Here is a 65,002-nt window from a genome sequence, read left to right as displayed (position 1 = left end):
GCTACGTATGTATTTATAATTATCAAGTCTAGGATTAATGTTTAATGTTTTGTTTCTTCAACCATCTTCTGTCAATTGGCTGTGAGTACAGGGACAATCGTAATAAAAGCTGTAGCTTTGTTCAATACTTAAGTAGGTATTAAGTATTATGTATCCTCTCACTTTATTTATTATGCTTAAGCATAAAGATATACAATCAAGCATCGAGCTTCTTATGTATATCTAGTCTAGCTAGATTTACCTGCTGGTGACCATACAAGGTAAAAAGCAAAAAAAAGGGTAGGTAATTATAAAATTAATCCGATTTCAGCAGATGGTTCGGTTAATATGGCAGAACATCCCAGTAAAAGTTATTCTTCGGAATTTTTAAATCGAAATGAAACGCCTGCGACATGGAACCCTACGCTTTGGATGGAACATTTGTCAAACCACAATTAAAAAATCTTCAAAAGTTCAGTGTTCCGTGCGGATTACTTTGAACACACTTTGTACAGGTAAAAGCACGTTTCAAAAATGCAAAATTGTGAAAGGCATTCTCATCAAACGCATCTTTCCAGAATTGGATTGTATAAATAAGTAATTATGTAGATAGTTTTGGGTCACGGGCCGGGCCGTGTGAAGTGACGGCGACCGGTTCAATGACACGACGTTATTGACTGACCCGTTACATGTATATACATATATAATAAGTATATACTTAGTGCAATTAAATTGGTAAAGTTATTATTTCAAAAGCGTTGTAAGAGATTGCTGATGAATTAGGGCTATGCATAGTCCACAGCCATGATAGCGTCCCGAAGACGGTTATAAGCAAAATGATGACAGGTTGAGTATCGCTAAATAGCGTTTGTATCGTGCGGTTCGTTTGACGTTTCAGGTCTTACTTACAATTGGCTCATCTTTACTAGTATTATAAAAATGTGAAAGTAACTCTGTGTTTGTATCTGTCTGTTACCTTTTCGCTCTTAAACCATTGAACCAATTTAGATGAAATTTGGTATGATAGTTTGAGACCCTGGGAATAACATTTTATCCCAGAAAATTTTATACTTTCCGTGGGATAGAGATAAACGAATTCTTTGCAGTTGAAGTCGCGAACAAGCTAGTCAATAAATAAAAGTGTTAGATAAGTATCTACCACATAAAAGACTACAGAATGCCATTGTGGGCTATGTAAATATCCTAAAAGAGGCCATGCCATTTAAGGAAAATGATGCGTCAAAAAGGTGTCAGGTACAAGACCTTGGTATTGGTAGGCATACCTATGTCACTTGTGTAGTTGTTTTACGATTAACCGAGCTGTGCTCATATTTCGACATTGGTCTAAGTATTGCGACATTCTCCCTTGGGAGTACCCTTGCTCTGTGTTTAACAACGATGTTGGTGTACCATAAAACTTATGATAATAGATATAAAATGTCACGCTCAGTCTCTAGCGAAGTTAACTGCTCAAAAGTGGGTTATTTCAAAGATTGTGATAAAAAAAGGGAATACATTTCACTGGGGTACCATGATTTTCTAAAATTTATGAAAATAACAAAAACTGGTGTGCATTTCTAGCAGGAGAGGTGGAAAAGTGGCTACATCGACTCTGTCAAATGCACATGGTGACATCTACAGTTTGTTCAATATAGGAATGGACAGAAAATAGGCTCTTTGTAATGCACGCTTTAGGTAATCAATTAATAAATAAGGTTACCTACTCGTTACTATGAAACTTCCAAGCCATACTTTTAAAACCAAGGTGCAGGGTTAAAAATTTCAGGGCTCATAGGCTTGGCTTTTTCGGGATTATACATGATATTTCTACAGCGTAAGTTTATTGTTTATTTATGCCTTGGCCGTCAATTTTACAAATGTTTTCGTTGGGATTTCTAATTCTCTTATTAATCTTATTATTAGTACTTTCAGGTTTGCCGTCTTACCCAACAACTTCTACATCTCTACTTCACTTCTACTCAGACATTACGTTAAATAAATGACTTAAGAATATGGTTAAGTGTCAATTGTTATAAAAAATGAAAGCAGTTGTATTGCAGGATTAATCAGGGAAAACGCGTTCATAAAGACTTCTTTATCTTGATTAATTAAAAAATCCAATTTCATCATCATTGTCGGGATTACGCAATTCTTACCATTTCACAATACGCTTCTTTTCTATACTATTTTAAGCAGTTTGTTTAGGTAAGTGGTTTTTAGTAATAAAATGATAAATATTTTTCTATGCACAGATGCGTGCAGAGTTATCAATTAATCGGGGTCAATGTCGGAGCAGCTGACGTGACGTACCTACTTCCACTTGACATGTTTATCCCTATTGAGTGCTATACTATACACTGTCCTCCTATTGTGAAATAATAGCTGATAATTTCTGTTACGGAACTAGAAGGCAGACTGATCAGAGCGCAGCAATTGACACATCTGGATGAATCTTGGAACATTTTTAATCGGTTCAAAAATCTTTAACCACCCACGATTATTTATATTATGAAATAATAAATCGCAGTAGCTTTGATATAACTAGGCTCAGCGTCTGTACTTTTTCGTAAAAAGTTAACTCTGTCATCATTATCCTTTAATAATATTTGCTGAGAAGACAATGACCGCATTAGGCATTAGCGATCCCTTCAAATAGCGAACCTACTGTGTTAAAAATAAAGTTGTGTTAAATACTTGTGATGTATATAATTTAACAACAAACATACAAAAAATATACCTCGTTGAGATTCTTGCCGGATTCTTCTCAACAGAGGTTTTTCCGAACCGGTGGTAGATTTTTTTAACATTCATAAGTACTTGTTATAGCCTAAATTGAATAAAGATATTTTGACTTTGACGAAAAAACGCTGTGTGAACTGTTATTGCATTGACCCATCTACAAGCGCCTAGAATTATAAAGTTTGATTCATAATGTAAATAAAATTGCGTAGAATAATACCTACGTGGAAAGTTTTCGACTATTGTCGTATTGTCGTCGTATGTTCTAATTGGTCAGATTTTAGTCGCATCTATGTCGTGTTAATGCCATAGTGCTCTAATGAATACGGATTACGGATCTTATTCATAGGCAATTTCGATGTGGAACCATACTCTGTACTGAATCCGTCTGGGGTTTCCAAGTTTCAATTATATCTTTATATCCAATGCCTCTCAGTAACTTGTTAAATTGACCTATTATATGCTATTTTTAAAGTTTACCACTAACTATGCCTTTCTTCCGTTGTACTTTCTATTATTATGAGGCTAATGCGGTATCTTTGTATACGTCGTTATACATTGAACTGGAGTTAAGTTCTCATGGACAAATGAAATTGCATAGACTGACGAATGTCTCGTTTCGAGTTAAACTGTGTCAAAGGAGCACTTATTCGATTTCTGCGTCGTTATTAAATTTCCACGCTTTGTAAGATAATATAGTTCACTTAAATCATACATAGTTTACTTATTTCCAACCTTTTGGGAGACCTTTCCATTAGGAGAGTCGGGAGCGGTGAATCGAGCGACCAATCACGTCAATTGCCTCAATCGCCGACCGAACCAACCAAGTGACGTGCGCTTGACGTCATTACCTCTTTGTCTGACTGAACACATGAGTCTGCAAATCAAATGTGCCGTTGTGTATGTAAAAATTATGGAATAAAACCCGACCGTAACGGCAACCGAGTTTTGTTTATTGACACAGATTGATTGTGAGTATGTACCTACAACAGTAGGTATCTATCTAGGTGGTTTCCTCTGTCTTTGAAAAGTTACAGAATAATAAAGAGATCAAATTGAAATGATTACACTCGTCTGCCAAAGCTGGAAATAATTTCCTTCACTTTGAAGCATTATTTTATTAATATTATGCATAGATAGAAAGTCTGTAACGAAATGCCAGGATTATATAATATTCTATAAACATTTTCCTAACATAGGGCTGTAGAAACGATTATCTTATGTAATTTAAAATGTTTAAAGATCTGAGCCTGTGGTCTACGAATTTCTTGCGAAATTGCCGGCGGTCATAAAATAAAGCCTGAGTAAGTGATATGGTACGCTTAATTAAATGTAAGATTGAATTGAATTTTATAGGCGCCCCCACTCCATTTATCAAGTCGAGTTCATCAAAAATTTGTACCCAAACTTTTTCTATGAAACTGTAACTTTTAAAACCTTACACAGCATTAAAAATCAATCCAATTAACCTTTGCATTATTGGGGCTAAATTATATAATTTTGATTAGCTGAGTAGCTCAATGCTTAGTTTGACGACCGGGTGGCCAAGTGGTAAGAGAACCTGACTACGAAGCTTGAGGTCCCAGGTTCAATTCTTGACCGGGGCAGATATTTGTATGAATAATACGAATGTTTGTTCTCGGGTCTTGGATGTTTAATATGTATTTAAGTATGTATTTATATATATACAAGTATGTTTAACCGTTGCCTAGTAGAGGTATCCATAGTTCAAGCTTTGCTAGTTTGGGACTAGGTCAATTGGTGTCAAGTGTCCAATAATATGTATCATTTTATTCATTTATTTATTATTTAATGCGTAATGAGAAAGTGTACATATAAAATATGTACTAATACCTATAAAGCCAATTATGATATTATCACTGACGTAAATAATAATAATATTATTGTATTGTTACAGGTAGCAATTAAGATAATAGATAAATCGCAATTAGACGCAAGCAATCTTCAGAAGGTCTACAGAGAAGTGGACATCATGAAGAGGCTCGACCATCCTCATATTATTAAGCTATACCAGGTGAGAATCGTCCCTAAACATTTACTATCATATTTAAGGAGCATCCGAATTGTTTCCTCCGTTAACGTTAGGTCGCGTTATTTTATAGCGGGACAATGCCTATTCGGGTCACCACAGGTTCACGGGGAGGTCATTCGTGGTTGCAAAAAGAACTCCCGTTATCCGACAGCGGAACAAATACGTATGAATTAGAACGACTTAACCACTTGACGTAGCATGCACTACTGACTCGTTAGTGCAGTTGACTCGTTCTTAATAATCTAATACTATATGTAATTTATGAGGCAGTAATACGAAAAACAGTTACGGTACTCAGGCGTGACCAGCGCGAAGCTTCTTGTTATGGCCATCTTGTTAAGCACTTGGACTAGTTGTCCACGTAAAGTGACACCGCGTGAAGTATCTCAGATAACGACCATTTTTAAGCATTCAGTAATGTAAATTAGAATACACGGAGTACCCCGTGCAATAAGGAAATACAGCATGCGGTGTACTCTGCGGTAGGTACGTGTCACTGTCAGCTAATTTGGTGCTTATTGAGACACCTTTTTGGAGTCACAATTTGGGAGTAGGGAACTCCCATGTTTATTTCTGCCTGTTTTTCGCAATGTCATTAAGGTATACCGTTGGTGGTGTGCCAACTGCTCGTTGCTCATTTGCTGCAAGCGCTCCATCACTTCCCCGCCAACTTTAGCCAAATAAATTGCACTCGTAATGTCCTTCTTTTTAGCCTCATTACTGATACAAATATACGAATTACCTATTCATACAAGTGTAGATTCGAATAATTGGAGTGCATCCAATTAAATTCGAAACACGCAATCGATAACTCATCAAAGCTGTGAACTTATATTTTTGTGAATGTAAATTAATGTAATTACCTATCACTTGTGCACCGCTCAGGTTTCTCTTTTACGCAAATATACATTTAACGTTATGCGTTTTGTCGGAGTGGGTATTCATGTTGTATCGATTGAACGTTACTTACAGTCAATGAAATGCGATTTCGTTCCTGTTGTGCAACGTTGATTGACGTCTGTGTGTTTTTTCAATAACCAACTTCGTCCATCTTACTGATTGTGATGTGATGACTGTATGTGACTGTGGTGGAGTAACCGGTAGCTCTGAAACACAAAAATTAAAAATCATTTAGAAATGCTATTAAGGAAACTAACGATATTTGTCTTGTCACTCATTAAACTGGTGGTGTTGCTAATCAGTAAAGCTAAGTACTCATGTCACACGCCTAATTCATACTACGCAAATTTGTGATGCAAAATGCAGATGCATCGATTGAGTCTGTAATCCTGGCTTGAAAACAAAAAATACATCACATTTTTATGTATTAGGTATATATGTAGGTACATAAGCTCCCGATTAATCGATCTTGATTAATATCATTGCTCTCATCACGTGCCCGCCACGCGGACATCTGTTCACACAATTATCCACCACAATTTGGTTAGTTTATATTATTATACTAGGTATATTTTGAATATATACGTTCATAAACATAGGACACAGACATACAAAAACATAGGACTCGGGGAATACGTTTATCGCAAACTTAAGGAAAACTCGTGGTATAAATTCAAGATGCATCACTACATAAAATCTGCAGAACGGATATGTATCAAATTCATCGCGTTTAAATAACGAGTACAAAGGACTCGTTTCAGCAACGCACTCATGAACACTGCTGATTGATGGGAAATTTCCAGAAGAGCGGAAATGTTAAAGCTAAAGAGCTTGTAAGCTGATTTAAATTGATTGTTTCAAATTCCACAAATCCATTACTGGTCGTTTGCGCTTATTAAACCGAAAAATATTTCAGGTTTCACCCTCAGAAACATCTGTACCTAGAAAATATCAAATATTGGAGTAATACAAATGCGATTGCGATTTTTTTTAGTGATGGCTATCATCAATTTGGTTTATTCGGCGGCCGAAAAAATGAGCGAATCGCTTTTGCTTCGGTAGCTACATTTGTTATAGCCACAATACAGACTCCCGACGTTTTATTTACACGAAGACGTCTCAATTCTAAATGTAACTATTTATTTTGACTGTTGTTTGTTTAACAGCTGCTTTAAAAATGAAGATCGATCTTTGATTTGTGACAGCGGGCACAATACACTCGTTACAGCTGTTGTGATTCTAGTTATTGAGACAATGGGCTTGCATAATTGTGATTTCGTAACAGAGTTGCATGTTGAGATCAGATTGATAGATAGAACATGAATGGTATGAGGAAGGTCTGTTCTCTGTTGTGTACAAGTATACAAACATTTTGGCCACCTTGAATGGCAATCGGCAAACAATTGGTACGTCCTTCCTTAGTCGCGGGAAGGGAGCGTTTCCGTCCGCAGAACAGTAGCTTGTACGTACTTGTAAACAATCAAATTATCCTTGAAAGGATTAATTGCTATTTATCTTTGTTCATTGCTTGTTTTAACAACGGATGTCTATTACGTCTCACAAATCTTCTTTAAGTAGGTGCTTAGGCATAAATGAACGTTACGAAACTTCTTTGCCTTGGTTATTTTTATTACTTAGCTACTAGAAAGAGATTATTTCCGGATTACGTATCTGGGAACAATATTTGATGATATAAGATCAATCTTTTCCGTTTCAGTACAATGTTCACAAAATTAGATGCGACAGATTTGGAAGGAAAATGTGTTCTGTGTTATTTCGTTAGTAAGATGATATAACCGGCTTGGCTATTTAATGCGATAAATAACATTATGTATGAGTATAGTGAGTGAGTATACGAGAAGTTTACATATTTTTAATTTCTTAAATCAACAATGACTCTAGTAGTCATTGGCAGTTAATGTTGTGATAAAAGTTTAATGTCGATGACATCATTGTGCTGTCCTGTTTCTCATACATCTCATCAACAAAATTAAATACAATATCTTTTGTTAATACCTACCTTTGGCTTGCTTCTCTACGCAGGTTAAACGATTAATATTTGGTTGTACTTGTACAAAAATATCCAATATATATTCAGTATTATGAGGCAGCAATCGTTTATTCATTTACTCATGTTTGATTCAAGCTGGTGGTGGGTTGTCGTGTGCGTAGTTATTGTAAAATATTCTCCAGTTGTCTGGAACCCGGTGGAATCACGAATTTACTTTACAATCAAGGATCCATTGACCTGCGGATTAAGTAAGAGTGCTGGCCTCGAGTTGAAGTTAAAATTGCTAATGATGTAAGGTATATATATATATACAAGGTATAATGCGCCCATGAACTGGCCGCGGCCGCGGTAAAAATGTAAACCAGCACTATAAATATCTATCGCGTGAGTCACTGATGGTGCCTGTCTGCATACTACGGCGATAACACCTTTCAAAACAAACGTTAATTGCGGTGAACTGTAACGCGACCTTTATGAATAATGCCTGGTCGGTGCTTTGTTTGAGAAGCGCATGTAAATAACACTTGTAACTCGCATGTGAAATGGTTACGGTGGCATTAATACACAGTGTATTAACACTTTTTAGATTTTTTAAAACAGTTTCCTGCGCTAACAGAACGGAGCGTAAAGGATAAAATTAATATAAAGTGACAGCACTTGCTGTTGCTTTACTATGCTGCCGAGATCACCATGTCATAGTCATATCACAACCCATCCACCGCGCTCCTACCGTTAGTTAATCGCTGGCTGTAGTAGGCATGTAATAGGCTCCGGTTTCATACGAGAATAATATTACAGTATTTATTTAACAACTATATATAAAATAGCTTAAAACATATGAAATTAACAGTTAAAAAGAAGACAAAAAGAACTAACCTAAGATACCTTAATTAAATAATACAAGTTACTATAAAAACAAAAAGTATAAAAAAACACCCGTCTACAAGTTTTGCCTGTGGCCTGTGGCAGGGTTCCCGTGATGCAGGCCGCATGAATAATGTTTTTCAATTTAATTCCTCAAAAATCGTGTTTCAGAGATTATTTATCTCTGCTACGCCACACTATCGAGAATATCATTCGAATATTTTCAGAATTGACATTCCTGTTATAGCTAAAATGTTCTCGTGGTGAATCTGTAACTGAGACGCCCTTGGAATCGCAATAAGTAGATAGTATCGTCTTTATATTTCCAACGAATAAAATTCTGAGAATATTGCTACAATTTTATTTTATACAGTTATAAAAATATGTGTCCAAAGAAACATACGTTCAACGAAAAGAAATTGCTTTTTCTAATATGTATTTTATTATTATTATAAATATACAACATCTCTCAACTCTAATAAAATAACAAATAAATTTATAGCGCGGATATCACCATTGAGAAAAAAAATACAACCGAATTGATAACCTCGTTTTTTGAAGTCGGTTAAAAAGGTGGACGACGTCGGACGGAACCAAGTTGCGAGTGATTCAGAATGGAATTTATTATTTATATATATACATTTGCGAGTTAAATTAGCATTTTATTTGTGTTTACGAAGCGATCGAGCTTATAGGTCAAATAGTTTACATAATTATGATGTAACAATTAGTCGCAAGGCAACTAGAATTCCAATACTTTTCACCAGAAACACTTAGGTATTCTTAGCATAAGTATCTAACCTACTTTGTTCTCTTTTGATTTCAAGATTTATAACACTGCTTTGCTTCGATTGCCAACAGGTCATGGAGACGAAAAACATGATCTACATTGTATCTGAATACGCGAGCAAAGGCGAAATCTTCGGTAAGTGCACATTTACATACACTAAAATTTTCCATCGGCTACGAACAAAAGATCAGAAAGTATCCCTTTGTCTACAGCGAGTATAAAGAGGTTTTTTGTTACACGGCGGCTTCCAATCCAATCGACCAAGTTTTGATTGATGACGTATATTAGCTACGATATCGACCATACAATGGCTTTGTGATGTTTGAGCCGATTTATCACGTGTTTTGGTAAAATGGACCGAAAATACATTACTTAATTACCTGCGTGTCAGCATCAGCGGGGTTCCTAGCTAAACATATATTTTTTGCTCTGAAATATGTTTATTAAGATAGAAAAACCAAAACGCAGAAATAATACTAAATAATATTACAATCTCAATTAAAAACTAAGCTTTATCTAAAAAAAACTCCTGCAGCATTGTGCCGAAGATGCTGGCAGCATTTCCTTGTTGAATCGCTAGGCTAATTCTTTGAGCGAGGTAGCTGCCAGCTCTTCGGTCACCGGTGGCATCGATAATCCTCTTCGAAATCTCTTTGAAGAGGCTTAGTGCTCCTGGGAAATATTTAGGAAGGACCAAAATAAAAGTACTTACTTACTCCCTCAGTCCAATGGAAAATAGAAAAGAGAAACAGAAGGTACCCACATTTTATTTTCTTGTAACGCTATGCGTCATAGCATAGGACGAAACTTAAATTAGATAAAGGAAAGCAGTGGACCTGAAGTCTGACGTTTCTTAAACATAGTTTTACGTCAGTCCTAAAGTTATCGCGGCGTGAGGCGACGCAAACGATTGCATATTACCGAGCCACAGCCATAACTTCAGACTTTATTGTTAGGTATTCCTACAACAAAGAATAATTATGTATTATATTTATGGTAATAAGTTTGGTAATGTGCCTACGCACCTACATTGTTAAAGAAATAATTTCCTTTTCCTTTGAATTCGTGCGAAGTTGATTATTTGAGAAACCTACGCACGTATCAAAATAATATTGAAAGTTCCAAATGGGACCTGCTCGATACCCAATTTGCTTTCTATCAAATAAGTTGTAAAGGTTCCTCTCGAGTAGTTAGGGTTCAGTGACACCAGTAAGGTGTTTCTTACGCCGAACATGTGAATTTAAATGCGTCTTCGAATTCGGACTTATCGAGGTTAACATCGCTCGTTTCGGCCCCAAACTTTCTGCCAAAAAATACCTTGGTTTTATTATACAACTTGACTGCGTTCTTTTCCAACCAATTATTTCCGAACTTGCGTGCTTTGAGCTAAGTAAATTAAAACATTGACTTCATAAAGCTGGACGCCCAAAAGCATAACCTCGAAATCGATTAAGGGCGCCTGTACGTTCGTGGCCGCTTCGGCCATGACGTCAGCAGGCTCCGGGTGACGTCACTAGCGAGGGCGCGAGAGGCAAGGGGTAGCGGGGGATGGAGAAGTAATTTCGCGCACAGCTGACTATATTCGCCCGAAAGCCAACTGGTGATCGCCAACCCGATGCCTTTTGCCCGAATGAAAAACATAAATCGTCAAAGAGGCTTTCGAGATGATGAATCCATTTTATAATTACACCACGTACCTAATTTTTTTTTTCAATTCCAGCAGCACTTTTGTTATACCTACTTCCAATTTTACCTTTACTGAACAAGGATGGTATAAGTAAGATGATTTCTGAATAAACAATGTCGCAGTGCTGTGGCACGGCTATCGGTTTCAAGTAGGTATCATATCACATTATGTATATCGATGAAACCGCCACACAGTTCGACGTGTGTTTATATCCGGTGAATAAAGCATTTGACGTTTGTAATTGCACCTGCGCCGTCTGATGTCATTCGGTCTCGAAAATAACAAATGAGTGTAAATTTCCTGGTGTGGAATGCAATCACTACAAGAGCCTACAAATTACCTAATATCTGGTAATTTTCAAAACGAACTTGGTGTACCTATATAACTATGTGCGTTCCTTCAGTCATACTTTGATAAAACCGTTCAATAGGTATGATTTTATTCGAAATAGCATCCACAACAGCTAGTTAAAATTTCCAAACTGGTATATCGTTTAAGTGGTATATCGTTTAAGTATTTAGTATGCAGCACAAATCCGTCGGCATCTGCCAATCGGATTGATGGATGTGGCATGTTGCATACTTTTCGCATCGCTGCCGAGTCGCTCTAATAACTGAACGAACCACTACGCTACAAATGTTCAGTGTAGTAACAAAAACATATACTTACTTAAGGGATATTTGCGATACGATAGACGTCCATGCGAACCAATTTCCGGCAAAAATAGAACATTAATATGAGTGAAGGCCGTGCGGAAGGTAGTTACTGTTTACGTAATTAATAACGTTTCCTTCAGATTACATCGCGAAGTATGGGCGGATGGCCGAGCAGGCTGCCAGGCGCAAGTTTTGGCAGATCCTGTCGGCAGTGGAGTACTGCCACGAGCGACGAATCGTCCACAGGGATCTTAAGGTTCGATTCAAACACATAATGAAGTTATTATATTATCCAGTGTCCTATGAAGGAACCCATTTATAAGTCTGAAAAAAAATCTCGTTCAGTCGTAAGCAAGGTATTAAAATTCCATTGTTTGCTCTTCTGCGTAAGCGTCTTAAGTCTGAGGTCGGGTCAATATTTAGGCCATCTAAGTAAACTAACCCTCCTCGATGAAATTGTAAAAGCAATCTGTTAATAACAGCGTCGGTTTGCAAAAAGGGCTTCTTTATATTCCAACTGATCCGTTCTTTCGCATCTGATATCATTATGAAAGGATTGCGGACAACGCATCAGAGAGATCCACCAGACTGGATTAATTTAATTAGCCACTCCGATTGCACTGACGTAAAATATTTTGTAAGCATATTACTGGATTTGACTGTTTCCGACTGCATGCCAGCTGTTTATTTCTACAGATTTGTTCGTAAACATATTTGACTGATTTCTAAGGTATAATATTCGGTGGAAATTGCTCAGTCAGTATTGTCGTTTCAATCAAGTTTTAAATAAAACTCGTTATTAATAGAAATGTCCGATATACCGAGACTTTGTTGAATGAGAAAACTTTTTCCATTTAGGCGGAGAACCTGCTATTGGACGCCAATATGAACATCAAGATCGCGGACTTCGGGTTCAGTAACTACTATGCGACGGGAGAACTGCTCGCGACGTGGTGCGGATCCCCACCCTACGCTGCACCAGAGGTCTTCGAAGGGAAACGATACACCGGGCCCGAAATTGACATATGGGTACGTTATTACATTACTGTGCTCCTCTAGATTCGTATATTAAACACGAGGCTAGATTATGCTCAGTTTGAATCGGTGCCTTCTTATTATTTTTATTCGTTGGATAGCTATTGAATTTATAACTTAATTCTAATTCAAGAGTAAGTATACCTGAACATGAAACTACAGTGAGACTCACTCATATTAAATGATATTGTAACGGATAACTCACGTCTTAAACCGAGTTTAGATCGACATGTTTCGACATGTTTGTGTTTTTTGTTATGTCGAGCTAAACTCGGTTTAAGACGTGAGTTATCCGTTACAATATCATTTAATATGAGTAAGTATATCTATAGCTTAACCATGAATTAGGAAATTATATTTCTTTGCTCGGCTAGACTTCAAAGTCAAAGTCAAAATATCTTTATTCAATTTAGGCTACAACAAGCACTTATGAATGGCAAAAAAATCTACCTAATCTCTATCTAATCTACTTGTACTTATATTAAACACGGGGCAAGATTATGCTTATTTATATTTATGCCTTTTTATACTTATATAAAGTTTGGATGGTTATTAAATTTCTACCTGACACTAATTCAGTGTGATGATTAGTAATATAATATTTGATTTATTTAGTGTTCTTTAGTTATGAAGTGGAAGATTATTTGATATTGATGTAATAGCTATTAGTATAAATTGCGGGAAGCTAGTCGACTCAGTTTTACCTGGTTTTTATTTATAAAAAATATCACGTACCTATTTGGTAAATGCCATTAGCGTCTGTTTCCATTCAGTACACTCTAAAAATATAGGTACTTACCTTATTTAACATTTAATTGTTTTTAAGTTGTAATTTAAACTAAACTAAATCTTTACGAAACCTATGCAACATGTAGGTTAATAATATAAATAAAAACAATAGCTGTCTTTAATTTGTTAATTGGCTTTCAAAATACATTTACATCATACGCGTTACACCGATACCGACACAATAATTTACCTAGATTTCACAAAATGCTCATATTGCAGACACGTAGCCCTTTAAAGTCTCCCCCTGCTCTCCACTTTTCTCTTCCACTTTTTTCTGCCTTTTGTCCCTCTCTAAAGCACGCTCCTACTTGATATGCATCTAAATCATCCCGCCATCTCCATCGCCTCTCTGTTTCTATTTGCTCGTGTAATATGTTTTTTTTTTATTACAGAGTCTGGGAGTAGTTTTGTATGTCCTGGTGTGCGGAGCGTTACCTTTCGACGGCTCCACGCTACAGTCTCTGCGCGACCGCGTGCTGTCAGGAAGATTTAGGATACCCTATTTTATGAGTCAAGGTAAGGATCTTTAATGTACATCCCATTTTACAAAGTCGCAAGATATATAAAAAATGGAATTAAGTACTAAGTCGAACCTGTTCTCGGTAACTATTGGTAATCGCAATGTTCTTTTAATTTATGTACTTATGCAGTTTTTATTATTTATTATTAAAGGAAAATAAAACATATGGGTTTAGAACAAATGAAGCTGCATTTCTTAATGTTTTTGCAATGCAACATTTATAAATAAAACGCAATTGAAATGCCTTGCCTTGGCAACCTTGTGATATTAATTTCTTCCTTTTAAACCTACTCCAAATCTCGTACAATTCAAATTGCAAGACAATAGTAGGTATGCAATTGATCATTAAAACTTCTTGATTACGATAGTTATAATCGTAATTTAACGTTTCCCTATTTGATTTTAATTCACTTCTGATACATAACTTTTGCAAGAGCTTAAGTCTAAGTAAGGTTCAGTTCGGTCTTCACGTCTTCATCAACTTTTCCCATTTTCTTTCTAATTAGGAAGATTTCGCCGGCAAAGTTTGGATGGTTTTCTCGGGTAACGACTTTACCGAATTATGCTATTTTATGAAATAATATTATAGGCTTTTCTACTTTTGCACAGCAAAATCTGTTAAGTTGCCATTTGCGAGTTATTCTTGCAATACATTTTATCTTAATTTTTCAACTATTCAAGCATACCGAAACGTAAAAATTACACAATAGAAGTTAAGTTCAGTTAGCGATAACGATATCCAACTCTCGTAACAATCGAATCAGTTACAGATGTTAACTCACGTTTAAGGCACACGTTCCTGCTATCGCCTGGCGAGATGTTAGGTATTGTGCGATTCGTAAACTCACAAATATGAACGCACATTAAAGTGATAAATAAGAGCATTCGCAATGACGCAAAACACTCCCACGAGTGATTGAATGAAATGAGGTAGGTACGAGTATTTCCAGGACTTTCACGTCAATATCGTGCAAGAAATCGACTATAAGAATGTTCTTTTTTCTATTTTAAGCGTCACTCATAGTTTTTCACTTTGATCTAGGATCTAGTGGTATTGTCAACAAGCAGGGAGTTCTGAAAACACTTTTTCTCCCGAATAAACATCAGTCAAACGTAGCCATCTTTGAAGCCGAGCTTTGCGCGAACTGTGTTAACAACTTCGACTTCTGGGTAGAATAACACGGCCAAAAGAGATTTTGTGCTGAAGGGATTCCCTTGATGGAACAACAATCCGGTTCGTTTAGAGTTCTTGAACAAACTTCCAACCTGGCAATTTTGACTACGTAAACGAATGACTTAGTAGCGATTTTGTGCAGTTGGTACACCAAGACTAATTACGTAGTTAGGTAAATGCGAAGAGATTAACCGTAATTAGGCGTTCTTAATGAACTGTTCGCACTAGCCATGTGACTATTGTTCATTGGCGCACTTAGAAGATAAAAAATAATGAAATCGATAAGCATAGAGGCGCTTGCGTCAGCAGTGTGTTCAATCATGCATCCTCTGGCCGGCCGCGGCCGCCGCCATCCTCCGGTTTCTGCCATTCTTTCCTACTTACAACACGGAACACTAGCAAAAAATACATGCGTACATTCATTGTTAGTATTTATTTTCTCTCGTAGGTTATCTTGCTCATCTGGGTCACCGATTACGTCTCGCCGTTATCGACGTAAATTAGTAAGAAAAGAAAAAACACTGTAATCGGACTATCGGATACACATTAACAGTCGTACCGTTGACGTTGACGCAAATAAGATTACGCTAATCAGATAAAGTATAATAAATGGTTGCCAATTACGAAATAGGTAAACCAAACCAAACAATAAAAGCGCAATGACCTTTCTCGAAAGAATAATTTATTGTCTTCTGCGCCAGTTCCAATGTCCTATTTACAACGATTAATTTAGAGGCATTAAGTCAGTCGCCGATAGAGAATAGGTAAATTAATTTTGCTGTATTCATTTTCAGTGTTAATTGCAAGTTGGTATCTTGATGATCATGGTTGTGCCAAAAATAGTTTGCGGACGCAGAGGAGTCCCGAGTGTCGATACACTCCCCGCACAAGCATTGACGCGCGAAACGTTAATGACTTTATATAAACAGGCCTTATCTTAAAATAAATGGTAGGTATCAACGGGAAAATAAATTCAGACTTCATTGCGTTATATATCTTCATTCACGAAGAATGTGTCTAGTATAAATAGCGCGCAAGGAGCAGAATGATTTTAAAATATTGGCAATCCACACTGTATTTAATATTTCTGAAGAAATTTTACCGTATTAAAGCTAAGTTGAGGCATATTGCAGGATCGCTAAAGCTGCGTCTGGAAACATTGTTTATTTTATTCAAGAGGTTGTTATAGGCCTCGGGGGTTTCATTCTTGTTTTTATAAGACAGATGTAAGGACGTGAGAGGATTCTAAATTGTTGATGAAATATTTTGAAGAATTAGTTCACTTTAATATATAAATGGGCCCGCGTGGGAACTATGGCCCAAGCCCTCTTGTTCTGAGAGGAGGCCTGTGCCCAGCAGTGGGACGTATATAGGCTGGGATGATGGGATGATGATGAATATATAAATTAATGTAGGGACGAGACCGACGTTAACAATGTGGGTACAGACTAATAGGTATTAATTTACGTAAATAATAAATGTTACATGTCACACGTAACTTATATTTACTGAGTTACGTAGGGAGATTTATTTCCTTGGGTTAAACTCTGAATTTATTTGCTGAAGTTTCTCTCAAAACATTTGAGAGGTTGAGGTGCTTAACTGAACTGAACTTGTATATATGTCTACCCTAACTTGTCTACGACTCACATCAGACGATTGAGGTCACTTCAAGGGGATGCTCCGCTATTTTCAAAGGCTTGTATTAACTGCCCTTGAACTCTTAATGTTTCTTTTATAATTTATTGACCGCCAAGGACATAATTTACTACTAGCAAGTGCCCCTATTTATGAATAATTCAAAGGTCCTAATGGAAAGTTCGTGTCTCGGAAAATTTAGTCCTGCCTTGAAAAGTTTCGATTATTTTTGAGGGCTTGAGGCTGAGTTGGATCTATTCAAAGTACCTAGTTACTTCGTAGCGTAGCTCACCGCACCCAGATGCCCTGCGAACTTTGTCTAAAGTTCTGCAGGACTGAGCTATAAAACCTGCGCCATTATGTTTTCGGTGAACAGCACGGATTTAACTCGTAACTCGCTAGTTTGTGTTGAGTGCTCTATCTCATAAAATATCCCGCTGAAAATCGCATGTACATAAACTTTATGTTTCGCTTATTTAGTTGCAGGATTGTGTATGAACACGGCAACAATATTTAATTTGTTATTATTTGTCTAAAATAATTAAATATGTTGATAACAACTTGCAGATACGTCAAAAGCTTAACAATAGATAAGAAAGAATGTTATTACGTCAATGTATGCTTATCAAATAGGTGAAAGTAGAAACTTCATTGTACAAAATATAAACAAAATATTAGTAGGAAAACGAGATCCAAAAATATCTGTGGGCATTGAATAGAGTCATTTAGTCAAATGTTGGTACTTAGCTGATACAATGGCATCACTTATAACTAAAAATAATATAAAACATACGTCCACCTCACTCATAGCAATGAAAGGTGAAATATGATGTAAAAATTGGTCAAGTGCGAGTCGGACTCGTACATGAAGGGTTCCGTAAACAGTTCAGTAAGTTTTCTTAAAATTCTTCGAACAAAGTGTTTTTTGCTGACAGTACTTTATGCCCCTGGTTACCAAAGTACTCGTCAAGACGACAAACTAGTCCAAACTCGATGCGGTCGTTTCGTTTATCACAGAGTTCCTATGGTCACCCGCTAGCTTAATCATCAGATCAACTGCATGTTATAATAATATTATTGCATTGTCATCGGATTTATACATGCGTATAAAATTTCAGCTCAATCGGTTGAAGGTATCCACTTCAAATTTGAGTTAAAAGATTCCACCCGAGCAAACATTAGGTACACTGCAAATAAATATAATAATGCTTGTAATAAGTTTTTATTGAAAAAAAAAAACATTTTTAATACAAGTTTTTTTTGCCGAATGTACTTTTTGTTGACTGTACTTGCATTGTCGTCTAAACTACATATCTGTACCAAATTTCAAGTCGGTACTATTACCTATTGAGGAGTTCCCTCCTGCAGAGACGATCCTGGCAGGACCACCAAGATGTCACTACTAGTTTATTGTATTGTCACCAAATTTACATAAGTATGCAAAATTTCAAGTCGATCGGACCAATGGAAGTGTCAAATTTAGCTTCCAAGATTTGACCCAAACAAACAATAAATAAAAAAATAAACAAACAGGGCAAGCTAAAGAAAAGCTTCCAAAAATATCGCCGAAATGTAAGCACTTGTGCAAGTATTTCGAATAAAAAACAATTAGTATTCTCATCTCTTTGCTTCTGAAGTCATTGCCCGCAACGCGCCACGCGCGGCTAAAAAAAAATATCTGTCAGCGCGGTTCATACGCGGGAAATTCGGCGGACTTCGTATGTGTATAATTAAATAATAAGAAGCTTGACTAGTGTGAATAAATTTTAAACTGTATTATAAACCTTGTAAATAGTGTTAAATACTTAGTATGATTTTTTTAGTGTAAAAAACAATAGGTAAACATACCTAATGATTAATACGGCGTGGATTTGGCGAGCGCTTTATCAAAGTTGGCTTCATTGAGGTTTGCGGTTCATAAATTGCTATATTAATTTTGCATAAAAACTAATAAACCCCTAATAAATAAGTCACTACTTATTAGGCGACTCGGTCGCCTTAGCAACGGCTAATAACGCCGAGGAACCAAAAAACGCTGAAAAAACACGTTTCTTGTATGAAGACCCCCTTTAATTTGTAACTTTATTTTATTTTTAGTATTTGTTGTTACAGCGGCCACAGTAATACATAATCTGTGAAAATTTCAAGTGTCTAACTTTTACGGCTTCAGAGATAGAGCCCTGTGACAGATGGACGGACGGACAGACAGACAGCGGAGTCTCACTAATAGGGTCCCGTTGGCACCCTTTGGGTACGGAACCCTAAAAACCAATAGCCTTAACTTTACCGACTTTACACACTTTACCCACTTTACACACTTGCGGCTGAAAGAGCAGCAGAACTAGACTTTTCAGAATTTCGTTATGAAATTTTGTCTGCATTCCAGTACATAGGTAGTTATAAGTATTGTGTTGAAGCGTAACTCGCACGCCACCAGCACAGACATAATGTCTCACTTTTACATTATTATAGAAATCCTCGCGTGCTATTTAATTAACGCCAGAAGTACATTCTGTGCGTAATTTACTGTTTCTGCACATGCTCATGAATGTTAACAATTTCCTTTCCGTTTGCGAAATAGGTTTACCAGCCCAATTATGTAACAGATTAGTATTTAATTAGTGACTTCACACAGACATATGTAGTCAATACGTATCAAGTTTCCTCCCACAAGTTAAAACTACGTATAACGTACATTGTATTTCAGTGATGTGTTGGAGCGGGAACTTCCATTACGAACTCAAGTTAGAACCGCATAAAATCCATAAAGTCAGTCACGTGTCGCCAAGTCTTAACGAGCCCCAGTCCCTGAAATATAAAACCATAACCCTAAAATACAAACCTAAAAGCATGATACCTGTGAAAACGGCCCCAGTTATCTCGACAGGCACGGGCGTATTGCGCACGGAATGTCGTCATACCGGAGGACATCATGAAAAATGTATTTTCTTTGAGAGTTGATCGCACGGGAAGCGTTGACGCATTCTCGTCTCTCGAATTTTCAAACCGACGAACATTTGAAATGTTTGCGAATGTTAACGAGGGCACGCCTCGCGTCGCGACAACTGATGTACAATGCGATGAAAATTCGCTACATTTTTAAACGCGCTTTTCTTTATTTAAATTAAGCTCTTGAAATGATATGACTGTTGCCGTTGGAGCTATTTAAAATTGTATTCATAAAATTTTTCATTCAGATTTTTTATACGATTTTTTACTGATTACTTTCATTCTGATTATCTTGGTAAAAACTTTTGTTTTGTGTTTTAGATTTGAATCATCACAGATATTATGCCGCTTTATTTTTTTTCGGTAGAGAACAACATTGAAAATATTTTAGTTGGTACTGATAGTACGCTAAACCTTTTATTTACTTAACTATATCGCGTCGTATTTACCTGAAAATTCATATATCTTAAAAAACGGAAACACTTTATTGTACACGTTGTAATTCCTAAACGTATCTATATAAAAAAAAATATAACAAAGAATTGAACCGACTACAAAAATCATGGTACTTAATAATTTTCTACCAGTCTGAAGTCGGTCGGTGCCTCAGCACCAGCCAGCAGAAGTGGGCTATATTATCTACCTCACCTACGCACTTTATATTGGGCTTCAATAACTCCTGCTGGCTCGTGCTGAGGCACCGACCGACTTCAGACTGGTAGAAAATTATTTTCATGGTTTTTTTGTAGTCGGTTAAATTTTTTGTTACAATTTTTTTTTTCACGCTTTTTAGTGTAAATAATCAAAGATACAATAGTTTAATATCAACTGCTCGTCACCTTTTACGAAAGATTGCTTTTTCCGATGCAGAGACGTTCATTATTGAGGAGTTCTGGTGCTTCACCACCTGTTTTACCATATGCATTACGAGGAGCATAAATTGCTTAGCAACTGTGTCCAAGTAATTAAAATTCAACCCGTGAAATACTTGTTATTGAGTAGTAACTTCGATGGTCAACTGTGGTCTTCATCATCAGTTCCACTTCACCAAATGATGACTTTCAAGAGCAAATGCACGAGCTACTACTAAATATATCCAATTTTCTATAGGTGTCCCTGCAACATTTGAAGAGTTCCCTCGATTTCCTTAAGATCCAATCATCAGAACCTGATTTGGTGCTTATGGGACCTAATTGAAGACATTCCTAGACGAACGCAAAAAAAAAATCAAATAAATGACGGTAACAAACACAAAAAAAAACAACTGAATTGATAACCTCCTTTTTTAAAGTCGGTTAAAAAGGCAATCATTTCAAAATTAAGATGTCATTTTTCCGCAACGCGAAGACTAGTTGAAAACATGCATGTACGATATGTGTCTATGACTAATCTGAACACCAACTTAACCGCTGAATAATCTTGTTTCGGATAAAAAAGTGTAATTATACCTAATATTGAGTGCACAACTCGAGGTTTCTATGATGACGAGCAAAGTCAGGACACTACCATACTTGGCAACGAACGCAGTGAAATCTAAAAGCGCAAATAAACGCGTGACTTTCTAACGTCCCAGAAACCATCATATTTGGCATTTACCTAATTAAGAAACCGTCATTAACAATAAGTCTGAAATGCGTCATCTCTCTTGTATGGCATGTTTACATATTTACGAGTTGCAGTTAGAGATGGAATGCAGGACGGCGACGCGGCCGTAAAACGCCGACAAGTTCACGGATGGATCACGCCCGTCGCCCGTCCACCCGACTTTCAATACTTACTATTAAATAACTCCCGCACATTTTTCCCGCGATTGCGTCAATGGTCAAGCACAGCACGCGATATTTGCGTCCAAGTGATTATTAATAGCATCTACTGGCGAATTCCACTACTCATCGACTTTATTTTAGAAGTTAAGGGAGGTAAATAAAATAGTACGAAATTATTCACAGACCTAGTTGATGCGCGTGCGCGGCGTGTTTTGTTTTCGTTAAGTGCAGGATTTTGCGGGCGATCTATATCGAGAGAGCGCCGAATGTTTAGCGAATATTTATATCGGATTCGTCACTCCCATCGAATCTATGTTTTGTTAAAGCTAAGTAAAGAGCGAGTGCTGCGATTGAAATATTTACATTAAATTATTTTTGGATTCGGCTTATTTATTTCTCATCGGGCGTCATTCACTTGCAGCAGATGAAAGCAATTAATTTCCGATTGAATGACGCATGATCGGAAAGACCGTAGCACGCGTTACTAAATTACCTACTCGGCACAGTTTAAAGCAGGGAATCAATGAAAATAATTTATGATGAATAATATCATACCTAATTAGATCGAAACTTTAATCTAAAATTATAAAAAATACTTAATTACCTGTTTTTTATGCAAAATAATAATTATTACGTTGAAGTAACTGTTTGTTAGTTTGTGTAGAAGTGTAGGTCAATCTTGATGATAGGCGATAAATTGGAACGCGTGTCTGTGTCTACCTACACTGAAAAAAAGGAACTATTTTGGCTATTTGACGTTTAGTCAAAAATTACTAATTAGTAACCAAAATAATGCTAATATTGCAAAACTGAATTTGTAAGACATCACCTAACTTTTAGCTATACTTACCTGCTACTTAGGCCAGTAGGCCTTAGTTTAATTGATTAAAAAGTTAATTAATTTAATTGGTTCAAAAGTGCCTACAAAATTTAATTGGTTAAAATTAATCGGTTAGGCCAGTAGGCCAGTAGGCCTTAGTTTTGTTGGAGCTCAAGTTATGTTACAAGCAACATTTTTTTTTGTTACTGTTAGCAAATCTTTTTTTCTTTAGTGCATTGAGACAAAAAAAGGCTAATTTTCACCGGAAAAATTATATACTTCCCGTGGGTTAACAATAACTGCGGGAATTCCAAGCAGAAGAAGCGAGTAGCAGTAGTAGGTATTTTTAAATAAATGTCTCTGACCCTTCCTTATTGCAACGAGGTATATATTGAGATACCTAAAGGCTCAGTTCAAATAGTTCAACAATCTTATTTACATATTTCAAGTAGTTCTGAGTACAACAAAATGTGTTAATAAGTATAATACCTGCCTCAAAGTGTCACGCCTTTAAGTTCTGCAAGCGATTTACGTCAGCGGTTCGCAGATCGAATGCGTATACTTTTGTGCTGCCGTCAAACCTCACCTTGCACGGCAGTAATTCTATTATCAAGTTCATTCATCTAGCGTTACTAAATATAGTTCAAGCGTGCAGGAATTGTGACCACCATTCAACCCCTTGATGCTTTCGCGTCGATATTAAAAACAATTATCACGCAAGAGTCTTTGCCACCACCTAACACGATAACCAATAACTGTCTTGTTTTGATCTTAAGTGAAAAAGCAATATAGGTAGTTTAAATTTGTAAACTGTCGCGTACCGAACTTGATTGACAGAATAGAAAATTAACGTCGTGCGTCAGTTTCCAATTGAGTAAATACCGGAATAGTCTGTCGCTGAATCGTCTTGGGTGGGATTATTACAGGCTGTTAGCTTAACATCAAATCTTTATTCATTCTACTTTATACAACACGAGAATTGGGTTTGCTATCGAAACAAAATAAACTAACATGCGCTAAAAATTTAATGTACTTAACAAGTATCAAGTATATTTTATCGTTTTCGGCGTTCAAGGCCTAATTTAGATGATTTTGGCTTGAAGATCCGATTACGCTTCGATCGGCGGTGAGCAACCTCTCGTTTCCCACCGAATTAGGATCGTCTGTCACAGTGGCATGAGCATGAGCCATGACGTCAATGTAACCGCGCGGCCCCTGACCTTTGTGCGCTTTCTATCACCTTGCGTAGCGCGTGTCGCCCACCGTACTGACGTAAAACCACCAATTTTAGAACCCCTACCACAACTATAGTTTCAGCTGCTTATTTATTTAGTCTGTAAAACATATACCTTCTATTTTATATTCTTAGACGTGTTGCGGTAACGGGTGCGAAATTACAAGCGCTACCAATATCACGGATGACTTGCTGATTGGAAGCGCTTGCAGTTAATAATTTCGATATGTGGTACCTACTTGGAAGCAATAAATCGAACGTTGTGTATGTAAATACTGCACGGTAAAGTTACGTTATAAACGTTCAATAGAAAAGGTTTTAATTTAATAACTGAAAATAAGTACCTTTTTTTATTGTGCCTAGTCTAAAATTTACATAGGACATGCGCTAATTAAACGTTTTAACGAAGTTGCATACTATTTAGATAGTTTAATACTGAGGACTTCGTTTTGCTGTCAGTTTGATTTTCTGCTAAAACTTCGAAGTAGAGTTATAAAACAAGTAGAATTACTGAATTAAGGAAAATAAACGAATATTTTTTTGAAATAATGAAGGTATTCGGAATTAAATTTCTTAATCAAATCAACTAACTTAAAATCAAAAAAATATTATGTAATATAATATAATATAATATAATATAATATAATATAATATAATATAATATAATATAATATAATATATAATATAATATAATATAATATAATATAATATAATATAATATATAGATGTCTGAGGTATAAAGTTGTCTTCAAATCTTGCAAGTCGAACTTAAAATTTGGTACAAACGAATATATATTTTGAATAATAAAGTTAACAAAAGATACTGTCGGAAAAAAGCCTGTAAAGTATTCAAATTATTTTTGTAATAACTCAGTAATACAATTTGAACTTGAAACGGCCACTTAAGTACTTTTTGTAGAACCTAAAACAAACGTAGGTTTCCCAATAAAGCCATTCGAGACGTAAAAGATCAGATTTATAGCCGTAGTGGAGTAGTGGGTAGCGTACGGCGGCAACCTTTGTCCTTTCAACTCTGACCGCTCACCGGTCTAGTGGCACCATTTGAGAGTCTAAACTTTAGATAAGCTCATAAGTGATGAAAAGACTTAACTAGACCTCTTTCAACAATGATTTTGGGTGCCTATAAAACAATTACTCCCCGTAAGGAGTGTAATTCTCCATCTTATTTATATTGCTTAAGGTACATACTCGTACAAATGTATGGAAAGGTTATCCGAAAAAGGTACTAACTAAATGATTATAGGAAGGCCTACTTCTCTCGTGAATCAATAGGTATCAGTAATCATTCGGTAATACATGATCGTAAGATCCTGTATTTCAAAAAATTGTATAGAACCCCGGGATTAGATGATATTAACTACTTCATATTACCTATGGCGATGTAGGTGCAGACTGCCAGTTTGAAGGGGGGACTGGGCCGGCCTTATTAACCGAATGTATCCACTGCAGTGGGTGAGCTAAAAATGCCACTGAGTGCCACAGGACGGATGGCGACGGCGGAGTAGGCCATGCCTAGTCCAATTACTGGTGATTAAGTTTCTTCGTCTGGCACTTGTATACAATAAAAAGTAAACGTTCTATTTTAATTATTTCAGACTGCGAATCGTTAATCCGCAAGATGTTGGTCCTGGAGCCCATGAAGCGGTACACGATCGACCAGATAAAGAAGCACCGGTGGATGGCGGTGGAGCCCTACGCGGTGCCGGCGCCGGCGGCTGACCCAGCGCGGAGCCCCGCGCACGCGCCCGCGCACCACGAGCCCAACGAACAGGTGCTCCGGCTCATGCAGAGCTTGGGAATTGATCCGGTGAAGACCAAAGAGGTAGGCATTTAAATACTACTTATACGAAATTCTACTGGCATTGTTATTGTGAATGTTAATTACACCTATTGCCATGTGGTAGTTCAAGAAGAAGCCCATAAAAGATAATCGCGATTTAAATACATCCCAGTGGCAAATCTCTCGAGATCGAGTTGTAGTCGCGAACTTGTTTCACGCAGGTTCAAAGTTTATTTTCTTCCGATGGAAAATGTAGGTAGGTACATAAGTTACCTGTATATTTGATAAGGTTCGACTTGGAAGTTGCAAATCACTCCATATTTTTGAAAAAAAAAAAATGACTTCTGCATATTGTCCCTGTGCTATCAGTTTACTATAAATCGCTGAACCGAAATCCTCTTTGCAGAGCCTACGTTCCAATAGCTACGACCACCATGCAGCTATTTATCTGCTCCTCCTGGAGCGGCTACGAGCCAGGGCCGCCAGCGGAGCCGCCGTCAACACTGACCGGCGGCCCTCGCGGCGACCCTCATCTGTCGCAGACCAGGCTCTGGTCAGGGAACTGCACGATGCGAGGCGGGAACACCAAAACAGGTATGGTAAGAGTTACGTAGATGACATAGCAATTGGATTGCGATATGAGAACATTACTGTGGTCCAAATTTTCTTTGTTTTTTTTTGATGTTAGCTCAAAAGCAGAGACAGATCGCATGTAATTTGATTTTTGTTTTGTTTAAAGAGCCTGATTTGTCTCATTGCTGGATAAACGCTTCCTCCCCCCTGTCCACGCCTCACTTTTCTGGATAGCATCCATCCAGTTTTGCTGACAGGCATCTTTCTCGACCAACCATCTCCGTGCTCATCTGCAGCTATTATAAGTACGATTTTTTGAGCGATTTCAATTTAGTTTTTGATTTAGAAAACAGTTCAAATTTAAATTCTAACTTGGCTAAATACCACTGAAATATTTGCAACATCAATTTGAGTAGGTAAGAAATAAACAATATATTTTTAAATTCCAGAATCTTACACGCCGGTGATCCTCCATCGAGGGAATTCAATAGAGCAACGCCCATGATATCTGCTACTTCGGCCGACTCGTCGTCGTCCGAAACGCAGCGTTTACTGTCTTTGGCTGGCGTCAACATGACTGAACAGAGACTGCTCCAACGAAACTCCGATCCCTCGGACACGCATAGGAGCTTTCTTGTCGGCAACCTAGATGTAGGTTCAAGTCGGAGTCATGATTCAGACTCTACACGTCTTCTTTCCATGAGAAATAATGACGTAACACAATCAACGCAGAGGCTAGGGGCAAAGCTAAGTGACGGCACTCCGACGCATAGGTTGCTCACTTCTACGTATGAACAGCAGCAAAATATTCTTAAACAATCCAGCGAGGACTGCCGTAGGCTGTTGCAACAGTCCACCACGGTCGGGCCCGATACTAGCAAAAGTATTACTGATGGTACCAGGCTACTTACGTCCTCCAGTTTCGATTCAAAATGTGCAATAGACGGTGGAAGAAATTCCTCAACTACCGACCACAATCTGATTGCGAATTTTCTCCAAAATTCAGCATCGGCGACAAATTTTAGTGTAGAGACAATGAAAATGCCAAGTTCCACGACGTTTACAATGTGTTCCGAAGCAGCCAAACTAATGAATACCTTGCAGCAGTCTCCTTTACCTCTGAAAGGCACCGTGAATTTAAGCACTAGTCCAATACCGACACAGTTCGTGGAAGCAAAGTTAGGAGTATTAGAGCAACCAAAACCTTTAGAATCGAGCAGACTCGTCTCTCAGGCGCAGCAGCAGGACTTGAGCAGGCTCCAGTCTAGTACGCCACCGTTCAAAGACTATATGAATCATAATCTTCCAGCGTACTCATATTTACAAAGCACAGTACTTCCACCGGTATCGAGCACGGATGGAAACCTCCCCACGACGTCCACGGCGCCTAGTGATTTAATCCCAAATACTCTATACAGACCAGACAGCAAATTCTCGTTAAATAGATATACTACCAGTCAGACTTACTCCGGTCCAAATCTTCAAAGCAATATAGCGACTGACACGACAAAATTTCAGCAACAGTATTCTTCTTCGACGGACGAGGGCTGCGAAACAGATATGGAGGACGTGGCGGCGCCGAGCGCGCAGAACCGGCTCGGCTCCTACGCCAGCTCCAGTTCCAGCAGCGGCGTTGTCACCTTCTTCAACAACAAGAGCCTCAGTCAGAACCTCAGCTGTGATTCTTCGCAGAGCAATTTTTCCACATTCGAAAGCCTGGATTATCAACTCTCAGACTGTTCCAGCGAATTAGCTAGCAGCCTACCTAGTTGTACGTCGAATGAAGACAAATTGGCATACGAGAACAGTTCTCTCGTTAATACTAGTCCGATGCACCCTTGCGTGTATATCTCCTCATACAATAGTAAAACTCCAGGAATAGGATCGATAGCGCGGCATAATCCGCTGAATTACCAGTCCGCAAATAAAAACTGCCCTCGTGCCATGACACGGAGTCCTGTCGACTTCCGAGAAGGCCGACGGGCGAGCGACGGGCTGGTCGCGCAGCAAGCGGCACAGTCTAACGAGCAACAAGTCAACAGCCTAGCTTTCAACAGTCAGAGATTAAACGAGAACTGTAAAGCGAAAGGCGTCCTAGAACTCCATCTCGTTCAAAAGGAGGCTCAAAAATTAAAAACACAATACCAGGCTTCGATTCCGGCCGAGGAGATGACACAGAGACAGATACAACATAATCAATTCGCGGCTTCGTTCAGCCCACATTTCTTGGATACCAAGACCCCCACTAAACGTATCAGTCTACCGGAAACGTTCAACTATTCGAGCACGTCGCCGCCGATGCCGGCCAGTCCGAAAATGGTCGGGCAGGTGCAGGAGGCGGGCGAGCTGCACGGCGCGGTGGCGGGCGCGGCCAGCAAGCCGCCGCTGCAGCAGCAGCTGATGCAGCACCGCCTGTTCCAGCAGAAGCGCCAGCTGCTGCAGAAGCAGATGACGCCGCCCAACGTGTCCGCGCACGACATCGGCGCGCTGCACTCGCTGCAGCTCGGCCTCAGCCGCCGCCAGATGCTGCGCCAGCAGAGCTACAAGATCGCGCAGCAGCAGCAGATCCTGCCGCCCCTGCCCCTCACCGACACCGAGAACAGGGATCTGCTCGCTTTCCAGGCGATAGTCGAGGGCCCGAATCGTTCGCCGAAGCACAAAGTCGAGGAGAACCAGGAGGAGCTGGCGAAGTACGCGTACCAGGGCTCGATGGAGATTAGCATAATGAACAAGGACAGACTGGGCAACGAGACCTGGTCGAACCTGCCGTCCAGCCTGCAGAGCGCCTGCCAGATCTCTGAGCTGGCGACGCGGCGCGAGGCGCGCGGCGAGGCGGGCGGCGATGCGGACGCGGCGGCGCTGGCGGCCGGTGACTCGCCGCTCTGGCCGGCGCAGTGGAACGCCAGTCTTTTCCAGCCGCAGCCCTGCTTCCAGGTATTCCAACAGATCAACTGACTAGATCTCCTTAGTCATTAGTATCCAATCCATTGTGCACGCCACGTAGGTATCGTCGACGTATTTTCGTCGCATCGCTCGATTCTTATGATTGCACAGTAACCGCTAAGTACATGTCTTCGTGTAGCATAATGTATTGATAACGAGATGCAGCATCATTCGTCGATATGGCGTTCTTCGTAAATTAGAGTGCATGCATCGACATAATTACGCAGATATATTTTACTATCGATGACTGCATGACAATAACTAGTAAATAAATGATTTGTATGATATATGTTACCGATAGAACTGCCGAGCTTAGGTAACTTAATATAATTATTCAATGAGTTTATGACTATTTTGAGCACATTAATAGATTTGTAGGTGTAATGTAAGTAATTACACGAGTGTCAATTCTATCATGTCCGCACTCAATACTTAAATACACATTTTAATTTGAATGCTAGTTTCGTACTCAAATACGTTACTATCTTTACCCAACTGAACTCATTCCGATTGAATCGTAGAATTTTCATTACATTAACTATTCCATTACATACTTGCCAAGTATTGTATAGTAAAAAATTGCATTTCACATGTATATTTTACAGACATCACATACGATAATCTTACGTATTTATTTGAAGTTCTTCCATAGTTTTTTTTTAGACTAAGTATTTATTTATATTATTTACATTGTTTGTTTTCTTTGTGAAAGTCTATATACTGTATAGAAATTTTGTGATTATTGGCTAATAAATAACTATTATAGTTACGTATGTAAGATGTGACAGCTTTACTTAGAAAAAGTTTTATTTAAATAAATGTAATGTTTTTAAAATTTATTGTTTTATTTGGACGCTAGAAAGTTTTTTTGTAGACAAGCCAGTGCATGGATTTAATAAGTAATGTAGTTATAGTTCTGTTTCAAAGTCAAAGCTTCGGACAATATCGTCTATGAAGATAAGATAAGATCTCGATTGAGGAAGTGGATTCATTTTCTAGGTCATAACTCTATATTTATAAATAATACTACCAGCCCAAAACTACAAACTATACTAAAATTAAATTATTGGAAGCAGAACTGTAATTAGTACTAGTAAGTAATTCAATCGACACTGGTTGGAAACACATCCCGAATTTCAAACCAAACATTGACACATTGTAGATGTAGAAAACCAGTTTTAGTGCACCACATCATTTCATGATCCATTTTCAAGAAAACAAGAAAAACTAAAAATCCTCTAAACTCCGAAATAGTAAGTATATCTACGGTGATTATGATCATACACAGTTTTGTTATTTTTCCAATAATGTCTTGTTCTCGAAAGTCAGGTTTTTTGGTACTTTTAACCACTCATTACTAAAACATCTTCATACTAAGCTTGTCATTCTATTAAAATAAGAAATACTTGCTGCAACTATTATAGCCTAAGTACAAGGTGATTTGACAATTAACTTTCGAGGACAGGAGAAATTATTATTTTTGTGTATGGTCAATTAATGTTTGTCATTTTATTTCAGTCAAACTGGCAAGGCCACAGCTTACCGTCGTCGGCAGCGATGCTGCCTTTGAGCGAGAGTCCGATCCTCGAGCTGACTGAGCAGATGGAGTCAATTTGAACGACATACTAACAATATTTTTATCACAAAATTAATTGATTCTAAGAAATAGTAACTAGGTTAGACAGGACCGAACTGTAATGCCTAAGTCATTTTGCAGTAATTAATCCATGCCATGCCCTACTTGCTGCTAATGGCAACAATTTTGCATGCGACTGGATATAGGTTTTTTTTATGCTAGCAATACAGTGCTGCAAATTTATTTGATGTCTGTAGGCCAAAAACTGGAACTACGAAAACATCACGTAACTTTAAATTCACTGACAGCACTGCCATCGCCATCGCATAAGTTTTTGGCACTGTACACATACTTGCGCATTTGTTTTCATGCCGCTAATACGACAACCCACGTATTACCAAGTACTCCCCTTGCGGCCAGTAAGAAGAAGAATTGCTTGTTGAAGATTTTAGGCAGAGTTTCCCAAACTTATTTCGTCTAACGCCCACGTTGAGAATCAGTTATTTTGTAGCGCCCCCCATATTTGTTACCTTAAAAACTGGATAACATTTTAGTGTCGCCTACCTATACTTCGTTTTTCTTAACATTAGAAAAAGGGTAAACAATCTTGACGAGTCCTTTTATTGACAGACGTTTTAAAAAAATATTAACTATTACTTATGATACCAAAGCATGTTGATCATATTATTTCCTTGCAAATTGTTACGTATTTGCTGTGACTTATTTTTCAAAAGTGTTTTTTAATAAAAAGACACGTCAGATCGCTTTCTTCTTTCTAATGCTAAAAACACGAAGGTATAATAAAGGCACGAAGGTAAAGATTTGTTCTAGGCCCCTTAGCGCCCCCCTTTAGGCCTCCAGCGCCCACAGGGGGGTGTTAACGCCCACTTTGGGAAATACTGATTTAGGGAAAGCTTACAAAAATACATAAGCAACTACAAGGAGTAAGTTTTACAGAAAAATCGATAAAACTCCTTTAGTAAAAAAATACCAGTTTTAGTAAAAAATATTGGTTATCTTTTTTTCTTGAACTTTAAATTGCTGAGCTGCTCTATTAATATAATGTAGCCGAATTAGCCTTACATTTATTATATTTCGCACCTTCAGAATTGTACTGACTCGATTCAAAATAATGTAATTTTTAAACTATACCTTTGACTATAATACCTAGTTGTTTAGGTGCAAAAAGTTTAATTGAAATGTTATTTCGAATTGAGTCAGTACAATTCTGCAAGGCTACTACGAAATTCGTAACTCGAAGTTCGTGTCGTGCGGTCCCTCTCGCTCTCGTATCAAACAGTGTAAGTGTCAGAGGGACCGCACGACACGAACTTCGAGTTTCGAGTTTCGGAGTAGCTCAGCTGAAGGTGCGATTTGTAAGCTATGTAATCTCTTACTTTATAAGTACTTATGACTGATAATGCGATTTAACGATTGATGCTTTCAATATTTACTTAGCATTTGGTAGATTTCAAAAAAGTTGCAATAGTTTGCTGGCCGTCCGAATTTTTAAATCTACATTATTTCTTTGTGTCTTAGAGTTTTGGAGATAACATTAACTCTAGTAGTGGTGGTTTGTACCGACCTAAGTATGCATCTACCTTGACTCTTGGTTATTATTATAGGTTGAAAAATAAATCACTTGAAGTAATATTTATTTTTATACTAGGCTACTGGATCTACCGCCATTATTTCTCCATACATTCCAGTGTATTAACAGCAGGGTTTTACCTTTTTAAGAGCTGTCAATAATCGGTATGAATAATAAATTTATAAAATTACTTACTCAACAATTATTATGTTAATAATTGGCGATAATTTTAGTGTAACCGGATACTAATGAATTGTTAAATTATTATGTAATAGTGATAAACAATGCGACAATATCAAAATATGTAGGTTAAATTGTTACACGACGCTAATCAATTTTTCTATCAAAGACCTCTTGCTAAATAAGGTAAAAAAAACAAGCCAATGGCGATGTTCACTTTAAACCGGGATATAAAAAATATTTAAGCTTATCTTGTAGTGCAATTTTAACTGATAATATCTAATGAGCCTCAACTCAATCCATGATTGACGCAAAGATATAACACTTCAAATAAAAGTGTCATGGACAGCTGCATGTTTCAAGTGAAGATTGTCAATCATCGAGCTCCCTTGTAAACCTACCTCTGTTACATCTTTTAGAAAAAGACTGAATTCAGTGTCAATTCAGACCAGGCTTATCCGTCAAGTTACAAGATCGCCGCCACGATCTTGAGCTCTGAAACCTTTGCTGCAATTTAAGGAATAATTAATTTAAATATTAAATAAGAATTTAAATGCTGTGTTTGTGTCGAAATCGAATTGTGCTTAGTTTGTTACAAGCAAGTAAACCCTACATCACATAGGTTTATCCAGTGCAATAGAATAAAGTGCTAAGACTGCGACGATCCTTACATTGTAATTTTTACTAATGTTTAATAATGCGATTCTGTATGTCACAAATTAAGCACAATTTAACGATGTTTTAGCCAGATATTAGCTTAAAAGGGACGTAGACATATCACAGCGCCATGTTATAGTGGCCACCTAGTGGGTAATTTTAATGCACTTAATGTGACATAAGACATAAGACTTCAATAGGAAAATCATTGAGTAGTTGATAAAAGTACATAAATTTTTGCAAAATTTTAATAAGCCAATCCAGTTTTGTACCAAAAAGTTAAAATTAATCGTTGAACCAATTTAAAGAAGTCAGTGCTGCTTTAAGTAGAATAAAAGGGCGCCAATTGACCTTTTTATCCGGAAATTCTTATGTTAGGATATACTTAGACAATATAGGGCGCCATCACTTCTGGCTGTTAATGTTGGCACTTTTAATCAACCTTAAAGTTAAGTACTTGGAATAATTCGTCGATGGTACGTAATCTTAAAAAAATAAAAAATGTTGTAATCGTAAAATTGTTTCAGAAAATAACTGTAACATTAAAGACGAACATTTCCTTGTACCAATAGGTACCAAACTCATACTTACTAGTTAATTAATGCGAAGCTTTATTAAACAGTAACAATAACTAACATACGTAAGGGATATTGCATTTATAATAAGAGGCTTCAGTTAGTCGTAAACAATTTAGACAATTTGTAGAAATAGGTGTTTGGAAGCTTTTACACGAATAGTAATAAAAAAGTCGACATTGTATTATACCTAATCCGTCATTGCCGTCAACACTTCATGTTAATCCCAATTAAAAGTGTACGTACATAGATAAGTAGTCGATTTTTTTACTAGCAACTGTAACTACCTACTGTAGCGACAGCAATAAAATGTTCGTATTCGAATTGTTACAGCTTTGAGGCAGCTTCTCGTAAAGTAATCATTTTCCTAGAGAAACTTTTTAAGTTATTCGTTAGTTACTTGATTTTGGTTGTGATATTATATGGCTGATTGGTAATCAATGTATAGAACAGTCATTACACTATCAATTTGGAAATAATTTCTTTTCTTTTTACCTACACATTTTCTTCCCTCCGTTTCGACAGTTAATAAAAGATTTTTTTTGACAAAAAAGTAAAACCGACTCCAAAAAGAAATTTATAACAATAAATAGAACCGACTACAAAAAACCATTAAAACAATTTTCTACCAGTCTGAAGTCACACGAGCCAGCATGAGTGGACCTATAATCGTCTAACTCACCTACAACTACTTGGAGTATATTGGGCTTCAATCACTCCTGCTGGCTCGTGCTGAGGCACCGACTTCAGACTGGTAGAAAATTATTTTATGTTTTTTTTGTAGTCGGTTCCATTTGTTTAGGTCATTTTTTTTCTATATTTCTGACTTTTTAGTGATTCGTAGCCAAAGTACATCTCACAACGATTCCATTAATAAGCCCAAACACGACTTAGTTGCGTTGTTTTATAACAGAGTTCCGTTGCCTACCTTCTGGCTTCAGCATCAGATCAGTTCGAACGAATCATTAAGTTTAAGCTTTTTCTTCGTCGCTTATATCTAGGTATATTAATCATGATCGTTTATAGACGAGCGAGCATTACCTACTTAGCTTTCACGAGTTCCATTGGTCATCTACGATCTTCTTCATCAGGTCCAGTTTACCAAATGATAATTACTTTCTGAATGTAAATGCTTATCTTAATGCTAAAAATGCCAAAATCGCCATAGGTGTGCCTATAAAATTTGAGGTTTGCCCTCGATTTCCCTAGGATCCCATCATCAGATCTTGACTCGGTGACAATGGGACCACCCCAGAAGAATGCTCTTACGAATAAAAAAAGAATTTTGAAAATCGGTCTACAATTGACTGAGTAATCGGTGAACATACATAAAAAAATACAAACATTGGAACATAGAGCCTCCTCGGTTAAAAAAGAATCAGCACGCTGGGACACTTCAACTCGAGAATCTTGACTACTTGAATACTGTAAGTACTGTTCTAAGTTTGTTGCATGAACCACCGCATAATAAGTAAGTAGGTAGGTAGGTACCTATTACGTCTTTAGAGTTAAGAAAGTCAAAACTTTATTTGTTTTGAAACAGTTCTACAGTGAGTGACAACTAGATGATTTTAATTTTACGTACGTACAGATCTGGGTGGGTGTGAGCCGTGGTGGCCTAGTGGTTTGACCTATCGCCTCTCAAGCAGAGGGTCGTGGGTTCAAACCCCGGCTCGCACCTCTGAGTTTTTCGAAATTCATGTGCGGAATTACGTTTGAAGTTTACCACGAGCTTTGCGGTGAAGGAAAACATCGTGAGGAAACCTGCACAAACCTGCGAAGTAATTCAATTATGCGTGTGAAGTTCCCAATCCGCACTGGGCCCGCGTGGGAACTATGGCCCAAGCCCTCTTGTTCTAAGAGGAGGCCTGTGCCCAGCAGTGGGACGTATATAGGCTGAGATGATGATGATGACAGATCTGGGTGTTTGCTCTGCTATTTAAATCGGCACCTTATCGAGTTGGTATTTAGGACGATCACATTGCGTAGATATGCCAGTTGGGCGCAAACATTGTGCTTGCAACGTCTTTCCACTAATCATTTTATTTTACACACAAATTATCTAACATTTAAACCGTTTGTTATCTTTGTGAACCGTTGCGCGGCATAAACATGTCTTCTCCCGTCAAAATCACGGATATGTTAAAGTCCAATAGTTTTTCGTATTCGTTTGAAGTTACTCCAGATGTTTTATACGACGATATAGACAATCTGAACGTGGAGCCCGTTTTTTTTTCAGTGACATGGCACGCGAAGTATCATAAATGTGAAGATCTGGACATTGGTCCCATAAGGATAGCCAAATATTTAAGAAGCATACAGAAGTCGGTGCTGATGCACATGTCGTGTGACATGATGAGAAAAGAATATTTGAACCAGTTATTGAAAGTGTTTCAAGATAACAATATTTGCAATTTATTTGTTATCTTAGGAGGTGAGTAAATCTAAAAACATTAAGAAGTTATCTAAATGGACCTATTCATAGAGAGGTATTAGGTACTTACCTAATTATTTATATAGGTAAAAAGTTAAGTGAAAAGAAGAAGTCGAGAGAAGATGTGTGAAGTTAGGTGAAGAGAATGGTTCATATAAGTAGGTATTTAAACTTAGGCGGTTAGTTTCTTCATCACCGTCCATCATCATTATCAGCCTCTTAGTAATGGACTTAGCCCTCCTAGGACCTCCGCAAAGTAACGCCTGATTCAACAAACTACTAATGTAATGATTTTTTTTGCATTTTAGAACAATACGATGAATCGGCATCGGATTTTAAAAGCAGCCAAGAGTTGATTACTTACATACGAGCAGTCACCGGAGATTACTTCTGCATTGGAGTAGCCGGCTTCCCGGACCACAAGGGCGACAAACTCTTAAACCTTAAACAAAAAATGGACAGTGGAGCCAACTTCATATTAACTCAAGCATTTTTCGAAAAGGTTGTATTCAAAAACTTTGTAGAAAGTTGCAAAGAAATTGGAATTACCGCGCCTATAATACCGGGGGTATTTCTGTATGAAAATTTGAAACAACTTAATGGGTTTATAAACTTTTGCCGGGTAAAAGTGTCCAACGACTTATTGGAACAAGTGAGGAACTCGGAAGATTCAAACTTTCCAGGGCGTGGCATTGTGAAGAAACTTTTGAAAGATGTGACAGCGGAAACTGGAGTGTCCCATTTTCATTTCTTTACACTGAACAAGTTGGATTTCGTTTCAGACTTTGTGAAGGAATTTTAATTTTTAAAATAAATAAAAATAAATAAAGTTATTAGTAGGTATCCTATCGTTCCTGTCCTGTAGAAGTGTAGCTGTACACTACATTCCCTAGGATTAGAGATTACATGCTTTGATGACTGTTGGTCTTACCTCCCTTCAAAACGTAAACAATTTTTAAATCTAAGAATTTGAAATAATATTTAGGTAGGACCTACAAATTTATACTGAACCGTCGGTGCCCGAGGCCGACTCGTACTTGCCCGGTTTTCAAATTCTTAGATTTAAAAATTGTTTAAAACGTTTTGAACGGGGGTACGACAAACAGACCAACAGCGTATGTTTTGATTTATGTGAAAACATACGCTTTAAATTACGGTATACATATATATAAAAATCCAGTGTTAGCAGAGCCCTGTTTCTAAGCCAAATGAACGCAGTGTGGGTTCATTATATACGTTTATTGGGGTCCCTCTCAATTTTTTATTAAATGTATATTATTTGTCATTGTAGTGGAAATTTATTTATTTAATTTAAGTAGTAAATGGTTAAATTTCAGTTGTCTATTTATAACGGTTCTTGAGATACACCTATGACGGACAGACGGATGGATGGGATGGACGGACAGTGTAGCGAGCGACATTAAGAGGGTTTTGTTTGATAATCTACGGACCCCTGTTACGGAACCCTGAAAATGAAAATAAAATAACGTTTTCTGCGTTTGTTATTTATTATTAAATAAAAATTCTGTCCACATTGTTTATGGGAATAATTTAGACTTTAATAAGGTACCTACCATTTATCAAATACGAGTAGCTTACGTTTTAAGCCCTTATTAAATGAAGTGAAAAACCAACTAACCAGAATTGGTTGGGCTACCAGTTGTACCGTGTGACACGGATTTAACAGATTATTTAACAAATATAATAAATCACAATGAAGGTAGTTATAAAATTGTAAGTCCAATTTCAAATCTAACTGCTCGCAAAACGCTACGCTCAAGTCAAAGTGGATTTAGACTGTAGTTTTATTACGTCTTTGAAGAACATCAGGGTGCCTAACTGATGTGATATTGAGGAGGACGTTTGGTAAGTGTTTTTAAAAATATTAAGATCTTTTTAAGTATATTTTGGAGGGAGTGAACAGATTCTTTAATTGCCTTTTGTTTGCCTTTAATTTATTAATACATACCTATTGAAATTTTCGGAATACTGCTACCTATACTAAAACAATAAATAAACAAGAATTGCTCGTTTAAGGATATAAAGATAGATAGAGTTAACCTACATTTATGTTATGACTTTTGTTACTAAAAAAATATACTGCTTAGCTTAGGTTAAAAAATAAAATTGGTTTCATTAATCTTTGAATTAATTTGGTTCTATCCTACCTACGTAGGCCCTACGTTTGTTCTTAAAAACTTACTTTTAGTTGAGCAAATATCAACGAAGGTACTTACTTAAAATTAATATCAAAAAAATATATATATGCATTTAACTTACATAGAACCTAAGTAGGTACATTTATTTATTCGTATGGCTTAAGTACATAGCTTAGCTTTTATTGACCTAAGTACATAGAAAATTTTATGTCCATTTATTTTAATGTCTTCAAATTTAAGTCGGGCATTTTTTTTAAATATCTACAGCTAGGGGACATTTTGTTGATCATGATTGTACCTACCCTAAAAAAAGCATAAAAGAGAAGTAGTGAGGCCAATGAGGTGAAAAGGCTCCAATAGAGAGATCTCTCTCCAGGCAGGTGTTTTGCCTGGGTACCGAAGTCCGAAAGAGCGAAACTCGAAGTTCGTGTCGTGCGGTCCCTCTCGCTCTCTTATTAAATAGTATAAGCGTCAGAGCGGCCGTATGACACGAACTTCGAGTTTCGTAGTAGCCCTGCTGACACGCATATTATTATAAGGTATAAAACGTGTGCATACTATGCTCACTAGTTTTTATTTATATAAATAAATAAATAAATAATAGTATTATATAATAATAATATAATATATATAGAAGATGATAGATAGATAGATTAATATTTATATAGATAGATAGATAGATTTGGACCGAAGTATGTTATTTATTTATTAAGTACTCGCTTATGTCACAGAGTACATATATATAACTTATGTCCATAACTTTGATAACTACCTGCGGGAACTTAACAAATTTTATTCTGAAATAGGTTAATAGGTTTTTTTCTACTTGACATTTTTTTCAGTAAGTACTTCCTAAGATTACTCCGATTCTTATGAACAAACACATGAGCTTATCACAAAAAAATAAGCACGTTCAAGATTTAGATAAATTTCTCAATAACGTAAAATAATTAAGTAGTTTTAATAATAAGTAACCTTTTTTGGTAAAACGTACAAATCTTACGTCCTGTGTTTTTTTCTGAAATGAAACCAAAATGAAACAACATTGGGGCTTCATTGGGGTGACACTATTTACCGTCACGGACAATACCGACATGGAAATACCGACCCGATATTTCGCGCTGTCATCCTTCATCTATCATTACCTCTCATATTTCGTTTTATAGATTTTTTTTACCGTACAACGGCAAAACCTACTAGACACTGGCAAAATTGTCCTCCAATGGACAGAGCAATATTTTTCTAAAAAAGCAACCAACCAACCTACAAACTGGTGTCAAACTGACAAGAGTTTCTATGGGGCGTGTCACAAAATATCATGTCGGTCTTGTACGTCCGGGAAATAGTATCACCCGAAACATTGAACTGCATTGAACACTTGAATGATTTTATGGTTATGTTGTAAACAAGTATTCAAAAACATTTTAAAACGTGTCTCAAACATAATGTCGTAAGTGTGAAGCTGTCACAATTGCATCAAAATCGACCCGTCGATTTCCTTTCATTCTGTCTGTCAGTCCTGTCAGTTCGATTCAGTACTGTTATTTATTAAGGTTATTTATTAGATGTGTGAATCTTGCGAGGATACACGAGAAAATTAATTATATCCACTGGAATCTACTCAGCCTTTCAATAACAGCTTTCCATTAGCATTGAGTAAGTATCGTTGTTCGCTTATTAAAGTACACGTGAATTAAAGGGGGTGTGCTATTCATAATCATGTTCTAGAGGTTCTTTCAAAAATTGTTTACTTTCCGTTTTAGGTTTAATAGAATCGCGAACGATGTCTTTTCCTGACAGAGAGCAAAGAAAGACTTGTTGGGACTCCAGGGATCGTTACTGGGAATGTTTAGATAAGCAGAATATAAAAGACAACTCAGTTAAACCTAAAGAATGTTTGGAACTTAGGAAGCTATTCGAAAAGTCGTGCCCCACACAGTGGGTCTCACACTTTGACAGGAAACGGGACTTTAATGTATTTAAAGAGAAAATGCAGAAGGAAGGATATGATCCTATCAAAGAGGCACAATAGAAATTTATACCAACTTGTTAAATTTTCATTGTAAATATTAGATTTTCATAGTAAATTATTTTTAGTTTGAATTGGCTTTTAATTTACCTGCCAGACCTACGAACTATATTATTCTGATGAACATGAAATATACAGGGAAGTTTTCAATGAGAAAAATACCATTTTAAGCCAATTTTCAGTGATGTAATGATATTAAACTTTTATTGCAGACACAATACATGAAAACTAGATGTATTTAAGATGGAGGACCTGGTTAAAAAGTTACTTGGAGTAAATGCGCTTACTAGCTCTTTAATACAGGCAAGTATATTTTAATCCACGGTGGCCTAGTGGTTTGACCTGTGGCCTCTCAAGCAGAGGATTGTGGGTTCAAATCCCGGCTCGCACCTCTTGAGTTTTTTGAAATTCATGTGCGGAATTACATTTGAAATTTATCACAAGCTTTACGGTGAAGGAAACATTGTGAGGAAACCTGTGAAGCAATTCAATGGTGTGTGTGAAGTTCCCAATCCGCACTGGGTCTGAGTGGGAACTACTGCCCAAGCCCTCTCATTCTGAGAGGAGGCCTGTGCCCTGCAATGGGACGTATGTAGGCTGGGATGATGATATATTAATCAGCAAAATTATCTATCTTTATAGGTAGGTAGGTAGGTATTTGACATTACATTTAGTAGCACAAAGGTCTACTCTGAGTCATGATTCAATTTGTTTTGACTGTACAGGTAAAATGCATCGCACACAATGCGCGCAGCGCAGTTAGCACTGCTCATACTATTTTTCAAATAGACGTCCACTCCTTGCAAACCGCGTCAGCTAGTGTAGGCCCAAAGAAAGGATTCTTCCAAATTTCCTTTGGATAGAGAGCTAGCCAATTTTTATCTTCCATGGCAGAATAAAGCTAGAAAATAGGAACTCATGTTTGATAAATAAATTATCTTTCTTTAAATGATAGTGAAATATTTTAAATCAATGACTGAATGCTTTGAACACTGGTACAAAAAAATTACACAGTCCTTTATAAATTGCAGGAAGTTTTTGTCATTGCAAAGAAGCATCATGTGATTGAAAGTACACAAGAACCATGGGATATAGTAGCACAAATTCTTTGGCTTCATTTGCAATCAGGCATAATGAAATTAGATGACCAGTTACTTTGTGCAACATGTTTCTATACAGTCATATCACTAACGGGAAGACAGGAGTTCTATTTAGGAGAAGTTGTAAAAGTTATTCAGAAAGAATTGGAGCAGAGGAAAAATTATGTATTAATAAGTTCAAAGACAACAGTAACAGTTTCTATGATGTATGGAATTTTCCAATCCAATTTTCTAACTTGTCCCATCAGGGAACATGATGATTGTTTAAGAATTCTTTTGAACCTAGCTTTTGATTTACTGGTTCAGCTGGCATATGATTACTCAAGGAACACATTTACTGTATTCAAGACCATCAGCTCTTTCAAGAAAGTTAGTAAAACATCCTTGGAAAGCTGCATTTTCAACCTCAAAAATCAAGTCAAATTGCTAAATTTAGTAAACCATAACTGGGAAAACCCTATCACAGGAGTCAGGGATTTGAACAAAACAATTTTTCAAACTCTTGTATCTCTCATGGATGAAAATACCTTTGAAACAACATTGAAGGAAGTCAATGGATTTTACTGGAACAAGGCTAAGTATTTGATGTTGTCCATCATGATAACAAAAAGTACAAAAAATATTGTTGACCTTGTTATTGAAAGTGATTGGCTTATTGGCTTATCAAGCAGTTTACATAAGCCTGGTTTGGTTTCATCGGGGACTGACATGTATTATGCTATTTTGAAGAAGTTAGTCACTGAAGACAGTTGGGTTCAAATATTTCATCATACTGTCCACAATATTCTGCAGGGTAAATGTATAAAGGCAATAGAAAACTTTATTAACTATTGGTGTATGGCAACATTACATAAGTTCCCACAGTTAATAAAGTTGCTTATTCACTCATGTAAGAATGATGATTTTAGCCGAAATATGTTTAATACTCTACATGTGTTGAAACAGAGTAACAGGTTGCGAGTTATCAGAAGAAATTTTCATGCCAGTTCTGATTACAAATATGTCGAAGCAATGATAATTCTTGGGATAGAAAATAGAAATGTAAACATAAGGATGGCATCCTTCGAGATTGTTTGTGATTTTCAAGGACAAACTGTTTTGCCTCATGAAGCAGAATATAATCTTGTATTGAATTATCTTAGAAACAACGTTAACTCAGATTGTGCTGTGTTAAGGCAGGGCATGCTAAGCAACCTCAAAAACTTTTTATTACAAATCCACTCTGCAGTTATAAGTAATTTTGCAACTGGTAAAGAGTTTGATTCGGAAAGTCTGAAAAAATTCTTAAAAGAATTGCAAGAACTAGTTATTTCGAATCTGAATGTGAAAGGTAATTACCAAAGAAAAATAACTAGTGTGAAAATATGCAGTGTGATTTGGGAGAGTTCCATTAATATCCCCAAAAATAAAAATAATGATACAAGGCTTAGTAAGAAAACATTACTAAGTATGTTAATTGACAATGAAGAATGGTTACTATCAGACGACACTTTTATAAGGAACTTGATAAGCTTGCTGCATGATCCATCAGATGATGTAAGAGAAAATATTGTGCAGTTACTATTAAACTACTACTCATCTGTATTCAAGCAACCTGAGCTTTTAAATCTTGTGATAGAAGAGGCTCTGAAAAGTATAGGAGGTAAATTTTTCTATGAAATCAGTTGCGGACAGAGCATGTTCAAATTGATTGCTAATGTACTGTTGAAAGAAAAAATAAAACAAGCAACATTTCAAACCACAGAAGATATTTTTACTTTTGCTTCCAATGAGCTGGTCAATGAACATGATTTGAAAACAGATATTTTGGAATCAATAGAAAATGGAAAACAACTGCACTCTTTCATTGCGATTTTGATTGTTGTGTTAGAAGTGCAAGATTGTAAATCTTATAAAATGACGATACCTGATAGAGATATACTCGAGCTTCTTAGAATTTTAGAAGATATTTCAACCCAATTTGCATGGGATGAAAATTCATCCAGTTCAGATTTTTCTCAAATTAATGACATGGTGCAGAAGATTATAGACAATTCTGGTATTACCTCCAAAGAAGATGAAGACAACACAAAGATATCTGGAATGCATCAAATTGTCTTAAACTGCATCTGGTTAAATGTGAAGGTAATGTAGATAAACTGGAAGTCTTTCGAATTAGTTTATTTGCTTGTAAACATTTTTCAAGCTGCATACTGTTTGTTTTAGGCGTGCTGTGATTTAGCATCACTTATGATTCGTCAATGTGAACAAGAGACACATATTGAAAGATTTTTATTGATAATAACACGAGTCCTGGAGAGTTCGCGTCATAAAGGTGCTATTGAAGCTGCCGGTGCTGCTCTTGGTAATTAGTTACACTTTTTTATTTTTTTTTATTGTTTTTGGTTATTCTGAACCTCAAAACCAGAAAAATGGAAACCTTATAAGATTACTAATGTCTGTCTGTCTAACGGTCACAACAAATTTGTTCTTTTACTGAACCTATTAACCAAATTTATTTGGGAGCCAAACACAGACAAGAACCATAAATAAACAAATTTTGCCAAATTTTTGGATACAGGAAATTTATAAGAGGTCTTATGGTCTAGTCTAGAGGGTCTTATTATGGTCTTAAAATAATTTTGTAAAACTCTTAATATTGTGGTAAGTACGGTCACAATCGTTAATTTGGGAATCTGTCATTTTGTATGACAATTCAAAGGATTTTTTGACGAAATGGGTCTCAAATTAATGCTTGTGACCGTACATGCAGAACTCTCCTCTGTGCGCGAAAGCACGACTCGCACTTGACCAGCTTTTTTTATCTACACTGCCAATACTTTGTAATGTACATACAGGACAAGCCATCCAGTACCTGACATCTCTACCTGAGAATTCAGATATATCTAACATTCCACATGCTCTGCTTAAATCAAAATTAAAAGAATTAATAATGGAAGCGAGCAAAATGGTGTCTATTACAAGAAGAGGAGCTGGTTTGTCTATAATGGTTCATAGAATAGTTACCAGTGATTTGAAAAAGGGAAAGGTAAGATTATTGTAATTAGCACCATTGCTCAGACACAAGGTATAACTAGTGTCAGTAAGATACTATATTATACGGATTGTATGTTTTACAGCCACTGTTCCACTACTTCATGAACATGATACTCGAAACCTGCAGCCAGTCTGAAGACTTGCCTGGCGAGTTACAGGAGAACACAGATATTGAAAATGAAAAAGATTTGCCAAAAGCTATTTACATTCACTTTCTAACAAGAATAGTGATAGACAGCAGTATTGCTTCAGACGTAATGTACTATTCTCCGCAACTGGCAAAGCTCGCATTCGACAACCTAACTAACTCACATTGGCAAATAAGGTATTTACCTATATTAATTTTAATGAAATTTTCAGATTTACCTTCATGTGTAGGTAGTTCACAAGTTTTGAATATCAATCTAATTAAATTTCAGGAATGCTGCGCTTCAACTGTATGGTGCTTTAGTACCTAAATTAATTGGCCAAAAGAAAGCATCTGGTACTGGCGACGAGACTATTGCGACGGTTGCATGTGATGAGTTGCGAACACATTCCCCAGAGTTATGGAAGTATATTAATGACCAACTAAGAGATGTTAATACATCTGATAAAGTGCTATCACATTCCATTTTGATCCCTATATTGAATATGTTGGCTAATAGTGCAATGAGATATAATTTCTCAAGCGATGCAACTGTAAAAAAAACATCTGAGGATATATTGTTGCAGAGCTTAATAAATTTATTGGACAGCCCTGTCTTGACCGTAAGACGGCTAGTAGCAAAGTCCATTTTTAACATTTATTCCTTTGATGATATTTACAATTTTTTCATGAAACGCGACTGGGTCTCAGAAAACTACTTTCATGGAATTCTCATTTTAACAGCGCACTGTTACAAATATTATACCGACGCAGTTTACTCTACTCTGTTCAACAAACTACAGGAGAAAATTAAGAATAAGCTTAGTGATGGCAAACATTCTTATTTGTGTAGAGAATTGTATGAAGAAATTTTTGTGAATGCCAACACAAGCATTACAGTAGATAATTTGGAAAGTACTTTAGCAGAATTAGATTCCAATATTTATGAACCTGGAATATTTAGTTGGGCAAATGCAAGGATTAAAGATTGTGTTACAAACATTGCATGGAAAGATGTACCAAAACTCGTAAAAATCTTTTTGAGTAGAAATGAATTTGAATTATTTTGTGAAATCCTTCTGCAGAAAATTGAATCTGGAAAAGCTTTCCCTAAAGATCCATTCTGTGAGACCTCAAAATTATTATTAGCATGCAATCAAAAATTTAATAGCAGTGCAATATGGCGCATACTTCACGAAATATCAAGATACTTTAAAATTAATTGCTGTATTGATAATGATAATTTACTGGAAGCGGTACAAAGTAATTACAAATCATATAAATTGCGATACATGTTGCCTTTCGTAGCAAAAAATATTACTTGTAAGATTGATGAAAATAATTTGACAATTGTTTCTAACATAATTTTATCATTATGTGACCCTGAAACTGTAGATGTGGACATGAGACACATAGCAGCACAGTCGAATAATGAACTGACAACTGCATTCAGTAGACTACCTGACTCTATTAAAATTAATACAATTAAGTCTGCAGTTATACTATTGCAAGATGAAGATGAAGATGTCAGAAATTTAATTACTATTAGTTGTAGCAATATGAGGAAGAGAGCCACAATACGTCATCCATATATTTATCTGAAAATGTTATTGGATCCAACTTTTTTGAAAGAGGTTTTATCAGAACCTGAAAGTGGAATCCCAATTCTAAGAAGAGATTTGACGGAAATGCTATCAAAGTCCTCAGGTCAATCAGGTGAAAACTACAACCCTTTTGCTAATGACTCTAAAAATATATATATGGAAGTAGAAATTGTACAAACATTTATTGATTGTTTAATTTGAACATATTCATTCAGTAGCATTGAATTGAATAAATCTTTCAGAAATTTGTGAATCTTTTATTTTCTTACATTATAAAATTTATTTAAAATAAAATTACAAATACACTTACAACAATTAAAGCCACATAGAGTCATTCATTATGCTAGCATTTCTGCGTTGTGCTGTCATGTCATCTATTTGTATGGAGACAATGTGTCGACCAGGAACCATGACTAGGCCCAACACTCTAGGCTCTTCTGTTTCGCCATCATTGCTCTTGAGGTACTCTGAGCAGGCTCCTGGAATTTCAAACATACACAATCAATTTCATGTAAATTTTTAGCAGTGTAGTGACCCTCTTTTTTTTATAGAATAGGGGGCAAACAAGCAAACGGATTTCTTGATGGTAAGCGATTGCCGTCGCCCATGGACACCTGCAACAGCAAAACCTCTAACAAAACCTTTGAATTCTCAGCAAAGAGGTCAGTTATTTAATCTTGTCGGCCCAAAATAAAAAAATTGAGACTGCAATTGTGTAAATAAAGTAATCAAAGTATATACTAATAAAAATAAATCCAACTTTAAACCTAATTTAAGATTGGCAGTTCCACACTTATTGGCAGCACTACTAAATTGAACTGAACTGAATGGTAAATAGTTTTTTTTTCTACCAAGTTCCTATAAGTAACTTACCTAGTATTACATTAGCATCTCGATCTGTACATAGAAAAACACCAATAAGGACCCTTCCATCTGTCATTTCAATTCTGAAATTCATATTCAGCCATTTTCTAAGCTTAGTTTTCCCATCTGCGTTTTCATCATCCTGAAATTGAAAAAAAACAATACTAATTAAGTTGCAATTTTTCCTTCGAATTAATAACAATGATTATAAACTATACATATACATGACCTTACTAGAAGAAAATGCAATTTTCTGGTTCCATAGTTGAAAAATAAATCTTTATATATAAACGAACACTTGGCGGCAATAGCTAAGGTAATACGCAGGTTCCAGCCAATACTTTAGAGCAGGAGCTTCAAGAAAACGTTATGATTGGTTTTCTTACCCTCATACATTCTGTTGGCTGGCTAGTATCATGCGGGTTACTCATTGTTCGAAAGATAAACTGAATGATCCGTATTACACTTACGCTTTTAAAAGATTAGTATATTATTTCAGATCTATTTTATAATAAAACTAATAAATTTCGAATAAATACAGATCGGTTTCATGGAGTTCTCAACAATGACATTGACACTTTGTCAATTTGGCAGTGTGTGCCAAATTATTACCATCCAAACGTTTTATACCGTAGGTAAAACAGTATTTGCAGCTACAGCGGGGCTACTCCGAAATACGAATATCGAAGTTCGTGTCGTTCCGTCTTTCTGACGCTTTACTGTTCAATACGAGTGAGAGAGACGGTACGATACGAACTTCGATTTTCGAATTTAGAAGTAGATCCTCTCAGCAGCTCTTGTATTAAATAGTGTAAGCACAGTATAATAAGTTTTCCCTACAGTAGGCCGACGCCTTTGAAGTTGAGCGATATTGCGCAGCCTGTATAGGTATTTAGGCAAGCAAGGAAGGGTTGTCACTAATTTATAATTTGGAAGGTAGATGTCTTTTACGAATCGGTACATATTGGCCTTGCGAAATTATATAAAACAAAATGAATTAGGTGTGACATACTTACTAGGGGTAAGAAAGATCAAAATACTTAAGTATACTATTTTTGTAATTAAATAAAACAATTTTTTTCTACAAAATATTCGGTTTCTAGACTTAACGGACTTAAAAGTTCCTGTTATTGAATTTAATTATATAAAAAAATAATAAATATAAATATAATTATATAAATAGATGAGACTTATTCATGCGAGATGAAGATTTGCACGCACTCACAGTACATGTCGTATGCACCATAATACATTTTATTATAAATTTAAATGTTAAAAAACGCGATAGCGCTAGAAGACTTGTCCCAAGCTACTAAGAACGGCTAGCGAATTATGCAGCTGGGGCTCCTCCCACCCGCGCCTCACCCCTCACGGCTCGCACGATTGTAGGGAAAACTTGTTATACTGTGGTGTAAGTGTCAGCCTACTCCGAAACTCGAAACTCGAAGTTCGTGTCGTGCGGTCCCTCTCGCTCTCTTATTAAATAGTATAACTGTCAGAGGGACCGCACGACACGAACTTCGAGTTTCGAGTTTCGGAGTGGCCCTGCTGAGGGAGCACACGACACGAACTTCGAGTTTCGAGTTTCGTAGAGCCCCGCAGTTCGGGAGTGCTGTTCTACTCGAAGTTCGTGTCATGCGGTCCCTCTGACACTAAGGGGCTGTTTCACCATCCATTGATTAGTGTTAACTGACGGTTAGATGTGATGCCGTCTCTATTTGTTTTGTTTGAATAGACGGAGATGGCATCACATTTAACCGTCAGTTAACACTGTGGTTAACACTAATCAATGGATGGTGACACAGCCCCTTAATCTATTTAATACGAGAGCGAGAGGAACGGTACGATACGAACTTCGAGTTTAGAGTTCGTAGTAGCCCTGCGGGATAGGATAGGTAGGATCACAGACTATCCTGTGCGTGCTGTCATGTCAATTTTATTGATTTGATCTACATATTAGTAATCACAGAGTACTTTACTATTAGTAATCTGTGATTTGGTGCCATCTTGAGATGCTATCTTACAATACTCTTTGGATGCTATCATTGTCATTATTTTTTGTCATTAAAGTAATTTATTAAGTATATTAAAGAGAAAACAATATTAATTAAGAAAAAAGTATCCATAAATAAAACTTAACTATAATCTGACTTATTGTCGTTCCAATCGTTTATTTAACTTTTGTCAGATCACATCACGCACGTGAAGTTATACAATAATTTTCGGTACATTGTACTACAGAGAATATCGTTCTTCATGGACGGGTACCGCCCACTTAGTGATGTGCCATTCGTAATGAATGACCATAGACTATAAAAATCGTTTTGAAGTAAATCGATTTTATAAATAAAACATACATTTATAATTATTGTGATTTTATATCAAAATCATTTAAAAATAATAAATACATTAATATGCCTTTAGGGATTAAAAAGTTAAAACAACTAAAATAGACACTGTAATACTATTTTTAATTATACCTACCACAGGCGTCTCGTTGTGAGTGACAACAAACTGCAGGGCTACTACGAAACTCGAAACTCGAAGTTCGTGTCGTGCGGTCCCTCTGACACTTATACTATTTAATACGAGAGCGAGGGGGACGGTATGATATGAACTTCGAGTTGCGAGTTTCGTAGTAGCCTTGTTGGCGTCGCTGCCGCGTCCAGTTATGCCGCTTCATAATTGACTTAACATAAATGGTTTATTTCAATATGTAAGATAAAGTAACTTAAACACCTGTGAATGTTTATGAAACAATGCAAAATGTTGAGCAAAAATAAAAATGAATGTGTTAAATCGATTAAAACTTCTTCATGAATAAAATCGATTGTTAAAAGAAATCGAATCAGTAACACATCAGGACATCACTATTTTAATTAGTACTCGAGCTGTCAAAAGTTAAATAAACGATTGGGATTGGAACAATTATACTTTATAAACTTAATACCTACAAAATTAAATCGTCGTGCCCAATTTGTCATTGTCATTAAAATTTGCTTGCTTGCTGTGTCTATCAATGGAAATAAATAGATATTAATTTTATTTAGCCAGTTCTAACTAAGAAGACGTTTAATTCGTGTGTTATTGTGTGCTGTTATATTAGTGAATAATGGAAAGTGTAGATAATTTCAAGGGAATATTTAAATACTACAAGTCTAATAAACCAAAGCCGTCCTTCGACGACGTGATATCTCTAGTTGATCCCAGTAAGCTCACTGATAAGGTAAATTTGATTGAATACAATTAATCTTTACGAAGCTATGTCTGATTTAAGTACTAATTTTTTTAATGAGAACTGTTCTTATTTCATATTTTTTCAGGTTTCTAAAATGACCCTGTCAAACATCACAGAAGACAACAGAGCTGCCTTATTAGGTTTAAGAAAAACCAATGAGTGGGAATTATATTCCTTTCACGACCACCCTGGATTATTCTTAATAAAGAACCCATTCACAGCTCTGGGACAAAGGTATTGGATCAGAAAATGCTTGGAGACATATCCCAGGAAACCCAATAAGTTAAATATTGATATAGAAACATTGTTACCAGATTGGTGGGCGAAATGTTTTGAAACTGGACAGTGTAACAGGCAACTACAGAAGAAATTAAGATGGACTACTTTGGGATACCACCACAACTGGGATACAAAAGTAAAATGTTAATATTTTGTGTTTTGAATCCATAAAACATCATTCTCATAGTTTGTGTAAAGGATAAATGACACTTGAAAGTCTTCAATTAACATTAATCTCCTGTTTCACCATCCATTGATTAAATTAATCTGACAGATAAATGTGATGCCGTCCCTGTTTGTTTTGTTAGAATAGACAGAGACGGCATCACATTTAGCCGTCAAATAAAATTAATCAAATTGTGGTGAAACAGCCCTTAACCTTTTCCCCGCCACATCAAATACAAAAGACATCACCCATACGCCAGGCTGAACTGAACGAAGGTTGCTTTTGCATTGAAGTAATGGATGTATATATAGGTTGTTGGTATGGAACCTGCAGTGAGTATATATGAGTTGGTGGTGTCGAAAAGGTTAAAGGGAAGTATTTTTTGCTGCACAATCCACCAAAAGGAAAGCAATACTATGGATAACTTTTTTCTCAAGTAAAATTTTTGAAAATTTTGACCTGACTAAATACATCTGTAAACATATTTTCATCGGAATTTTTGATTTAAAAGCTAGTGTATTTAAGACACTGTACACCTTTGAACATTAGCATATTGAAAGATTTGTCTACCTTAATTAATAAACCCTGAAAAATATTTGCAGGGGTTCAGACAAACTAACAACAACTTCTTGCATTATTTTCACAGAAACGTTTGTCTTAAAAAAAAAATCACATCACTGTTTTTCTACATCACAAATTTTATTCATATTTATTCAAGTAGTGATTTTTCATTAAGCTTTTTATAATTTTTGTGTTTATTTACCTCCCATATTTAACTAACAGATTTTGTTAAAAAGATGAATAATTTAAATCGCATTTGAGAATAAATGTGAAAAGAATTTTGCTGCAAGGAAAAATGCTTTTGGGAAAGCAATTTAATAAATCAAACTTCAGCAGGGGGTTAGTATCCCAGATTAATTTTAAAACACTTTGTATGTTCTAGATATACACAGACGAAAACAAAACACCATTTCCTGAAGATTTAGCAGAACTGTCAGATGTGGTGGCAAAGTACTTGGGCTATAGCTGTTTCAGAGCAGAAGCAGCTATTGTCAACTATTACCACATGGATTCCACCCTGTCCGCTCATACAGACCATTCTGAAGTCAATTTGGAAGCCCCATTGTTTTCATTTAGGTATGTAAAACAAAAATGCAATTTAGGAGTATTTGAACAATGATTTCAACCTCTTCACCGCCAGAGTCATCCAGTTGTGACAGCATCACACGCCACGGTCATCTATACATGACCAACTTTTTTTTTTTCGATTGTGCACCTGTGTGTCTATGCCAGTCTCATTGAGAGACTCAATGGTCACATTCATCTAACACTTCTATTGCAATGTCCATATTATCTGGCTTCAAAGGAGTGCTTGATAATGAATTGATGACCACCATTCAACTCAAACTTAATCCTTCTGCAATGGAATTAAAAACCAATTTGATCTGTTGCTGGTTTTCCTGCGGTGTACAGACCACGTCACTTTTTGTTTTGTGCCAGTGAAGAGGTTAAACTTTTATCGAATAATAATCAAATCTCTTCTCTTTGTTTGCAGTTTTGGCCAGACAGCAATATTCCTCATTGGTGGTAAAGATAAGTCTAGAGAACCATCAGCCATTTTAGTCAACAGTGGCGATGTCATGATCATGTCTAAAGAGGCTCGACTCTGTTACCATGCTGTCCCTAAAATACTGTCATCTGAATTATCACCATGGGATGACAAAGAAGATCTTTGCTTGATAAGTGATGATGATACCTTGTTAAGATTTATATCAGATAAAACACTATTAGTGTCCTCAATGAACAAGAACTATAAAGATTCAGTATGGACCAAATTTCGAGATTATATGAAGGAATCGCGGATCAACATGAATGTGCGGCAAGTGTTAAATGAAACACAGAATAGTTTAACAGATTATCACTTTAATGATACATGAAATAAAGTTTTGAGATTAATTTGGGTTGTCACTTAGAAATTTGTTTACATAAAATTTTCGGCTACTTGTTTCTTGTATCGTAATTCCTGGCGTTTTGGTTGAACTGTTATTACTGAAATTGAGAAAGAAATTAAATATTTTTTGATGAAAATTTCGGTAATCGAAATAGTCGAGACTAAAAATATGTTATTTCTTCTAGCATTTTGGTATAAGAGCGTCGTTGTTTTTGAGGCATCGGTTTAAAACGCTGAATAGCTGTGCCCTTAGTGTAAGTTTTCGGTTACAAAATACGTCTCGATCGCGTTCGCGTTAAAATCTCAATTTATATGGAAACACGAACAGCGCCTCTAGCGGAATGTTTGCGATGTTCGTGTTTCCATACAAATTGAGATTTTACGCGAACGCGATCGAGACGTATTTGGTAACCGAAAACTTACACTAGGGGTACTGAACCGAGACGCAAAATGAATTAGTTAATTGGTGACACTAAGTGCGTCTACATCTACACCTATAGCACCCTATAGGTACAGTCAGCAGCAGAAATAGATGAGCGGCTACGGTGCTCAAAATGACACACAACTCTACTGCCAAGATAATAATATAACAAGAGTGCTTAGATTATTTTGAGCACCACAACCCCTTATCCACTTCTGCTGCTGACTGTACCTAAAATAAAGCAATACCTAATCTCGCCCGCGCCTTGTGGAAGCCACCTTATAGTTGTCCCTTTGGGTGGCTAACGAAGGTGTAATGTCGTAGCTCTTAAAATTCAACTTCTACGAACCTTTCCCGTCAGATTTTGAAAGAATGCTTGCGTGGCTGGAGTGGCGGCGGTCGCAGAGTCCCCAGAAGCACTTGACGTATCTCTCTGTGTAGCATTCATAGTCGTCCCTGGCTTCGAACAACCCAAGGCGCCGGCCGACCGGCTTGTAGCATTTTTCACATTCAATGTCGCCCAACAGGTGCATTTTACTAATTTTGATGCCACATAGGTCGAAAAAGGCACAGGATTACAGTTAAATTTTACTAATTGTTAATTCATTCCCATTATTTTTTGCGTCAAAAATGACAATAGTGGGGGTTTTAGATGTCATACGAGATCGAGATAGGTTTTATTGCGGTGTCAAAACTAATCACGTGAGTTGAGTATGAAGGTAGGATAGCTGGCATGAAAAAAACACGAATCACAAGAAATAATTGCTGGCTAACAGTGGCGTGGCGTCGTAACAACTCAGTTTCCACAGGCTCGTCTAATTTTTTTTTACATGAGGGCAGGTTAACAAGTATGGCACAGCTTGTGTACCTACACTAACTTTGACGAGTTGCATTCGAAGACATGAAAATGGTTACTCCGCAAAAAAAAACATTCAAGGCTACTGCTTCCCAAGGACAAAAGGAGTTAATAATTGTCGTTAGTTTCCTATATAAGTATGCTGTTTTGAGCCAAAGGCGATTTTAGATTTACCAGCTGCAGCATTCTGTATAATGTCTAAGTACCTATATAGTAAATGATAAGTACCTAAATAACGAGGTCAACTACCTACTTATACTTGGTTTGGATAGGTATTTAACTAAATGTAAACAAAACAAAAAGCCGTGGTGGCCTAGTGGTTTGACCTGTCGCCTCTCAAGCAGAGGGTCGTGGGTTCAAACCCCGGCTCGCACCTCTGAGTTTTTCGAAATTCATGTGCGGAATTACATTTGAAATTTACCACGAGCTTTGCTTTGCGGTGAAGGAAAACATCGTGAGGAAACCTGCACAAACCTGCGAAGCGATTCAATGGTGCGTGTGAAGTTCCCAATCCGCACTGGGCCCGCGTGGGAACTATGGCCCAAGCCCTCTTGTTCTGAAAGGAGGCCTGTGCCCAGCAGTGGGACCGTATATAGGCTGGGATGATGATGATGAAACAAAACAACGTCAATTGGTGTCATAAATATTTAAATTCCCTCATTAAACTATCTTAACATTTACATTTCTGTATTGAAATGCATTAGTCTAGTTTGTATTACAATGATAGATACCTAAGTAAAATGTTTAAAATCCTTGAATATAACAAATCTGGCAGCTCAAGTTTGTTTACATTTAGTTAAATCCAAACCAAGTATAGCGTCCAGTCGTTTCCAGCATCAATATCTAACACAGCGAAGCGTGCATAAATATCTGGTAAGACTTTTACTAGGGCCGGTAGGACCTCTCAGATATTTTTGCACGCTCCATTGTGGCGGATATTAATACAGGATGCAGGTGATTGTACCTATAAGTACATACCTACTCTACAAAAAAGGATTTACTAAATTTCGATAAATGAACAAATTACAGCAGTACCCTACTTACCCTAGCTCTCGCTAGATCCATTCATCATACGACAGCGCCGTCTGCCAACTCCGATATGGCAACGTCAATATCGCTAAGTTCTTTGTATCGCACAGGTATTCTATTCACAGACGACTGCTTCGTACGATATCAAATCCAGCGCCCTTTCAATCCGGAGGTAATGCCTGCCAACAAAGCGGCACGGCTGCCATTTGCTCAATGGAAATACCATTTGGAGCTGCAATACGAAAAAGGTGATTATTCTCGGACTGGGAACATTTCGCCGTTTTGTTTTCAATGTGGAGTAGATGATATTTTATACTAGGTGTCATTGATTAAAAAATGACAGAAGTTTGTAGATATGACCGAAGTTTGACGACCAGATGGCCTAGTGGTTAGAGAACCTGACTACGAAGCTTGAGGTCCCGGGTTCGATTCCCGTGTCGGAGCAGATATTTGTATGAAAAATACGAATGTTTGTTCTCGGGTCTTGGGTGTTTAATATGTATTTAAGTATGTATCTATCTACTTATATAATTATATTTATCTGTTGCTTAGTACCCATAACACAAGCTTTGCTAAGCTTACTTTGGGACTAGGTCAATTGGTGTGAATTGTCCCGTGATATTTATTTTATTTATTTATTTAAGGTAAACGTACGAGTGCTCGTCACTGTCCCGATAGTTGGCATCTTTAATCTTATTGTCATTAGTAATATAGATGACAGCAGGGTGTCGTCTATTGGGCATTAGCGTGTCGAGCACTCGGACATTAATCTTATGTACTTTCGGATTTACCTAAGTAGTTATTTTATTTTAGGTAGGTACATTTTCTTTGGACAGAGGATAATAAAAGTAATCATTTCAAAATTGATCAGTTTGTCAATCTCAATAAAAAAACCGGCCAAGAGCGTGTCGGGCACGCCCGAAATAGGGTTCCGTAGCCATTATGAAAAAATTAATAGTTTTCTAAGGATTTCGTATTTTATACGGAATCTTCCATAGTTTAGGTATATTTTATACCTTAGGCTGCTATTTACTCTTAAAATACTAATAATTCTCAAGCAAATTTAACCGTTATAGTTTTCCTTGAAAGTTTGATATACTTACTACCATCCTGAATTTTTTCAAAATTTTCCACCTACCGGTTTAGATTTTAATGAAAATTTGCACTATAAAGTTGAATATTTCGCAAACAAATCGCTGAATCGAAAAATCGTCTCAGCAAACTCCTAATGGTTTTAAAAGACCTATCCAACGATACCCCACAAAATAGGGTTGAATGAGAAAAAAAATCACCCCCACTACGTCTAAGGGAGGAATTGTAAAAAAATTTTTTTTTTTAGTTTTAGGGTTCCGGAGCCAAAATAGCAAAAACGGAACCCTTATAGCTTCGCCATGTCCGTCTGTCTGTCTGTCTGTCCGTCCGCGGCTTTGCTCAGGGACTATTTTTTTTTAATTTTTAATTATACCCTATCCAGAGCTACATTTGGAAGTCAAGAGGAGAGGCCTTTGCCCAGCAGTGGGACACAGTTATAGGCTAAATATAATAATATAATAATGATAATTATACCATTTTCTCGGCATAGTTTAGGTACATACCTATATCGTGCAAAATTACAGGTTTCTAGCATTGATAGTTCCTGCACAAAGCCGCGGACGGACGGACGGACAGACAGACAGACATGGCGAAACTATAAGGGTTCCGTTTTTGCTATTTTGGCTCCGGAACCCTAAAAATTACTTGTGATGATTGTCTTATTGATGCATGGAAAGTACATGTAGAGACAGAATAAATAATAGTACCTACAAGTAGGTGTAGGGACAAATTACGCAGCAGATTAGTAATAGGTACTTCAGCCATCGGTATCCTACAGGAATTGAGGAACTCGTCACAGGGAAAACTACCTTTACCGCTCTCTTGGTTAGAGAACCCCTTGTCTCAGGGAATTAAGATTGTTAAACTTGTAATTGCTATTACAGCACCCGAAGGGGCGTCAAACTTTTATAGTTACGCATCGCATGATTGGTGATTGTTCCCTGAAGAGCGACTAACGATTGTGCGTCACAATGAACGCAAATTGAGTTAGATTGACCATCCTGCCTGTAAACAAGCGCGGAGGTGCCTAACGCGAGCGTAGCGCTGTTTACCATCTTTACCTAAAGGGGGGAATCTGGTGATGATGATGATGGTGTTCTGAAGGCGTCTGGGTGCGAGGTCACTCAATTGCTACATACCTACCTAATATGTTTTTCATAAAAAAATAAGTTTTTATTTTTATTTTATTCGTCTGGATGGCAAACGAGCAAGTGGGTCTCCTGATAGTAAGAGCTCACCACCGCCCATAGACACCTGTAACACCAGGGGGATTGCAGATGCGTTGCCAACCTAGTTCTGCTTTATTAATTGAAGCAACAACCCTGTTTGGATGCAGGGTTAGGGTATCCGCACACCGCGTCAATTGAACCGATTACGCTCTCACTTTATGCACCATAGACCTAATAATAAGAAGAATAGAAATGTGACACGGGCTTAAAAACCCTTATACTGTGTTGGCCCTTTAACAAGAGCAAATAATTAAAACATAGATCGTACTCGTCAAACTGAACGAACGATAATTTCTATTACGGTTAATGCATCTATAAACACGAATAGACATTACGACATTAGACATTATGTAATATGCCCGGGTAATTTAATTATTTGAATAGTTAATATCAAATTTCCATCTCATATTGGCCATTTTGCATAATGCCCGGGCATTATGAAAAATGACCTGTTTAAGAATATATTCTGTGTAAAGAAGACAAAGAAAATACACACAATAACACTTTCATTTCTCTTATTATAGTTAGTTCTGTGGCATGCACTGTAGCTGAATTGGAGACGTACGAGGGCCGACGAGCACCGATCGACCTAATGGGATGACGATGGCTTCTAATTGTATGGAAACGCGTCGCTGACGATAACGAGCACTGAATAGTTATTGTGAGGTTGACACCTTGCTGGACGGTTACAGGGTGGAAGTAGGTTAACTACGTACCTAAAGATAACATTTGCGGCAATACTTAGATGCTGATGGCGAAACAGGTAGCCTTGTTGGAGAAAGAGTACAAGGTAAACGACTCTACCTACCTTCGGTTCTGTCTTTTACAGAAAAAAAAAACAATTGCGAATGTTATGATTAAATTCACTTATTTAATACACACGGTGATAAATAACAATTATAGAATTTCATCCAAATATACTGAAAGCAGAGTGCCGTGGGTTCGATCCCGGGTTCGTAGCTCTGAGGGGTTTTGAAATTTATGCGTGAAATTACATTTGAAATGTATTACGAGCTTTACGGTGAAGGAAACCATCGTGAGGAAACCTGCACACACTTGCAAAGAAATTCAATGGTTGTGAAGTTTCCAATCCGCTTTGGGCACGCGTGGGAACTACGGCCCCAGCCCTTTTGTTCTTAGAGGAAGCCTGTGCCCTGAAGTGGGACATATATGGCCGAGATGAAGATGATGATTGAAAAATTATACTTACGAATGCTTACACAGACTTACACAGTGTTATCAGTCTTTATCTTCGAAATCGGAGCAGTCTAGTTGCTTAAAAATATCAGTAACCTTAGTGTAAGTTTTCGGTTACAAAATACGTCTCGATCGCGTTCGCGTTAAAATCTCAATTTATATTGAAACACGAACATCGCAAACGATCCGCTAGAGGCGCTGTTCGTGTTTCCATATAAATTGAGATTTTAACGCGAACGCGATCGAGACGTATTTTGTAACCGAAAACTTACACTAAGGGCACTGAACACTCACTTACACGACTGACAATACTTACGGTCATGTTCAAGTTGTTGTAAGGCTAAGACGAGTTAACGCAAAGTAATAAAATAGATACCTAATACTATGGTGTTTTCATTTTAACAACCTTACACACCACACTCCAAAATATCTCCGACGAATGCAACTGGGTCAGCAAAAGGGTTAATATCAACATTCATAAAGTTTTTAGTTAAGAATGTCAGTGAATTGTTTATCTGGGGCGCTCCGATGTTCATGATGACATCTGTCTGTACCTTGTCTGTACCTTACCTACTCGGATGATGAGATGATATCTCTGAACAAGTAGCGAATATTCTTTCTTGTCTACTTAGGATTAATAACTTACGTGGTTACTGCACCAAGAATACTGCGATTGCTAATGATTATTTAAATTGCGGCTTAGCAACTGTCAAGGCATCTCCGCTATACCCGCATACCGCAACTGAAGGCCTCTACATACCGCATGGCTCGCAAAAGACTTTTAAGTATGATCATTGACACGTCACCTTTGTATGTAAAATGAGCACGGTGACATTTGGCGGACCGCAAAAAGCGCGCGCTGGCGTCTCCAGTCTCCACTCTTTATTGACATTAAATGGCCGATATAAATTCCGTTGGCGGATTACGAAATTTATTGGCTTCAAAATTAAAGGAGACCGATTTCAATGCGGACGGCTGACAGCCTTCGTTTATGGGTGAACGGAGGGACGGTTGAAAAAAGCCTCCACTAAATCCCGGGTTGAAAAACTTATCGTTTTAATGGAGTGTTTTTGCAGGCTAGTGCGTCTGCATAGCCCTTGCGCGGTTACGCACGATACCCCCTGGAATGGGCTGCTTAACGTTAACGGCGGTCATTTATCATTATTAGCCATTAGTACGGTTATGTGTCTAATACGATTTTTTTGTATTTCGACACTTGTAGGTCTTCTTACACGGTTTTGTACTTCTACATAGGAAGTGCTATAAATTCCTGGTTTTACAAAATCAACTGATTACTGCTGTCAACTCTTTTTACTACCGTAAACTCAGGTTTCTATAGTCCCAAGCGTTCATCAATACTCCAAACGGACTTTTTAACATTTCGAACAATTATAGAACTGCTAATGTTTAGGAGGTTCATCGTGCATTTTCTATTCGATTAGGCTGCGATGAACCTCCTAGATGACGTTAGCAGTTCTGTACCTAATTGTTCGAAATATTAAAAAGTCCGTTTGGACTATTTATGAACGCTAGGACTATAGAAACCTGAGTTTACGGTACCAAAAAACCCAACATAATAATATTATAATTTAAAATACGAGTAGTTTCAGTGCCTCTGTATTTGTCGACACGTCCATCACTACAACATCACCCGACAACATCGAGATATCGGTGGCTGCTCAGCATTTAAAAAATGAAAATAAATCTGAGATAAGTGAATGGACAAGGTTGTCACTTTGCTAGGGAGGTTTATCATCCCACGATAACGTTTGCCGTAGAAAACTTAACACATTTCCTGACTTTGAACCTTAATTTTAAGCGAAATAGGAGAAGTATCCTTTTCTTAATTGAACCACGTTGTTTGTCAAGGTATAAGTAATATGTCGATTGACTTGCATGAGCTCCGAGTGTTTTTGTCCACGTTTAAAATAAAGCTACTCACTGACGGCCTCTTAATAAGGAGTGGGGTGCAGACACTTATCATTAATGGCGAGATTAAAAGCATTGTCAACGGGGGGCAAAAAACGGTTTCGTTTTTAAAACGATCCCGAGGAATGCCTGATGGAAGTCCGGTGGAACGAAAGTATAATCGAAGCGGTGGGAGACAATCGTTAGCTATAATGGCCAGCTGCCGTGGGGAAGGCCATTTGAGCGACTGTTTTCTGAGCCTTATCTAATAAGTAGCTATGTGCACGTCCATAGGTACAATATCATAAACAAAGCCTAATAATTTTAACTATTTTGTTCATAAAATACCTATTTCGAGTTTTTTTTATATTGCAGAAACTAAATATAACTAGATGACATATAATTTGGTAAAAGTAATAACAATAACATTATACAATAAAATATTGATAACTATAACATATGTAGTAAGCAGTACTGGAAACACACGTACACGCATATAGACTTTTTTGTACTTGTATTTATAAGTCTAGTACCAAGAAATCGAACATGTACCTACCTGGACCTTTATGTTTACGAAAGCATACGTACGTACTAGCAATTGTTCCTTTAGCAACAACAATTTTCACCAAAAACGTCTCTAACTGACAGTCTTGAAAGATAAACTGAGTATTATATTTTAACTTCTAGTTAACTTCCGAAAAAGGAGAGTCAATAAGACTGTACGTTGTTTTAACACATCCTTGTCGATGCGAGTTAATTAGATTAAGTCTGTCGTCCACTAAACTTGCCGAATCGTCTTCGTCGATGAGCGAAGAGTCGGCGAAGCAAACGGCGATTCTGCGGAAGTGAAGCTTTGCGACTGATTTGGTCGACTTGACTTAGTGGCCGGCGGGCTTTACGTGCAACACAATAACGAGTTAATTAAGAAAGTTCGCTTCGCGGTCTCACTCGTCGCTTGGGGCAATTAATTCGAAAATACAAACTGAGACATGGATGCACAGAAAAACCAGAAAAGAGACCAGCGCTGGGAATCGAACCCAGGTCCTCAGCAATCCGTGCTGCGTGCTATAACCCCTACACCACCGCTGGACAGGAATCTAGACACGATTTTTTCCCATCCATCCCTCCGTCCATGTCTCAGTTTGTATTTTCGATATGGTTTCACGGGATACCCGTAAAAGTAACAAATTTGGAGTTGAAATAAAAAATACAAAAAGACTCCAAAAAACCAATCGCAATTAATTCGTCTCAGTATTGACTTAAAACACAATTTTCTCTTATGCTTGGTTTCGGTGGATGTGGGTTATTGGGATCATTACGATTACGAGGTGATCACAGAGCCAGAGATGTACAGTTTGCACCAACAAAGCGCATCGTCAAAAATCACAGCATGGTGGCATTGTTGGCGTTATTCGGTCATTTCTAGCATTTTCCACGAGCAAATATGATTATATACTTAAGAGCCTTTGCACACCGCGTTTTCTTTCCACAGAGCAGCCATACAACTCGCGTGCGTATCGAAATTGTATCGATACAACCGCGGGTTAACGGTGCGTTCAAAAAACAAGGTGTGCAAAGGCCCTAATGCCCCTAATCCATAGGCAATTCCACCCGTACTTAATATTACCTACAACTCGTTACCCGCGACTCCGTCCGCATAGAATTCGGTTATCGCTATCCCGCGGGAACTATGCAATTTTTCGGGATAAAAAGTATCCTATGTCCTTCCTCGGGACTCAAACTATCTGTATACGGAATTTCATCTAAATCGGTTCTGCGGTTCACACGTGATGAAGTAACAAACGAGCAAACACAAACTTTCGCATTTATAAGATTAGTGGGAGGGGATGAACCGATTTAGATGAAATTTGGTATGGGAATAGTTTGAAACACTGGTAAGGATATGTCGATAGCGATAAACGAGTTCTTCCGAGACGTTCGGGCAACAGCTAGTTATAAATAAATTTAAGCGTCAGAACCCCTGGACCAATGGAGATATTTGATGTTTAGAAAATACCTAAATTTACTACTTATTTGCTACTATTTGATACCTAACTTAAAATAATTAGTACCATTAGTAGTAGACAATAAAAAAACGAGTATGAAAGTGGTCCAGACATTCTGACGTCAGAATGCCACCAGAAACATAAATCTTTTTTTGAGAAATAACATTTGTCAATAATCAAAGGTTCATAGTAAATTAGCATACACCCGCCGCCCTGCCAGTCAGGATGGCGGGTGTACCTTTACATGGTAATAACTTCATGTACGGAGGGATACATTTTTTTTAAAGTAGGCACTTAATAGTACATTTTGAGTACATTTTTTTAGTATATATTTTTTATATTTGTATAGTTACACCCGCCATTGTGACTCTCACAAAATTTAGGAAAATTAAATTTCGCGCCAAAAATTTTTTTTTCGTGTGTACCATTTTTCTGGTATGCTTAAAAAAATTGAATAAATTATATATTGGGGTACTAAAAAGGTAGTAAATACTTACTAAGAGATAAATAAGTTGTGTTGCCTCAAACTGTGTAAAAAAAAGTGGTCCAGACATCCTGACGTCAGAATGCCTGGACCACTTTCATACTCGTTTTTTTATTGTCTATCGAGGAACTAATTATGTTAAGTTAGGTATCAAATAGTAGCAAATAGGTAGTAAATTTTGGTATTTATTTTCTAAACATCAAATATCTCCATTGGTCCAGGGGTCTGACGCTTACAAATAAATACGTACTACATCGTCAAATTAATATAGAGAACAGTTAATATAGTAATATAGCCCAGAGAACAGTGTTATAACGTTATTATGATTGGTTTTTTGGAGTCTTTTTGTATTTATATTTCAACTCAACAGCCGGTGAAATTACTGGCACTAGAGGTATACCATCTTAGGCCTCTAGGTAGCAACACCCCTGGTGTTGCAGATGTTTATGGGCGGTGGTGATCTCTTACCATCAGGAGACCCACTGACTCGTTTTCCATCCAGTCGAATAAAAAAAAACTATAAATTTGTTACTTTTACGGTCATCCCGTGAAAACCATATCGAAAATACAAACTGAGACATGTGTGCATGGAGAAATTTGTGTCTAGACTCCTGTCCAGCGGTGGTGTAGGGGTTATAGCACGCAGCGCGGAATGCTGAGGACCTGGGTTCGGTTCCCAGCGCTGATCTCTTTATCTGGTTTCTCTGTGCATCCATGTCTCAGTTTGTATTTTCAATATAACGTTATTGTGGAGAAGTAATTGTTATTAAGTGATAACCCTATATTATTAACCCTATTGCTCAAAAACACATCAATGAATACTGGAGTAATCATTAACTTCCATTGCAATTCCATTTATTATCTCAATTAGTACATACCTACCTAGTTGCTCTCTGGTCACTCCAAACAATCTTCTTGTAATGCTATGAAATGGTTGTTTGTCCATGGGCGACAATCTGCAAAGCATGCTTGTGTACGCCCTTATTGGTCTCAAAGCGAAATTAATTGTTGGCAAGGATCAAAGAGAGGGCGGGATCAATCACCTTCACCGTCTTAATTGAATAAGCAAACCTATAGCATAGCACTACGAGACTACCTATAGCTGCAGCACAGTTCAGCACACGATGAAGCCTTGTGGAGTATGGTCATGGTGTTCATTGTAGGTACGAGTATGCGATTCGTACCTAGTAGTAGGTAAACGTGCGGTTGCAATCGAGTGTTATTAGGTAGTAGTAGTTAGTTTTCTGGGTAAAAATAGTAGATTGTACAACGAGAGCATAAAACTAGCCATTTTATCCAAGACGTTCAAATAGCTACCCGAGTCGGTACGGTGAGGGTGGTTTAATGCTCGAGTTTTACACTGCTTTTCACTTAGATTGCGAGGAAAATAAATAGCAACAGTGGAAATAATTGACAAGATTTCATATTTCTCAGACTATAATTTGATTCGTTCTCTGTATTCTGTTTGGAAAGAGAAAGACGCTGATATTTTTAAAATTTCGGTACGATTATTCATTATTATTATTATTTTTTAAGATGTGCTTATTCTAAAAGGGCATAACTCCAAAACGTCTCTATTTAAAAAAAAAAACACGTAAATCTGACGTAGACGTTGTCAAAATTTACAGAGCTCCTTTTTCTGGTGTAAAAGGCAAAGGAAACATATATATTCTGTGGTAGTTTTGGAAAATTCAGATATATTTAAAAAAAAATGTATTTTTTTAAATAAATTAATAAATTATAATAAATATCGATTCCTGTAGTAATTTACAGGTGTTAAAAATATGAAATCTTGTCAATTGTTCACTTTCTATATACTTACAGTCAAGTGCAAAGATATCGACACCACCAAAGTATCAAAAATATGTATTCCTACACGACCTGAATGTTAAGTGCATTAATTTATCTCAGCATTAGTGCATCTATTTAGCGTCATGTTCATGTATGTTACAATATCTGTTGTACGGTAGTTTCTATAAACGTTAACGAAATGTATTTTCCGTCGCTAACTATTTCTGTATACAGTCAAAGCTCAACTTGTAATGACGTGACGTCTCATTGTATGGAAAAAGTTGTGCGATATCGCATTGACCGAAAATTTTGGGCGTACGCGCGAACGTGTTAAATAACTATATTTTCTTTAGTTTTATCGATCTATTTTGATTGATTTTCGTTCGACGTTCATATAGCCACGTCGAGGGTCTATGTAGGATAGACACGTCGAGGGGAAAATGGGTTTGATGCTCCAGTTTTACACTCTGCTTTTCATTTTGATGGTGAGGAAATAAAATAG

At 37.0% G+C, this 65,002-nt stretch overlaps 5 protein-coding genes across 8 annotated transcripts; 4 read left to right on the top strand and 1 right to left on the bottom strand.

Moving 5' to 3' along the window:
• The first annotated feature begins 4,608 nt into the window (after positions 1-4,608).
• On the top strand, positions 4,609-33,979 carry LOC141429650 (uncharacterized). Its single transcript, XM_074090075.1, has 9 exons — positions 4,609-4,753; positions 9,408-9,471; positions 11,820-11,935; positions 12,538-12,708; positions 13,896-14,019; positions 25,221-25,447; positions 25,812-25,999; positions 26,428-28,912; positions 30,440-33,979. The coding sequence occupies exons 1-9, from the start codon at positions 4,712-4,714 to the stop codon at positions 30,536-30,538; spliced, it is 3,516 nt and encodes a 1,171-aa protein (XP_073946176.1). The 5' UTR covers positions 4,609-4,711; the 3' UTR covers positions 30,539-33,979.
• Positions 33,980-35,399: 1,420 nt separating this feature from the next.
• On the top strand, positions 35,400-37,107 carry LOC141429651 (uncharacterized). The gene is made up of 2 exons (XM_074090076.1): positions 35,400-35,934; positions 36,243-37,107. Exons 1-2 carry the CDS (start codon positions 35,613-35,615, stop codon positions 36,734-36,736), a joined length of 816 nt encoding a protein of 271 aa, XP_073946177.1. The 5' UTR covers positions 35,400-35,612; the 3' UTR covers positions 36,737-37,107.
• Sbat (LSMD1 domain-containing protein Sbat) lies at positions 36,299-47,527 on the bottom strand. 2 transcript variants are annotated; one of them, XM_074090078.1, is made up of 4 exons: positions 47,240-47,527; positions 46,863-46,995; positions 46,300-46,468; positions 36,299-36,376 (listed from the first exon to the last, which is right to left on the bottom strand). In XM_074090078.1, the coding sequence occupies exons 1-3, from the start codon at positions 47,282-47,284 to the stop codon at positions 46,305-46,307; spliced, it is 342 nt and encodes a 113-aa protein (XP_073946179.1). In that variant the 5' UTR covers positions 47,285-47,527; the 3' UTR covers positions 36,299-36,376; positions 46,300-46,304. The 2 variants fall into 2 exon arrangements, with proteins under 2 accessions (XP_073946179.1, XP_073946178.1); XM_074090077.1 differs by lacking the exon at positions 36,299-36,376 and having other exon boundaries at positions 46,232-46,468.
• LOC141429649 (cytochrome c oxidase assembly factor 6 homolog) lies at positions 37,685-46,236 on the top strand. Of its 3 annotated transcripts, none has more exons than XM_074090072.1 (7): positions 37,685-37,800; positions 40,335-40,425; positions 41,154-43,346; positions 43,428-43,566; positions 44,060-44,250; positions 44,342-44,583; positions 44,678-46,236. In XM_074090072.1, exons 2-7 carry the CDS (start codon positions 40,366-40,368, stop codon positions 46,188-46,190), a joined length of 4,338 nt encoding a protein of 1,445 aa, XP_073946173.1. In that variant the 5' UTR covers positions 37,685-37,800; positions 40,335-40,365; the 3' UTR covers positions 46,191-46,236. The 3 variants fall into 3 exon arrangements, with proteins under 3 accessions (XP_073946173.1, XP_073946174.1, XP_073946175.1); XM_074090073.1 differs by lacking the exon at positions 37,685-37,800 and adding an exon at positions 39,472-39,749; XM_074090074.1 differs by lacking the exons at positions 37,685-37,800; positions 40,335-40,425; positions 41,154-43,346; ... (2 more) ...; positions 44,342-44,583; positions 44,678-46,236 and adding exons at positions 39,478-39,749; positions 39,857-40,196.
• A 2,121-nt stretch (positions 47,528-49,648) lies between the features above and the next one.
• On the top strand, positions 49,649-52,492 carry AlkB (alpha-ketoglutarate-dependent dioxygenase AlkB). The gene is made up of 4 exons (XM_074089718.1): positions 49,649-50,079; positions 50,177-50,506; positions 51,480-51,673; positions 52,092-52,492. The coding sequence occupies exons 1-4, from the start codon at positions 49,966-49,968 to the stop codon at positions 52,471-52,473; spliced, it is 1,020 nt and encodes a 339-aa protein (XP_073945819.1). The 5' UTR covers positions 49,649-49,965; the 3' UTR covers positions 52,474-52,492.
• Positions 52,493-65,002: the final 12,510 nt, after the last annotated feature.

The sequence above is a fragment of the Choristoneura fumiferana genome, chromosome 7 (assembly GCF_025370935.1).
Source record: "Choristoneura fumiferana chromosome 7, NRCan_CFum_1, whole genome shotgun sequence".
Classification (NCBI taxonomy): Eukaryota; Metazoa; Arthropoda; class Insecta; order Lepidoptera; family Tortricidae; genus Choristoneura; species Choristoneura fumiferana.
Note: the sequence above shows the minus strand (reverse complement) of the source record. Positions and strands in the feature narration are given on the sequence as shown.

What these genes read in the sequence shown, in the direction of transcription:
- LOC141429650 (XM_074090075.1), top strand. Translation starts at nt 4,712, where the DNA reads ATGAAGAGGCTCGACCATCCTCATATTATTAAGCTATACCAG. An exon ending in GAGCAAAGGCGAAATCTTCG is followed by an intron (nt 9,472 to 11,819) that starts GTAAGTGCACAT and finishes CGTTTCCTTCAG; the next exon opens with ATTACATCGCGAAGTATGGG. An exon ending in AGGCGGGAACACCAAAACAG is followed by an intron (nt 26,000 to 26,427) that starts GTATGGTAAGAG and finishes TTTAAATTCCAG; the next exon opens with AATCTTACACGCCGGTGATC.
- AlkB (XM_074089718.1), top strand. Translation starts at nt 49,966, where the DNA reads ATGGAAAGTGTAGATAATTTCAAGGGAATATTTAAATACTACAAGTCT. An exon ending in CCAGTAAGCTCACTGATAAG is followed by an intron (nt 50,080 to 50,176) that starts GTAAATTTGATT and finishes ATATTTTTTCAG; the next exon opens with GTTTCTAAAATGACCCTGTC. An exon ending in GCCCCATTGTTTTCATTTAG is followed by an intron (nt 51,674 to 52,091) that starts GTATGTAAAACA and finishes CTTTGTTTGCAG; the next exon opens with TTTTGGCCAGACAGCAATAT.
- Sbat (XM_074090078.1), bottom strand. Translation starts at nt 47,284, where the DNA reads ATGAGTAACCCGCATGATACTAGCCAGCCAACAGAATGTATGAGG. An exon ending in AGCCAACAGAATGTATGAGG is followed by an intron (nt 46,996 to 47,239) that starts GTAAGAAAACCA and finishes TTTCAATTTCAG; the next exon opens with GATGATGAAAACGCAGATGG. An exon ending in AGATGCTAATGTAATACTAG is followed by an intron (nt 46,469 to 46,862) that starts GTAAGTTACTTA and finishes TTGAAATTCCAG; the next exon opens with GAGCCTGCTCAGAGTACCTC.
- LOC141429649 (XM_074090072.1), top strand. Translation starts at nt 40,366, where the DNA reads ATGGAGGACCTGGTTAAAAAGTTACTTGGAGTAAATGCGCTTACTAGC. An exon ending in TTACTAGCTCTTTAATACAG is followed by an intron (nt 40,426 to 41,153) that starts GCAAGTATATTT and finishes TATAAATTGCAG; the next exon opens with GAAGTTTTTGTCATTGCAAA. An exon ending in GCATCTGGTTAAATGTGAAG is followed by an intron (nt 43,347 to 43,427) that starts GTAATGTAGATA and finishes TGTTTGTTTTAG; the next exon opens with GCGTGCTGTGATTTAGCATC.
- LOC141429651 (XM_074090076.1), top strand. Translation starts at nt 35,613, where the DNA reads ATGTCTTCTCCCGTCAAAATCACGGATATGTTAAAGTCCAATAGTTTT. An exon ending in TTTATTTGTTATCTTAGGAG is followed by an intron (nt 35,935 to 36,242) that starts GTGAGTAAATCT and finishes TTTGCATTTTAG; the next exon opens with AACAATACGATGAATCGGCA.